Raw genomic sequence first — 72,089 nt, forward strand, 5'->3', positions numbered from 1 at the left:
TAACAAAAGTGTCGGCTGTGAGTAGGCATTCAACAATATTCATGCATTGTAGATATCGGGATCCAATGGATTTAGGGATTACAAGCAAATTTCCAGTTGTAGTAGTGCCAAACTCCAGCTCAGCAGCTCACATATATTTGGACTGAATTATCCTGTGTTTATGGACTAGTGGGATATTCATTTAAACAGACAATTCCGTTTGCATGTAAAGGCGGCAATGAGGGATGCATGGAATCCAGGATTCGGTTCAGGTTTCGGCCAGGATTCTGCCTTTTTTAGCAGGATTTGGATTCAGCCTTCTGCTCGGCCAAACCGAATCCAAATTCTTATTTGCATATGCAAATTAGGGACAGGGAGGGAAATCCCGTGACTTTTTGTCACAAAACAATGAAGTAAAAATGTTTTCCCCTTCCCAACTCTAATTTGCAAGTGCAAATTAGGGTTCAGATTTGGCCAAATCTTTTGCGAAGGAATCCGAAATAGTGGATCCCTAGTAGCAATACACTGGTGGCACTCGTCTGTATCTGATCAATTGGCCGTCAGGCTGAACAGATAATATACATTATACGGACACTCGCTCTTCTGTTTATTCATGTCAACAGAAAATGAAGCACTTACATATGACGATTAAATATAAAGAGAGAAACACACACTAAATACATCAATTCCATTTAGACACATCTTCATTTTAATGGCATTTAGGAATCAAACAATTCACATGGTTTTATACTGGAGACCAGTTCCAATACATTAGGCATCTTCATAATCACTTCTTGGCTTCTGTTCATCACTCAAAAGACAAACAATTAAGAGATTGTACTGTTTCTTGTACACAACAGAGTCTTTCCCTTTGTATAACACCCACGTTCCATAGGGTTTGTGGAATTGACTTGCTCACACACATTCTTGTGCTCTTCTCATCTGCTTTTTATAGTCAAAATGTAAAGTACTTTGTTCATATATATATAAAAGTATAGAATGTTACTCCTTACTTGTGTTTCTGATGTGTTTTGGCTCACTAGAAGGTTATTTTAATTTTTAAGGAAAGAATGTTTAAGGCATTTGGGTAAAAGAGAAAACTTGGTGTCAAACTGATGTCCCATTGTTGGAATCGTGTTCTTCTCCCTGCAAGCAAAGAATAAAAGGTTTGATTATGAAGGAAGACTACATATCACTTCCATAATGCATGAACAGCTAAAAGCAACGGAGAATTGAACTTTATAGCTATATCTGTTTTTTAATGTATAATGTTCAGGCGATATATATATATATGAATTTATCTGCATGTTTTATCTGACATCCTTTTGGAGCTCATTCTATTAGGAGCTCATAGTTATCGACATTTGGACACCACCTGGAATAGTTGCACTGGGTGGCCCTATGTGGTACTTAAGCAGGAACCAAACTACTTTAGTAAGGATTCCTAAAGACTATGATAGGCCACTTGTGTTGCCTAATCACTGAAGCTTTGAGTAAACTCCTTTAATTAAAACCCTCCCCTCTTTTCTTTACTTCTTTCCTTTAATCAATCTTTTTTATTGAAGAGGCCTAATGGAACTAGCAACTGTTTCACATTGCTTGCGATGTGCTGTATTATTTTGTAAGGCTTATGATTGTGTATGTCTCCTTTTTTTCTAATAAAAAATTTAAGTTACAAAAAAAAACAAAACAAGTGCAGGCAATCATTTTTGTTATCTAACTTGTAATTTAAAGGACAACATTGGAGGAATTTTTCCCACCAGAAGTGCTAGCTAGTACAGCCCACATTCTGGTTGGTCGAAACAATACAAATTTTGGTGCAAAATATGCTCCTAACGAGCGCTATGCTGCCTGCACTCAGAGGGAACTCCAGCTATGGGCAGCCATATTAAGATAGAAGCATGCAAATAATGCTCACATGACATCTCACACATGATAATTATAAGCAGACTGAGTGACTCTCTCATTAAGTTACGGTAGGTCTACACGGGCATTTTCGGTGCAGTCCGACGGGCTGCGACAAAACGCCTGTGACAAATCACATGCGACAGCAATAAGGCAAGTGAATGCATTGTCGCAGCGTTGATCCAATGTGACCCAACTGTCTGATGCAGACACTGCATGCTGTGTCTGCATCCAACAGTCGTGTCGCGTCAGATCAATGCTGCGACACCATGCGACAATGCATTCACTTGCCTTATTTCCGTTGCATGTGATTTGTCGCAGCGCGTTGGATCGTGCCGAAAACGTCCATTTAGTCCTACCCTTAATGTGTGTCACTAAACATGGCCAACTGCACCAGGAGCTCCTTCATGGTGCAGGCGGCATATCGCTTGTTTGGAGCATTTTTCTTACAATTTCCACCCATAGGTTCCCTTTAAGTGTTCATAAGTGTCCCAATTTAGCGGATTATGAAAAGGTCAGGTGATTCCATGAACTGCTATTGAGAGGCAAGAGTCCAACTTGCTACACAGAACGGAGGCAAGAATGATAGATTTCATACAAATCATGCATTTACCAGTTTGTTCATGAAGAAAACATGAATGTCTTCTCAGATTAGCCTGTGGGTGGGCTATGGTGGCTAATTCATCTCTAAAGGGCACCTGTTTGGCAAAAATATTATCCCTAACCAAAGGTGTGGGCTAATAGATCCCGACTTTGGTTGGGGGTAACAACCAACTTTAATTACCCTCCTGCCAGGGGTAGGCCATCCGCACCAGGAGGGAGCTTCTGGTACAACAGCCATGTTGGGGCACATGCATGCACATAATGAGTGCCGTGAATTGCAACATGGCAGCTCGTACCAGGGGCTCCCTCCTGGTGCTAATGAGCTAGAGCTTGCAGGGGGAAAATTATTAAAAAAAACTACTGTTACCCCCAACTGGAGTGCGGACTCTATTAACCTTTGGTTGGGAATAATATTTTTGCCCAACAGGTGCCTTTTAAGGCCTAATGCTCATTGCTAATATAAGACAGCCTACAGGAAACTGCCCTTTTCAAATCAGTAAATATGAAGGCAAAGCACAGGCACAAAGCTGAAAATATCTCCCCCAACAAGAACTGCACATTCACCACATCCTCCTGAGAGAAAGAGATAGAGTTACAGTAGGTTAGTGGCTTAAGTCAGGGATATTCTGGAAAGGAGATGAAACAACAGCAATGAAGGGAAAGAAATTAGTACCGTCAGTTGAAGTTGTTTTTTCAGGACTTTATTTTGTTCTTTTTCCTTAGCTAGTTCTTCCTGAGAAGCCTTCAAAAGCTGTAACAGTTTGGTTGATGCTTGACCTAAGTCCCGTGTTAGTTTTTTTTCCTTCTCAAATCTTTTCTACAATGTGTTTAGTGCAGGAAACGGTTAGTTGAAGCACTCTCGGCTCATCAATAAAAGCACATATGGGATGATGCACCTTAATGTAAAGTTAAAAGTATATTGGAAGTCCTTTATTTTCTACTCCCTTCTTCTTCAAAAACTGTACTTCACTCTGAGCATTATATGCTGCATCCCCATCACTACCCAGGGTCACTTCTTTATTTTTTATGAATGCATTTTAGGACATTCTGCAGCGTAATACCTGTACTTCACGCAACGTCCTATGCCTTCAGAATGGCTCATCGGTTGCTTTTACCGCCATTCATCGTCCAAATCTGCAATCACACCTCCGTCCTCTACCCTCCCTTCTCAGCCATCAGTCATACGAACTCTGCCCCCAGCCTTCCGCCCTCCATCCTCTTCCTTTTAGTCCTCTTCCTTCCGCCCTCCCTGCTCAGCCCTCCACCCTCTTTTCTCAGCACTCCCCCCTCAGATCTCTCTTTTCAGCCGACAGTCTTATCCATAAGTTTCTAAAGTGGTGAGCGAGAGCGGAAGGAAGAGGACCGGGGGTGGAAGGCAGAGGACTGAGGGCGAAGGATGGAGGGCTGGGGGTGGAAGACTGAGGGCGAAGGATGGAGGGCTGAAGACTGAGGGCGAAAGGCTGAGGGCAGAGTTCATATTGGATATTGGCCATTTGTGTCTGGTTAAATTAACTCAGGAGCTGTAGAATTCATATTCTTATGTATATCAGGATCCACACGAAGTCTTCTTCTCTAACAGTGAGAAACTGATCCCAAACAGCAATAAATAAATTCTGTGTCATCTTGACTAATGACAAAACTGGGCTACGCACCGGATTATACATTTATACACACAAACCTTGATCTGCTGCACTTCTTCCGTTCCAGAAGATGGCTCTTCCCTTGATTTTAACTTTTCCAGTTCTTCCTGCAAACTATGCAGTGATTTCTGCTTTAGTGAAAAAATATATGTTAATAATAAAAATAATAACAAAAGAATAAACATCTCAAGCAGAGCACAAAGTATTCAACTGCAGCCACAGACAAACACTGCAGGGAGACTCAAAGACTCCTGTCTAAATCTTGTCTAAGGACAATGGCACTGGGAGCAATTTCAGTAGCCCAGAATGTGGCACCAAAGCCTCAGCACCTATCAGGCAATTGTGAAATTGAAGACCACTGTATTTCTCAAAATTGTAGTTTTCTAAATTAGTTACAGTACTAGACAACACTTTGGTCACATGTATAGACCATATCACCATACAATACACATTCTCTGCTTGACCTGGCATCTGAATAAACCCTATTATATACTGATCTAGACTGGCCATCAGTTTAGTCCAATAAATGGGCTGATCATCTGCCAGTTTGGACAGGAATGCTCAACAGCACCTATACACTGGCTCAGGCTTTGGATATCTTTTTTTGTGGACAATATAATACTGAGCACACAGTTCATTTGCATTCCTACCTCTTGCATTTCTGCTAAAGTGCTCTGATCTTGAAGATTTGTCTTTGGTACTTCCTTGTTCTGAAAAAAAACAGTGTTAAAACATATTGTAGATTATTCATCCCGAGAACTGAAAAATTAAAAACAAACCACACTCCAAGTTCAGAACAAAATTCACTGTAGAGGCTGCAAATGATGAATGATGTTCTGCATTATACAGAGATGTGTTGCACTGCATGCAGTTACTCAGGGAATGATCAGTGCTATCCAAATGCAATGCAACACATCTCTGAATAGAGCAGGGGTCCCCAACCTTTTCTTACCCGTAAGCCACATTGAAATGTAAAAAGAGTTGGGGAGCAACACAAGCATGATAAAGTCCCTTGGGGTGCCAAATAAGGGCAATGATTGGCTATTTGGTAACCCCTATGTGGACTGGCAGCCTACAAGAGGCTCTACTTCGCACTATACTTAGATTTTATGCAAATAAAACTTGCTTCCAAGCCTGGAATTCAAAAATAAGCATCTGCTTTGAGGCCACTGAGAGCAACATCCAAGGGGTTGGAGAGTAACATGTTGCTCACAAGCTACTGGTTGGGGATCACTGGATGAGAAGTGTCTTCTTTCTCCTGCTCTATTGAGCCATTAATATTACACTTGTGCATTTGTGATCTTACACGCCTGATTGGAGCCCAAGCTGGACAAGACACCAGTCCTGTTATTTATATATTTATTACTGTGTTCATTACAAATAGGGATGCCCTTCGTCATATTATTCAAAACATTTATGGAATAGGATCACTTTGATGTATTAACTTGCACCTTCAAAAGCTGTATCAAATTACTACAAATGAAATACATTGTTTTGTTTGTTACTTATTGGGAGAAAAGTAAAACATAAAAACTAATTTCCAAAAAGAAATACAGATGTCTAAACTTTCCTAAATAGAGTTAGCTGGGTCAGTCCCAGGAGCCAGGGTTGAACAGACTTGTGTATATTGCTTATCCATGGCTCTGTGTTCCCCATTTGGAGAAACTGTACTCAACTGTACTGCAAATTCATTGTGAGGGGTTAAAGTCATCCGTGTGACATTACCATTTTGACATAAAATACAGTGAAAGGTCACCAACCTGTGAAGTCTGGTGTTCTTCTGTACCATGTTTTTCAGTATCATTTACATGATTTAGCATTTCACCGAGTTGTTGCCGGAGCTAGTGGATAAAAACAGGAGTAAATAACCTTTACTTAAACCAAGCAGAAGGAAATAGGTCTTCAGAACCTGCCATTTCTGTGGGAACAGTGATGTGGCCAGACACCAATATTCCATTTTGAAGGGGAACTATCGCAAAAATGAAAATTTAATATAAGCTTCTTCATACTGAAATAAACTTTCTGAATACAAACAATTAAAAATTCTGCATTGTTTCTGAAATAATCAAGTTTATCTTCACTATTCCTCTCTCAGCATTTGTTTCTCTTCATTCTCTCTTCATTCAGGAGTTGGGTGTCAGATGAATGATCCCATTTATTTTATAGGGTGCTTCCTTTCCTATCAGATGAATTAAAGTTCACTCAAATAACTGATTCCTGTACAAAAAAAATCTAACAAAATAACTGCCTTTTGCACAAATTCTGCATGTAGAGAGACAGGATTTCTGGTGATTTTAATAGCGTGAGCTCTAATACATCTTCTAGGCAAAAGGAGCCCTCCTATAAGATATATTGGATCATTTATCTGACACCCAACTCCTGAATGAAGAGAGAATGAAAATAAACAGATGCAGAGAGAGGAATAAAGAAGATAAACTTGATTATTTCAGAAATGGTACAGAATTTTTAATTGATTATATTTAGAAAGTTTCTTATTTCAGTATGCTGAAGCTTATATTACATTTTCATTTCCGCTACAGTTCCACTTTAAGGTTAAGAAAAGCCTCACACATACACATTTTTAAGCCAGTAGCTCCATATAAGCAAAAGCAGAATTAGTAAAACACCAGCTAGTGATACAGAATTAGTAAAGCCCCTCAAACTGTTTTTAACAAAGCAAGGGGGATTCTGATCATTAACTTAGAGCATATACTAATGGTATTTTTTTATTATTATTATGGACTCACCACAGACAATTCTATGCTTTGCTTCCTTGCTTCTGCTTTGGTAGCATCTAGATGTTCCCGAGATTCTGATAAAAGTTGCTGCAACTGAAAGTTTTACTTAAGTTTAATTAATGAACAGATTATATACAAAAATAACAGCCGTAAATGCCTTTACACATCTTGGGGGTTATTTACTAAAGTTCAGTCGGGCTTTTTGATGCAAAACTCAAATTTTTCTTTTTTAAAACCCAATTTTTGGGGATTGATTAAAGTACAATGCGGCAAAAAAAGGCAGAATCTGAAAATCAGCCATATCAGACCTGCCAAGGTTGTATATAAGTCAATGGGAGAGGTCTCTATCCTATTTGGAAGTTTTGGATTTTAGTAAATAGCCCTCCTCAAGTCTGATGCACAAGTCTATGGGGGCTGCTTTAAACTATTTTGAGTCATGTTTTCAGGCTGCCAATGATGCTTAAAGTCCCTTCAGTGACCCCCCCCTTGCCACTGCCCTATTGCATCTATTTTTTATTTCATCCGACAGATGGCACATGTTGCTTAGGTACTTACACTCTCTATTTCATTTGAGTATGTCTGGCATTCTGTGCTTTTTGCATTCATCTGGGTCTCCAGCTGTGCCTCCATCAGAGATACACACTCTTTAAGCTAAAGACATAAACAGGAACATGCCGGTGAGTGACAGGCAAGTGAACATGCTGCTTATTTACAATCAGGGCACAGCTTCACTTTGACAACTTTTGCGGAAAAGGAAAAGCCATCAGTGTAAGCCACGACCCTTAACTGAGAACAAACACCTTAAAGGGATCCTGTCATCGGAAAACATGTTTTTTTCAAAACGCATCAGTTAATAGTGCTGCTCCAGCAGAATTCTGCAATGAAATCCATTTCTCAAAAGAGCAAACAGGTTTTTTTATATTCAATTTTGAAATCTGACATGGGGCTAGACATTTTGTCAATTTCCCAGCTGCCCCTGGTCATGTGACTTGTGCCTGCACTTTAGGAGAGAAATGCTTTCTGGCAGGCTGCTGTTTTTCCTTCTTGATGTAACTGAATGTGTTTCAGTAAGACATGGGTTTTTACTATTGAGTGTTGTTCTTAGATCTACCAGGCAACTGTTATCTTGTGTTAGGGAGCTGCTATCTGGTTACCTTCCTATTGTTCTTTTGTTTGGCTGCTGGGGGGGGAAAGGTAGGGGGTGATATCACTCTAACTTGCAGTACAGCAGTAAAGAGTGATTGAAGTTTATCAGAGCACAAGTCACATGACCAGGGGCAGCTGGGAAATTGACAATATGTCTAGCCCCATGTCAGATTTCAAAATTGAATATAAAAAAATCAGTTTGCTCTTTTGAGAAATGGATTTCAGTGCAGAATTCTGCTGGAGCAGCACTATTAACTGATTCATTTTGGAAAAAATGTTTTTTCCCATGACAGTATCCCTTTAACATACACCTTAAAAACTTTGAATAATGCCTGTAAGAAATGTATACATGTGATAGTATTTTGGCGTATAGGCGATGCCTTTATTAATTAATTAAGATGATGATTATAGCAAACATTACAAGCTTGCTGTGATCATAATGTCATCCAATAAATGAATTACTTTTGCTGCATTTTTTGTTGGGTTTCAGTAACTTTTTGACAGTAAGGTGCCTTTATTGGAATGGCAATGTAACGTTATAATGATAGTGGAAGTGCACATGGAGAGGTAAATATAGGTCAGTGTCGGACTGGGACACCAGGGGCCCAGCAAAAACCCTTAGCCCAGGGGCTCACTCTAAGTATTATTTTCTTCCTCTACTCACTCAACTTCTATTCTCCAATGTCTTTTTCTTTACATACTATAATCTATTATTTCACCTATTTAGCCTCTTTATTCTCATAGAAATAGGCAACGACCATGAAACAGGCCAAATGTTTAGAAGCAGGAGGTACCACGGACATGTGGGCCCACTGGGAGTTTTCCAGTCCGACACTGTCTGCACCTAAAATGAGGCAAGGTGAACCTAACCCCACACACAACACTCTACCAGGGGAGCCAAAAAATCTGCTTCTTTTTACGAATAGGCAATTTTTCAATTAATCTTTTTTAACCAGAAATCCATCTTTTAGGGGCAGATTTATCAAGGGTCGAATTTCGAGGGTTAAAAAACCCTCAAAGTAAAATAGTTCGAATATCGAATTGGAAGGATTTTAGCACAATAAAAATTAGGGATGCACCGAATCCAGGATTTGGTTCGGGATTCGGCCAGGATTCGGCTTTTTCACCAGGATTCGGATTCGGCGAATCCTTCTACCTGGCCGAACCTAATCGTAATTTGCATATGCAAATTAGGGGTGGGGAGGGAAATCACGTGACTTTTTGTCACAAAACAAGAAAGTAAAAAAATTTTCACCTTTCCATCACTACTTTGCATTTGCAAATTAGGATTCGGATTTGGTAAGGTATTCGGCTGAATCTTTCGCAAAGGATTCGGGGGTTCGGCCAAATCCAAAATAGTGGATTCGGTGCATCCCTAATAAAAATCGAATAAAAATAGTTCGAACGATTTTAAGCGATCGATCGAAGGATTTTTATTTGACCAAAAAAAAGTGCTGTGGAAGGTCCCTATAGGCTAACATTGGACTTCGGTAGCTTTAATCTGGCGAAGTATGAAGTCGAATTTTATTTAGAGACAGTACTTCGATTATCAAATGGTCGAACGATTTTTACTTCGAATCGCTCGGTTCGATCTAATTTGACCAATTCGATGGTCGAAATACCCAAAAAAATACTTTGAAATTCGAATATATTTTTTTATTCTAACTATTCACTCGAGCTTAGTAAATCTTCCCCATAGTGTTATGTTTCCTAGCAATCATGCACCCCCCACCAACAAGCATTTGATTTGCAATCTCATGTGACAAGAGCAGAAGTGCCCCCTTCTGATTACGCCACTGTAATGTTTTTGATAACTGAAGATCTGATAAGTGATAACAGAATCAGAATCTGTTTAGAGCAGGTACCTATCCACAATGGATTACAATTAAAAAACTAACCAAAATAATTATTATATTGCTAAATGGATCATGAACAGCGGTGACTAAAGTGATCATTTAAGAATCTCCCCAGATAAATAAGAAGAAAGCCATTCTTGTAGCCTGACATGGATTCATAGCTCTTAGCACATGGCAAATTGTAAGAGCCCTCCCATTTAGACTGTAAGCCCTACGGGGTAGGGTCCTCTAGCCTTTTATTTCCTTGACACTGAGCACTTAATCTGTATTGTAATTTTATTTTTTATATTTATGTGAATTGTATTTCTAATAATGCACTTATTGTTACTTTTTATTCCAATTACCCCTTGTTTGTTACTACTAATTTATTGTTTTGTTGTACAGTGCTTTGCCCTCAAGGAGCGCTTTACAAATAAAAATATACATATATACATACATACATGACTATTTATCATATGTGGAGGTTTTAAGCGAGTGCTGCCGAAAGCATGCCAAATGGCTCATATTCTGTATAGAACATTAGAATGTAAAAACACTTATCATGTGCAACATTACAGCTGTGCCAGACCATTACTTACCTGCTCTGTGCTTTGAAGATCTGACCTTAATTTTTCCACAGTTTCTTCTAGTGTTTTGACCTGAGAATGTGACTAGGAAAAAAAATATAGGAAATGTATTGATGTAAATGCAACTTAGAGAAGGAAATTAGTGAGGGAATATGCCCCATGCTCCTTTATTTTGTTTGTGTTAGAATTGAAGCAGCCAAAGTGATTTACATAAAATATTAAACTTTAGTCAAGTAAGGGAGAAATGGAGGTCCTCCCTTTGGCTGTCGTGGGGTGCTGGGTATTGGAACACTCATATAAAGTGTTTATGAAGCCAAGCTGATCTGCTGTTGTCATATTGCACTACTATACTACAAACATTCTTAGCTACAGCTGCTCACTGTAAGGCCAAACTATGGGTGGAGCACAGGCCAGCTGCCATAATTACAAACCTCAAATACAGCCTTGGGCCAGGAATTTACAGCTCTATTATGGCCAAGCAGAATCTACAATTTTAAATGAAAATATACTATACCTTTCTGAGTTCTTCCTCCGATGATGAGAATTTTGCCTTCCATACTTGCTCCTCTTCTTCAACACTATTTTGAAGAGCTTTAAGCATTGCTTCCTTTAAAAAAAAAAAAGCCATACATTTTTAACAGAACTGGCAATGTTATATGTTATGGCCTTGAGATGGGGCAACTATAGATGAAGCAGACCCTGTCATGTTATGTCAAACCATTAAAGGGGTTGTTCACCTTTAAACAACTAGTTGTTTTCAGATAGATCACCAGAAATAACGAATTTTTTCAATTACTTTCTATTTTCTATGTGTCACCGTTTTTCTAAAATTGAAATGTAAAGTGTCATTTTTCACCTTCTAAAGCAGCTCTGGGAGGGAGGTCACCGACCCCCAAAACTGTTCTGAATCGATACATTTAGTTGATACATTTCTTATTTCTGTCCCTGCTGAGCAGAATCTCTGGGTTTCATTACAGGCAGCTGTTAGAATTGATACAATAGTTGCTAATACTCCAGAGATGCTGCTGAGAAATGTATCAACTAAGGGGCATATCTATCAAGGGTCGAATTTCGAATTGAAAAAACATTGAAATTTGAATTCAAAAAGAGCAACCGAAATTAAGTCGAAGTTTTTTTCGTATGTAACGAAGGAATATCGCATTCGATCTAATTCAAATCGAAGATTTTCCCAAAAAAAAAAAAACTTAGATTTTTCACCAATTGACTACAAATGGGTTCTAGGAGGTCCCCCATAGGCTAAAACAGCAATTTGGCAGGTTTTAGAAGGCGAATGTTCGAAGTCGAATTTTTAAAAAGACACACTTCGAATCAAAGTCGAATTTAGGCCTATTCGATGGTCGAAGTACCCAAAAAATAGTTCGAAATTCAACGTTTTTAACTTCGAAAATTCACTTTGACCCTTAGTAAATCTGCCCCTACAACTTAATTTAAAGGTGAACAACTCCTTTAAGGAAAAGACTCAGCCAGCATGCACATGCTACTATGTGTAAAAATGCACATCCAGTACAAAAAGTTTTTGGACTTACTGTTTGTCCAAGGATGGTTCTGTACTTTTCACATTCGACCTGTAAATCGCTCTGTGAATCTTCTGCTTGTTTTAATTGAAGTTGTAATTCCTAGACAAAGATGAATGCAAATAAGAATACACGGGCTGCATTATTTCGTGTTTGAGAAGCATTTAAAGAAAAGAGGTACTGCAGCATTTGGAAATATTAGTGGATGCTTCAGTAGAGGCAAGTAATACAATGTTCCTTCCTCATATGCAGAATGGCAAATGTAGAACCCATGAAAAAAAAGACTTAAACCACTCTAGTTCATACTTACCGAAGAGCCCTCTTTCTCTGTCTGCTGGCTGAGTAATTGTGACGTCCTCTCTCTGAACTCCTGTAACCATTCACTGTACGACTGTGGGCACACAAAATCATTGGAATGAACATCTAGTATATGGCTTTACCTAGACGTCTCCAGATCAAGGGACATGTCTCCTTAATAAATCTCAGGCTGGAGACCAGTTATATTTGTTGTGATTGGCTGTTTCTTACTCTGAATGAGAATGCCATAGGCAGAGAATACGAGCCATATTTTATATATTAAACTCACTGCAACAGCATCTCCATTAGAGAATTGATTGAGGCTTTTAAAATTGTGCACAGGAGCTCCACCACTTAAGATCATCTTAGGAGTGTGACATTGCATAAGCTAAGGGGGTTATTTATCAAAGTTCGATGTTATGTCAATATTTTCTGCTGCAAACGCCGATCAAATCCAATCAGGTTTTTTATGCTTATTTATTATTACATTTTGCCGAAAATTTGCTTTACGGGGGAAAAAAAAAAAATCAGATTTTCACAATTTTTTTCCACGGGTTTTTCACCCGAAAACTCCCATTTGTTTCGTGTTTTTCACCCGAAAACTCCCATTTGTTTCGTGTTTTTCACCCGAAAACTCCCATTTGTTTCGTGTTTTTCACCCGAAAACTCCCATTTGTTTCGGGTTTTTCACCCGGAAACTCCCATTTGTTTCGGGTTTTTCACCCGAAAACTCCCATTTGTTTCGGGTTTTTCACCCGAAAACTCCCATTTGTTTCGGGTTTTTCACCCGAAAACTCCCATTTGTTTCGGGGTTTTTCACCCGAAAACTCCCATTTGTTTCGGGTGTTTCACCCGAAAACTCCGACTTGTTTCGGATCTTTCTCCCGAAAACTCCAACTTGTTTCGGATCTTTCTCCCGAAAACTCCGACTTGTTTCGGATCTTTCTCCCGAAAACTCCGACTTGTTTCGGATCTTTCTCCCGAAAACTCCGACTTGTTTCGGATCTTTCTCCCGAAAACTCCGACTTGTTTCGGATCTTTCTCCCGAAAACTCCGACTTGTTTCGGATCTTTCTCCCGAAAACTCCGACTTGTTTCGGATCTTTCTCCTGAAAACTCCGACTTGTTTCGGATCTTTCTCCCGAAAACTCCGACTTGTTTCGGATCTTTCTCCCGAAAACTCTGATTTGTTACGGATTTTTCTCCCTAAAACTCTGATTTGTTTCGGATTTTTCTCCCGAAAAAAACTTAGATTTCTTGTGCTTTTTGCCCGAAAACCCCAAATACTTCAGGGTATTGCAAGAAACCCAGCTTCTCCCAACCTCGACAGGTCTGAGATGACAGATTTTCTGATTCGGACTTTTCCATCATAGGAGGTTTAATCAATTCCAAAAATTAGTGATTTTTCTTAAAAGTCAGATTTTATAAAAAAAAAATCACGAATTTTTCATGATTTTTGGAATAGAAGTTTAGTAAATAACCCCCTTAGTGTGCTCTGGGAGGTGAGCTAAGCCTTAGGGATCATTGTAAATAAAAAAAAAAGTGCTTAAACTTCACATATAATGATTATTCAATTCCAATGCTAATTGCACTGGTTCTGAGCTGCCACATAATGAGAATCTAAATGAATTACTATTCAGACTTGTGCTGTGACATTAATATTATATATAAAATATATTGTGAGTCAGTTCAGTTCCTAAGCTCAGCTAATTGACAGCAGCCCAGAGGATCACCAGAGAATACATCAGTCAAACACAAAATTGCCTTTTACTTATAATACTAAGCCCACCAAAAGTATGGCTCTGTGTTGTACCTGTTGTGACACTATAGTGATCTGTGGAAGTACTGACTGCAGTGTTTCTTTTGTCTGTGACTGTACTGCACTGAGTTGTTGTACCATCTCTTCCTACAAAACAAAAAAAAGAAACACATACAGTAAGTAAAACATAACAGCTCCCATAATTCTGCAAGAAGAAAACATGAATACAGCTAGAAGTGCTGGCTTTCCATTTTGGCATTGGTGTTCTTTTAGGGGCAGAATTATCAAGGGTCGAAGTGAAAATTCGAATTTTCGAATCGAATTTTGAGCTATTTTTAGTGTACTTCGACTATCGATTAGTCCAAAATTAGATTCGACTTTGAAAAAAATTTGACTATTCGAATATCGAAGTGATCATGTGCGGTCTCTTTAAAACTTCGACCATTCGCCATCTAAAACCTGCCGAATTGCTGTTTTAGCCTATGGGGGACCTCCTAGAAGCTTTTTGGAGTCGATTCCAATACATTCACACGAAGTTGAAAACTTGCGATTTTTTTTAATAAATTTAATAAATTAATAAATTTTTTTACACTAATTTTTTAATAAATTAGTGTACATCATGTCTTACCTTTGCCTTTTTTTCTGAGTTCAGTTTCTCCTCGCATGTCTTTTCTGCCAGGCCCAGTGCTTCCATGGCTTGCCAGTTCTTCTCCCGTAAATCCTAAAGATCAAAATATTATATCTATATATATATCTATATCTATCTATCTATCTATCTATCTATCTATCTATCTATCTATCTATCTATCTATCTATCTATCTATCTATCTATATATATAAAAATTCCAAAAATGAGTAGGTGGGGTAAATTGATGGAAAACCAAACGACTGTTTGTGGCAGATTTATCAAGGGTCGAATTTCGAATTTGAAATTCTAAATCAAAAAGACCAACTGAAATGCAATCTAAGTTTTTTTTTGGCCGCATAGGTCCATTTTCGATCGAATAGGTCCATTTTCGATGGAATTCAAATCGTATGAATCAAAGTAATATTGCATTCGAATCATATAATTTAAAGTTTTTCCCAAGTCCACTAATTGATTCAAAATGGGGTTCAGGAGGTCCCCCATAAGCTAATACAGCAATTCGGCAGACACAAGTGGTCATTTTGACAAACTAACAAGAACATCCATTTTGCTTTAGCCTCAACCTTCCATACAGGTCACATAATTCTAAAAGAACACTATACAAACAATCATACGCTCGCTCTTATTCTTGAAGTGGCAATAATTTATATAGAAAATGATATTGTTTGCTATATAAATTGTCGCTTCATGAACATGAGAGTGGGTGTGAATGATTATATACGGAGTATTGGTTCAGTGCTGTTGGAACTTCTCACGAATGAACCTCTTGCTGACTATGGAGCAATGTCTCATTTGGGTGGGTATTGATGTTCAGCCTATAGACATGTGAATGAACACAAAACAGCTGACGTAGGATCCAGGAGAGTAAAACATAACGGGTCATTATTACTCCAATTCTTAAATTTTCAACATATTTTTTGCCTTTATACATTTTAATTCCAAATTGTATTTGGATGATGTCAGTGGTCTAATGATGCTGTAAACTGTAATTCTGCAAAAGTTAGGTAGACTGCAGATCAGATATTGTTGCCAATACAATTTATCGTATCCATCACTCTGTGTAATACAAACGTGATTTCAGAACTGTGTTTGTACTGCAAAGTGCTGAATGATTTCCCAGTTTATGACCATTTTATCTAGAAAGCCATTATGTATTCACTGTACCAATAGATAATAAAGTAGCCTTATTCTCACTTTTACTGTTCATTATAACAATAGGCTAGAGGAAATGCACATACATACATTGTTTTTATTTTTCTGCTGCTCAACCGCTTCTTTTAATTCAGCAGCTTCCTTTTGTATGGATGCAATCTGTGAATCTTTTTCTTGAAGCCTGGCGTGTAAGAGAATATGTATTAGAAAATTCGCTTGAAATTCCTACAATAATGCATATAGTTATTGGTGAGGGTAACGGTTTGCCTCATTTTAGTTATCCCTACTAGTGATGGGCGAATTTGTCCCGTTTCACTTTGTCAAAAAATTCGCAAATTTCCAGCGAAATGGTGAAAAATTTTCGAAACTCGAATTTTGACGCCCGCATCAGTTTTGACGTGACGTAAAAGTCAATGGGCGTCCGAATAATGTTGACACACAGCGGTTTTGATGTAAACCACTTTTACAATGTGTGTCCAAAAATTTTTGAATTTTCGCAGCAGTTTTACGAATTTATTCACAGGCGGCGAAACGTGCAAACTCTGCCAAATTTATTCGCCCATCATTAATCCCTACCACCAACTTATACAAAGCATGAGGCCTCAGACTTTTCTTCAAGTGCTCCTATACGGAACCCAGTGATCAGCCATCAGTGTGGAGTGTCCTTACCTGGCCTGTAGTTGTGCAATTTCACCTTCTCTTGCTTCCTGTAATAAGAAGAAAAAAAAAATGTAATTTAGTTACGCTGTAACCCCTCCTATTTTGCATTGAGACTCTCTTTTGATAAATACCTGTATGTGTATTGAGTTGCAGAAAGCTATGCAGTGCCCATTCCTGCATTCCATAACACATGAGCAATACAGATCTGTGAGATTGTTCTATTTCTATTGAGTATTACTTCTTCAGTCTTGTGAATAGTAAATAGCACATGCAATGTAATACGGTTTCCATAAAGTCACAGAAAAACGAATTGGCTTAAACGTCTGTATTGTATTTATTCTAATACAGGGCCTTAAATATAAAACAGGAATACCGTTTCTCAATAGTTTTAAGAAACCAGGATCCCAGCAATCGAATACAGTATCATCGCCTTTTAATCACTATTTTTTACCCGTATTTCAAATTGAACTGATGTATCATCTGTAGAACATGAGTTCTTTGTGCCTTTAATAGCCCCTACCTCAACGACTTCAGTGAAGTTTGCGACCAAATTGCGTTTGAGAACGTTCGCAGTGTATGTAATGAAATTCCGCAATCGCGACACAAAATAGTTTACGAAACTCCAGAGCAGGTGTTAAAGGTTCGCAATGCGCAATTAAAATTTGCAATGCAATAAATGCCTAGCAAAGAATATTACATTTAGAAAGGGGAATTTTTATTCCCAAAGTTTTGCTCTTTTGCAAATTTTATTACATTTCCCCCTATTTCTCTAAAAATGCGAATGCTATGGATTTTATTAAAAGATCTGGATATAAAAACTACGAACGGAAAAAAAATGCTGAACAAACCTCTAAAAATAAGAGATTTCAGAGAATTAGTTGGGAAAAAGTTTTTGAAACAAAAAACGATTTGTGGGGGGAAAAATTAGTTTCAGTAAATTGGTCCTAAAGTATTCATTCTCCAGAGCACAAATCTGGCCATGTCAGCAGCAGGTCAATTTACCTCCCCAATTTATTTATTTTCCATTAAACAGGAAAAGGGCTAAGGCACATGTACTACTCTGTTCTCTATATGTGTGCAATCCCTTTTGGAATACATATGCAGTGTGTACACACAATCACTAACCTGCTGCTGCTGCTTTTCTTTATCAGCATCTTTGTTCTGCCCTGCCTCCAGCAGTGCCTCTATAGATTTTATCCTCTCTAAAAGCTGGGTATTTTCTCCTGTAGTCTCCTGAAGCTGTTTGTTCAGTTTATCCAGCTCTTCTGATTTCTGCTTACCTTCTGCTTCATAGCACTGCAATTTAATTTGAAGTTCTGTTGGGAAAGAACAGCCACATCTGATTTGTTAAAAAAGGGGAAATAAAGCCTGCAATTTTCAGACTTCAGAGAACATATCTGTGTTGACAGATACTTATGGGCAGAAGTAGTAGCAGTAGTAGAAGCAGTAGTAGTAGTCTTTATCTGTAGACATTGCTTCCCTTGACATGCCCCGCCTGCCCCCACATCAACACAAACGATCACTGTGGATATAGGACAGGGATCCCCAACCTTTTGAACGTGTGAGCAACATTCAGAAGTAAAAGCAGTTGGGGAGCAACACTAGCATGAAAAATGTTCTTGGGATACCAAATAAGTGATTGGCCATTTAGTAGTCCCTATGTGGATTGTAAACCTACATTGAGGCTCTGTTTGACAGTTCACCTGGTTTTTATCCAACCAAAACTTGCCTCCAAGCCTCGAATTCAAAAATAAGCTCCTGCTTTGAGGCCATTGGGAGCAACATCCAAGGGGTTGGAGAGCAACATGTTGCTCACAAGCAACTGGTTGGTGATCACTGATATAGGAGTTTGTCAAATTTGATGATGGGCAACCTGTTGATTTGGAACCAGCAGCATCACCTTAAAGCTTTTGGGAGTTTGCTGGAAGTTGTACTTCAACTTCTGGAGGCTGAGGCTTGCATATCTCTGATATAAAAGTGTAAACGCTCCTTGTGTAATACAAGATCTCATGTCTGACAGTTCTTTGTGCCTTTACAAAACATTCCATGCTAGCAAACACTGTGCACTCAAATATATCCTAACTGAGTGCTATTTATACTCATAAGAACCAAATTGTGGCAAAAAGGTGCAAAGAGCCTCACCTGCATGGTTCTTCTGTTCTGCATTGGCCTTTTCTGTGTCTGCCAGTAAACTCTGATAAGTGCTCTGAGACTTGCGCAGTTCCTCATTCACTTCATCTAATCTCTTTTGTAATGTGACTTCACCGTCTTGCTGTAATGTCTAAACAAAAGTAAACATCAAACCATGTCGGCTTCAGTTCAACACAAGCAGAAACACCTAGGGTAAGGCCACACTGGGCGTTTTGGGGAGATTGTATATTCAACAAGCCTTTAATACATGGACAGTTGTTTTTATACATTTTCAGATTCAGTCAACAAGCATTTTTGTGTTATTGTTCTTTAGGCTGATTGAAGCTCTTGCCTAGGGTGACAAACTACTTTGGCCCGGCCCTGATGTGATGTGTCTGTGGAACAGATGTGCATGGTACAGGAAGCCGCTCTTCCCCTTTAACAGAAAATAACCCATCCCAAAAAAAATGCATGGGTCAATACAAGGAAACTTGTGGAGATTGGTTTTTCAGAATAGAAATCTTTCGCTACATTAAGAATGAATTAATGTCCACAAAACACTACCACCATAGAAAAAGACCCTCTGCTGTTAAGAGTAACTCATTTTTTTCCCATCTGTTTTTATATTAAAATATACAAAAATATATTGTATATATACACGAAAATAAAAATAGTTGCTAAACGGAAGCACAGACAGGATACCCCTAAAGCTGTTCATGTACTAGAACACCCATTCATTTAGTGAGGTCGGTGCCGGCCGAGTCGACTGGGCGCCCTATAGGAAACCCAGCCCTCCATGAGTGTGCAGGAACAAGCAGCTGCGCAGACTAGCGCACGAGCCGGAGACGTGTACATGCGCGCACATGTATGGAAGAGCGCGAGCAGCTTGGAATTGCTGCTGCAGGTGGGGGCAGAAGGGTCCGAACTAGGGGGAATCTGGCAGAATGCCTGGCACCCCTCCAACTTTGCGCCTTAGGCACGTGCCTCTTCTGCCTACCACTAGTTCTGGCCCTTAGTGAAGTCACCAAAGAAGTGTTTTTTTTACCCTGTTTGGCCACCAACATGCTGGGTTAAATTGGGATAGTTCAATTGCTTGTCCTACAGGTCGATGATCGGATCAAAATGGAAGACCAGTCAGGAGAGTACCATGTCAATGTACCATTTCTTAGGGATTTATATCCTACCTGATAAAACTGGTCAGACTGGCCGTCAGAAGTGACCAAAACACAGGTCAATAAGCTGCCGACAGTCTGGAGGGGCTAAGTAAGCAGCTGAAAACTACCAGTGCATGGCCATTATTCACAAAGTACAATTTATTGATCATTTCTGAATAACTGCTATACTGTACTCTTCAACTAAAGAGTATTAGCCACCCATGCACTGATAAACCAAACAGGCAAACTGGTGCACTGTTGTCATTGTAACCTCGTTGGGGCAAGTAGCTAAACTTAACCATTTCTGTTTTTTTGTTTTCTGTCCTTTGTTAATAAGAATGATATTATAATAACATTTATCATATAAAAGTGTAAGAGTGATACATTATTAGACATATTGACATGCCATGCTGTTTTTACCTGCAGCTGAGTGATTTGTTTCTCGTAGGTGGCTATTTTACCATCAAGGGACTTTCTACGTTGTTCCTCTTGCTGCAAGGACTCAGATTTCTCAGTAAGCTCTTTAGAGATTTTGCTGCACTCTTGGCGTAGTTTAGCCAACTCTGCATTTTGTCTGAGGGTGATAAAAAGTGCCAGTCAGTGACAGCAACACACTGGATCAGAAGTTACACCCAATAAACAAAGAAGACTGCAATTGAAAGAGTAAAATAGGCAGTTGTTTTTTCAGCAACAAGGAAAGTAATGGGAATACTTGTAGTTTATTGGCACCTATTTGCTTGTAATAAGGCTATTCAATTATATTTTAGACCAGCCTTTAATATCAGCAAAGAGTGCCCTTCACATTAACATAATGGCATACAATGGAGGCTAGTAGGAAGAACTAATATATGCCATTTGGCTAGAACACATACTTGCTCTCTGTCTGGCTTGTGGCCTGGTTTAAGGCATCTCGAAGGATAGAATTCTCCTGCTGCAGGCGAGTAAGCTGTGCCTTGGGGCCATTCTCGATTTCATCTTGCAGGGACCTAACCTGTATCGATGAAGAGAGAAATTATCATCGTAAAATAGAAATTTTTACAAACAGATTGTCAGCCAACACAAAAAAAAACATAGGCCTCTGTTTCTGTAAGGGACTGGCTAAGGGGCCCAATAAATGAGTGCAATTTGCCATTTTTGTGGCCTAGTGGCTCAAAATTGTATTGGCCTTAAAGGACCAGTAACATTAAAAAAAATTTGTTTATATATAAAAAACCAAAAAAAAAAAAACCACCAAGACAATTTATACTTTAAAATCACAAAGTCTTTATTAAGAAACAACTCACCGAAACTCTGATTCATGAAATCGATTGAGCGATTCATTGTGCTGCGCTCGATTTCTCCTCCCTGCCTTCCTTATAGGAGATAGCCAGGGAGGAGAAATCAAGCGCCGCACAACGGATCGTCGCCGTCAGGGGCGCTCCACCAATGAGGCGAGTTGAGACACTCGCCTCAGGCGGCAGCGCCCCCCTGGTTACCAGGGGCGGCAAAAATGCCGCTCCTGGTAACTAAGAGCCGAATTTCCGGTTTTCAACCCGGAAATTCGGCTCTTCTAGTGCAGAGAGCGCAAACGCGCTCTCTGCACTAGCGTCGTGCAGCGCCCCGACCCCCTCCTGCGCAGAAAATGTGAGCGCCGTGAGGAGGGGTCGGGGCGGCAACGGAAGGCCGCCTCAGGCGGCATAAAGGCGCGGATCGGCGCTGGTCGCCGTGTCGCCTTTTCTGAAGAGTAGCGCACGCAGAGTTTGGGTTATTTCTTAATAAAGACTTTGAGATTTTAAAGTTTAATTTGTGTTGTTGGTTTTTTTTTTCGATGTATTCTTACGAATTTTTTCAAACATATTTTTTTGATGTTACTGGTCTTTTAAAGGGTTTTTTCAATTCAGGTTTTATCAGATTGCTCTCCAGAAATAAGAACTTGTTTCGGTTGTTTTCCAACTTTAAATATTTTACCATTTCTCCAAACTTTAAGTTTAAAATGTTATGTTTCTGTCCCTGGTGTTTCAATCGGGCAGCTCGGTGATCCAGGTGCAAATTCTCAAGTGTTACAATTTGCTACCTTAAAGGGGTTGTTCGCCTTCTTAACACTTTTTTCAATTCAATTGTTTTTAGATTGTTCCCCAGAAATAACGACTTTTTTCAATTACTTTCCATTATTTATTCTTTACTGTTTTTCCAAAATCTAAGTTTAAAGTTGAATGTTCGTGTCTCTGGTGTTTGAGTCTGACAGCTCAGTAATTCAGGTGCAGATTCTAAACTGTTACAATTTTGCAATATTTAGTTGATACATTTCTTAGCAGCAGCTCTGGAGTATTAGCAACTATTGTATCAATTCTAACAGCTGCCTGTAATGAAACCCAGAGATTCTGCTCAGCAGGGACAAAGATAAGAAATGTAACAACTAAATGTATCCATTTAGAACAGTTTACAGGGTCGGCGACCCCCCTCACAGAGCTGATTCAGAAGGTGAAAAAATACACTTGACGCTTCAATATTAGAAAAACGGTCACAAATAGAAAATAGACTGTACTTGGAAAAAGTCTTTATTTCTGACGAACCAACTGAACTGAATAGTCTTGGAAGTCTTGGAAGTCTTGGAAAGTGAACAACCCCTTTAAAATGTTGTGTGCTTAAAAAATGCCATAAAAAGTTCTGAATTGTACACGCCATTGTGTGGTTCAGTGGAATAGGGAACACATCTGCAGGCACTTCTTCCTACCTTGGTTTGCAGCTGCTGAGTCTCATTTACTTGGTCCTGATAGCTGGCCTGCATGCGGGCTTGCAATGCACGGATCTCCTGTTCCCGTGTCACAAGCTGCTCCTTAAACTTGGACTGCTCCTTAATAGCCTTGGACTTCTCGCTCTGCAATTCCTGCATAGAACACACCTCAGTGAAAGATCCAGTTCTGGAATACTGACTTAACCCTCAGCGAGGTATCGATTTGTACTGCTACTAATGAGCAGCACAAAAAATATCTGCAGATCCTTTTTTTAAAGAAAATATAATTCGAAGCAATTTTCCAATATTCATTATTTCCAATTCTTCAGTGATTTTAGAGATTTTGGGAGTGTAGTGGCTACTGAAAGAAATATAACGGCTGGTTCTGACTTTTGAAACAACGTATCTAAAGCCAGCTCTCTTTCAGCCAAGACTGCTAATTTCTACAATGCCTACAAATTCTATGCTTCTTCACGGGTCTGTTTTCTGGCTACTGCTACATTGTTTAAAGAGTGAGAACCAGCAGTTCAGCGAATAGCAAGGGAGAGGTAGTGTTCTCATATCCATATCGATTTAGTGAAATACTGAAATATGCTCAGAATTATCTTATTTTTTGGTTTACAGCTGGAAAGGACACGAAGTAGGAGCACAGCGGGGGTACAGCGGTTACCAATACTCTCTTGCAAGAAGTTTGTGTGTGTGTATAAACAACCAAACAATACAGACAGGTTAACTGGCTGCTGATGAATTTGATCCTAGTGTGTGTGAGTGTTAAACAAAATACTAACAGTGTGGGAAAAAGCAAAGTTTGCAGAGTACAGTAGGAATCAGCACGGCACAATGTCCATCCCATAAAAACAAAACACGTTATTGACTGCCATCAAGTCTGCTAAAAGTTCAAATGAGGAAAATCAAGGAACATCAAAGAGCTGGTAATGACAGGCATATGCAGCTTAAAGGGATAATGTCATGGGGAAAAAAAATTTCAAAATGAATCAGTTAATAGTGCTGCTCCAGCAGAATTCTGCACTGAAATCCATTTCTCAAAAGAGCAAACAGATTTTTTTATATTCAATTTTGAAATCTGACATGGGGCTAGACATTTTGTCAATTTTCCAGCTGCCCTTGGTCATGTGACTTGTGCCTGCACTTTAGGAGAGAAATGCTTTCTGGCAGGCTGCTGTTTTTCCTTCTCAATGTAACTGAATGTGTCTCAGTGGGACATGGGTTTTTACTATTAAGTGCTGTACTTAGATCTACCGGGAAGCTGTTATCTTGTGTTAGGGAGCTGTTATCTGGTTACCTTCCCATTGTTTTTTTGTTTGGCTATCGGGGGAAAGGGAGGGGGTGATATCACTCCAACTTGCAGTACAGCAGTAAAGAGTGATTGAGATTTATCAGAGCACAAATGACTTGGGGCAGCTGGGAAATTGACAAAATGTCTAGCCCCATGTCAAATTTCAAAATTGAATATAATAAAATCTGTTTGCTCTTTTGAGAAATGGATTTCAGTGCAAAATTCTGATGGAGCAGCACTATTAACTGATTCATTTTGGGGGGAAAAAAAAAAAAAATTCCCATGACAGTATCCCTTTAATGTGTTTTGTGGTTGCAAGCCTTCAGCCATAAGTTCCACTGTGCCAAGGAAAGATAAATGGTCTCTGTAAAGAGCTGAATAATATATAGTGAATAAAGTAACCCCTCTTGTAAAATATAAGGATATTATAAGTTACCGAGGAGTTTCATGACCATATAAAAACACGAGGCCGAAGGCCGAGTGTTTTTATACAGGTCATGGAACTCCGAGGTAACTTCTAATATCCTCAGTGGAACTTTATTTATTATAATACACAAATTTAGGAAGTCATGTGACAGAAATGACATCACTACTCACCGTTTATAACTGATGACATCACTACTCACCGTTTATAAGGATATAATTTACAGGATATTCATGGCTTTTGTGTATTATAGGTCAATATTATATGTAAATAATGGCTAATAAGAACTTACCTTGTTGACTTCCACAAGCTTTTCCTTATAAGAGTTGGTCTTTTCATGCTGGGCCAACAGTAACTTCTCCTTCTCCTCCACCACTCGTTTAAGAGCGGTCACTGGATCTCCTTTTGGAGTTGCCTAAGAATAATATCATTTTGTTAGGTCACGCTTACTTGTGCAACTTACGAAATTCAGCATGGACATTTTAACACTGACATTTCCTTGCAATGGAGTAACCAGAACTATTCTTTTGGGAAATAACCTTAAAAGCATGCATATAGAAATGTTTGTCTCTCTTTTGTCACTAGAGGATTCTAGCATGCCAGAATTTGATGTGTTTTAAATCTATAGGTCTTCATCCAAGACTCTAGTTTATACATTCTTTTGGGAAGCCTGAAAGAAAAGCACACTTCCTCTAGCCCAGATTTAGAAAATAAAATGATCTTCCATCTAAAGTATCTAAATACTCTATATGACGCACCTCCAAATTTAAGAGAACTAATATTTTAGTTATTCCAATTTAGTACTATAAGTAGCACTGTAGTCTGTTCACACCAATAACACAGAGTAACGTCCACAAAATCAGATTTGAAACAATAAATCACTGTGCTGCATTATGTACAAGCGGAGAAGAAAAAAAAGGCCAAATAAAGCTGGATAAGTAAGGTCTGAATCTCCCCTAAAGTTTGGTCTGGTAACTATGGAATGGTCATGTGAATAGACAGAATTTTTCTACATCATGACCAGTGAGAGTCACTACTGCTCTACATGCATTACTATGTGATGCGTGGGTAAGAAACATCATAGAACAGGATATCCAGAATGGGCCCCTGTAGTAGTTACTTCTAATAAGAAGAACTTGGGTTATTGTCACATTCTGCCTGCTTGTGTTTTCATGCCATGTGAACTTGGAGGGTTTGTGTAGGAAACTATCTCTGGATGTTTTTCTCCCTTATGGAGTTTTTCATCCTCATGGAAGAAGGCAGATGTAGGTAGATGGGGAACGTAAGCCCCGGCAGATGATTAAACCAAGGAAAGGGACCCCATAAAAAGAACAACCAATGTGAAGGTGAGATAGCAAAGATAAGGTGCTTAATTAAGGAGCACAAAATGGACAGAGCAAAGTAGCCCTAAGCTTCTCCGAGGGGGTGCAGTAAGGTAAGAAGTAGAGTTACTATCTTGGTGGGAGACCCAATAGTAAAGGTACCCCAGTGGCAACTGAGTGTCTTCCCATGATAATCCAGATGTGCCAGCACCTAAGAACATATATTTCTGGGAGTATTAAATACTCATTATATTGCTACTGATTGGGATATGGGTTCTGTATTTTAATACATTGAATCAGCAACCTGTACTTTCTATGGGAGATCAACCTGAATGTAACTCGTGGCCTGAGATGCCCTCTACAGGAGATGAAATTTTATACTGGAATATTATTTTATGACTGGTAATGATAATGGTCCTTTATGAGACTCTGCTTCCCATGGAAAGAAATGAACTGTTGGACAGAGAGATTAACCAATTAACCAGTAGACATAAGCCTAATGAGCAAGGAGAGGTCAAGTAGGCAATATATAAGTAGAAACAACATAAAACTGGCCTACAAACAAGTCATTTCGTATTTAATTGATTTTTTCCTACCACAAGAAAGCTTATAACATTCATGTTTGTAGTAAAGGGATATTTACATTTTAGCCCTACCCAAATTAGTGGGATACTTATTTCTATATAAGTTTACACTTTACAGGTCTGTTCTTCCGGTTAGAATTTCCGGCTTTTCCCCACAAAGCCAAGATCTTTCCACTTTTGTGAAAATGTTTCACAATTTGTTGGTAACATCTTGGCTAGGGATGGGCGAATTTGACACCAACAATTCACTGGCGGCGGAATGGGTGTCAAAATTTTTTTGTCGCTTGGTGAAATTTTTTTTATGCACAACGCCATACAGGTCTATGGGCGTAATTTCCACGGCGAAACAAGGCGAAAAAATTCGCCCACCTCTAATCTTGGCCCATTTAGCAGAGCTTTTTCCCACTTCCTCTATTGTTTGTTGCTTTTCATACACCAAGGGGTAGATTGATCAAGGGACGGAGTGAAAATTCAAAGCTCGAATTATGAAGTTCGAATTATGAAATTCGAATTTTCGAGGTTTTTAGTGGAATTCAACTAGGGAAGTTAAATTTCAATTCGAGTTTTCAAAATGTATCATGTACTGGCCCTTTAAGAATTAGAATTCGACTATTCACCACCTTAAACCTGACCAATTGTTGTTTTAGCCTATGGGGACGTCCTGTGATCAATTTGGAGTTGCCTTACGGAAAATCAGGAGTTTTTTTGGAGAAAAACTCAAATCTAATTTCTTTTGAGTTTGCTAGTCAATCCCATTCACCCGAGTTTGAAAATTTAAAATTTTTTGATAAATTTCGATTGGTCGTTTTTTATTCTAATTTCGAGTTCATGGGAGTTTTTTTTTTTTACAAACTCCCATGAACTCTAAATTCGACCCTTGATAAATCTGCCCCCAAAAGTGTTTGCTAATTTGAAAAAACAATAAAACCTTCTATTCTGTTCTAGTCCGTTCCAATTCCTGTTGACTGAGGTACAAACGTACACTGAGACAAAAATGTAGCACAATGCAATTCAATGAGATATTTGTGCAGTCCAATATTTTTTTTCCTCCTAAATCTTTGCACACAGTGTGTGACGCAGGCCAGCCCTTACTCCTTACTCCCTGCAATGGTAAGGACAGGACACAAGTGGGGGTAGGGTGTCACAGCTGACTGTAGGCAGTGTTCCAAAAAATTTATTTTTTCAGTGGAACAACTTTTCCCCATAGACTTCAATAGAGTTGCCATTTGATAAAACAGTGAGACAAGTATTTCTAATCGAATTGCATCTGTTTTTTAATTGGGAGGGGGGATCTGAAATTGAATTTGGAGAAAAGTTTTTCTCATCAGATTGAATCTGGCCCATAGCCTCCAGTGGAGTCAAAGTCCGTATTTATCCCAATATTATCTGCTACAAAATCCGATCAAATCCACTCGTTTTTTTTTTACACTTATTTATTATTACATTTTCTCCGAAATTTTTTCGGATTTTTCATCTGATTTTCATGATTTTTTCGGATTTCTCATCTGATTTTTTCGGATTTTCCACCCGAAAACTCAGATTTTTGCCCAAAAACTTCAGGGTATTGCACAAAACCCAGCGCACATCAAAAAACCATTCTACCATTGACTTATCTGCAACCTCGACAGGTGTGAGATGCCGGATTTTCAGATTCTGACTTTTTCCATCCTCAGGGTTTAATAGATTCCAAAAAAAAGTGTGATTTTTTTTAAAAGTCAGATTTTGTAAAAAAAAAAAAAAATAGAGTAACACTGGCAAATCAATGTGCCTATATATTTGAGAATATAATAATGAATGGGAAGATCTGATCGGATGTTGAAGATTCTGGAATAGGGCAAGAGGGTGTTGCATGCAAAAAAATTTAGGTAAAGCCAATAAAAACAGATTTGGAATCACAGTACCGTTTGCCAAGTATCCTGCATGATGCCATATTTTTCTGCCAGTATTTCAAACAGGTTCTGAGCTTCTCCTTTGCTAAAAGACGTTGCTCGGATGGTAGAACTCAGGGTCTTGTAAGGAATATAAAGGGCACCTTCACATTCCTCTGCACCTGTTATAAAATAAAGGCAATGTCATTCAGTGAAGATCCAATATGCACTATAAAACCCACCACAATGTAGTTTGGTTTAAAAATAAAATAATTTACATCATTTTCAAAAGCTTCGGTTTCCTGTTTGCAAGGAAAGCATTCCTTCCTGAATAAATGTTTCTATTTTTTTTTTCCAGGCAAAGAACAGCAGATGACTTTTGCTTTCTGGCAACATTCCCAATTATAATTACTGCTCCGTCAATCATCCCCCCATGAAGTCAAACACTTAGGAAGCAGCACTGCTGGACCAAAACAAGGGCTCATTTCAGCAGCGGCCTTCTTGCACCACAAATCCCTGTAGGTCAGGATATTAGTCCTTTAACCTGGCAGTCAGACAGAATCAGTTGTTGGGCACAGCCATAAGCAACATGTATCTGGCTGAATGTCAAACGCCATATTTATTTTTCCATCAGCGAGACATTTGCTCCATCTGATAAAGTCAATTCTTCAACTTCTCTCAAAGTCAAAACTTGAGTGACTTGCCCTTCTGACTGTTGTTATTGGCTGGTATGATTGAATCCCACATTACCATACCTCCCAACATTTTGGAAATAGAAAGAGGGACAAAAAGATTTGCCGCACACATTGTGGAAAATTTTTTGGACCACGCCTGTTTTGTGGCCACACACCCCCATTACCATGTTCATTTTACAAAATGTGGCAGGTTATGAACGTTTTTAACATATTTCTGTGGTTTTTTATGTGTTATTACAGTGTTGCTAATGAAGGTGAATTGCTCTTTAAGCTGCAAGTCACAGTTTCCCCAACAGACCTGCTTATCTTAAGTGGTTATAATTGTTTCTGTGCTTATCTTAAATTGTTACAGTTAAATGGGGTTGAAAAAAGTCCATCAAGTTCAACCCCTCCAAATGAAAACCCAACATCCATACACACATCCCTCACCCCTTACAAAACATATTCTGGGCTCTCTGCCAAAAGCCAATTAAGTTTTAGAAACTCTGTATATTTTTCAGGTTGTTCAGTGCAGGAGATCAAAGAGAAAGTCTGGACATTTCAGTAACAAACCAGGACTACGGGTTGAGTTGTCAAAATCTGGACTGTCCCACGAAAAACGGGACATTTGGGAGATATGCATGACAGTGAGCCCAGCTATTGGCAGCCATATGCTATGTAAGAGCATTGCATTGATGTGGCATTGATGCCTAAGAGCAACACACACAATAAATTTCTTTAAAGACAAATGGACAGATTAAAAAAAAATCTAAATAAGAATCCTTCTCGACTTGCCATGCAAGATTCATGAAGACTTTAACGTTAAACACTCAACGTTAAACATTCAATGTTAAAGCAGTTATGGATATTTCAAGTACGTGAAGCAATCTAGACATATACGTTCAAATATACACATACTGATGCTCCCATTGACTTAACAGGATCTGGCAGTTTTGAGCTCCCAGATCAACAGAACGCCGACATCTATAGTGCCACTTATTCCGTTGATGCACCGAATCTACTATTTTAGATTCGGCCGAACCCAGGAATCCTTTGCGAACAATTCAGCTGAACACTGAACTTATGCAAATTGGGAATGGGAGAACATTTTTTACATTGTTTTGTGACAAAAAGTCACACGATTTCCCTCCCCAATTCGGATTCAGTTCGGCCATCCGGAAGGATGCGGCCGAATCCGAATCCTGCTGAAAAAGGCCGAATCCCGAACCGAATCCTGGATTCGGTGCATCCCTTAGTCTGATGTTTATATTCTTTTTAATCGTTTCCAGGGGCGTAACTATAGAGGAAGCAGACCCTGCGGTTGCAGGGGGGCCCAGGAGTGTAGGGGGCCCAGTGAGACCCTAATTAATTAGCAATTTTAATATATCTTGGTAAAATAGGCCAACTTATAAATATTTTGGGGCCCTAAATTGAATTTGCTATGGGGCCCAGTAACAACTAGTTACGCCACTGATCGTTTCCCCTTTGAATTTGCCCCTCCTTTTTTCTAACCAGGCATTCAAAAGGCAAACCCGAAAATGGTTTTGTAAGCAACCGTTTTTTCCCCCAAACCATGAGCTCATTCTCAAGCGTTCATATTGCATGAAGCAAGCAGACGACTAAAATGAAAAATACGCTGACGAGTGTGTGGGGGGGGGGGACCTAAAAGGAACAGGAGCATGTGTTCCCAATTATAATAGTGCTTTCATCTCTTTAAAAGTGGAATATAGATCATCATATACTGACCATATGTTCTTATTACATTGTCATTTTTCTGTTCAAGTAGAAAACTATGTCCCCTTGTATTGCCCCTTGTATTGCAGAGCTTGTATTGCAGAGTTGGGGGGGTGGATTTTTTTTTTTGTCCAGGAAATCAAAATAAAAAGCACTCACAGAAGAAAGATATACAATGTGGTCTTCATCCACTATGGACACAGAAAGAATTGGGTTCCCAGAACTTGTCATTGTATCCATGATTTACAGCAGAGAGACGGCCATGCAGCAGGCTTGTTTGGGAAATAATATATCTCCAGCACAGGGACATCTTTCCCTGCTGCTTCCCCACAAACATCTTAATAGCTTCCACATCCCCACAGAGACGAACAAACACAAGCTCTAAAGCAGATCTCTGCAAGGTATTTAAAAGGATATGGGACCCTCGGCTATTTGTTACCATTTCAGAATCATGACACACAGTGAGCTCCAAAACTCAGAGGAAAAATGATTACAGGTACAAGTATTGGATACGTTATCAAGAAACCCGATATCCAGAAAGCTCCAAATTACAGAATGGCCGTCTCCCATAGATTCCATTATAATGAAATAATCCAAATGTTTAAAAATGATTTCCTTTTTCTCTGTAATAATAAAAGAGTATCTTGTACTTGATCCAAACTAAGATATAATTAGTCCTTAATGGAAGCAGAACCAGCCCATTGGGTTTATTTAATGTTTATTTGATTTTCTAGTAGACTTAAGGTATGAAGATCCAAATTACGGAAAGATCCATTATCCGGAAAACCCTGGGTCCAGAGCATTCTGGATAATAGGTCCCATACCTGTACTACATTGTTTTAGCTAAAAAAAAAACATTTATACTATGGCCTTTATTTTTATAATATAACATAAAAAAATAATCACTTTTTCACCTTTACTGCCTTCCCACTATAATTGGGAGAGTTTATTTAAATAGAGATCATGAGCTCTGTATAAACAAATATACATCTGTAATCTGTGTTTTGGGGTTGGAAATAAGAAGAAGCTTGTAATACAGTGTATTTAATAGGTAGACTAGTGATTTTTCTTTCTCCCACAACTGAGCTGAATATGAAAAATAAACATTCTTTAGGTGGCACTGTAGGCTGTACTGTTTGTAGGAGATGGTTAAATATCTAGTAAATTATATCCTTATAAAAGGTGAGTTCTGATGTAATCAGTTATAAACGGTGAGTTCTGATGTCATTTCTGTCACATGACTCATTGAAACTTGTGTATTATAATAAATAAAGTACCCCCAGTTGCAAAATATAAGGATATTATAAGTTACCGAGGAGTTCCCTTCGGCCTCGTGTTTTTATATGGTCATGAAACTCCTCTGTAACTTATAATATCCTTATAATACACAAAAGCCATGAATATCCTGTAAATTATATCCTTATAAACGGTGAGTTCTGATGTCATCAGTTATAAACGGTGAGTTCTGATTTCATTTCTGTCACATGACTCATTGAAACTTGTGTATTATAATAAATAAAGTACCCCCAGTTGTAAAATATAAGGATATTAGAAGTTACCTCGGAGTTCCATGACCTGTATAAAAACACTCGGCCTTTGGCCTCGTGTTTTTACATGGTCATGAAACTCCTCGGTAACTTATAATATCCTTATATTTTACAAAAGGGGGTACTTTATTCACTATATATTTTACAAGAGGAGGTACTTTATTCACTATACAGATATAAAGTATATGCATCTATTAGATATGTTTGCTACACATTTCTTACTGTGGCCATACAAGGAGAAAGACTACTGGAATATTTGCTAGGTTTCAAACAAACCCACTAGCGGTGATACTGGGAGGCACATTTATTAAAGGTCGAATTTCGAATGCATGAGAGTTTTTTTTAAAACTCTCTCAAATTCGAATATACTCGAAATTCAACTGGGGGAGGTTTATTATATAAAAAAAAATCGAATATCTAAAACTAATCTAAAAAAATTTTACTGTCTGGAAAACTCGAATTGAACTAAACTCGATTAGGGGTTTTTCTCCGAAAAAAACTTGAATATAAGGATGGCTACGAACATGTCCAAATTGGTCCCTTGATGTCTCACGTTGGCTTATACGTGAAATCAGAAGGTGGCAAATATTGAAATTCGTGTTCTTAAAGGGCCAGAGTATGATAAATCTCGAAATTTTAATTAAAACTCAGATAATTTACAATACGAATTTGAGAGTTGAGCATAAAAAAATTCAAAGATCCTGATTCAAATTTTCAATTGGACCCTTAATAAATCTGCTCCTATGTGTAGGTCCAGTTCCAGAAAAGATGAATATCTACATTATCTAAAATTGGCGCTGGATTTACATCTGGCACAGGCTGGGAGGTTAAAAAAATTTGCAATTCATTTTTCTATAAAGACTCCGTGAAGCTGCCACTCTAAAGCATAGGCTTAAAGGAAAACTATACCCCTCAAACAATGTAGATCTCTATAAAAAGATATTGCATAAAACAGCTCATATGCAAAACCCTGATTCGTGTAAATTAACCATTTTCATAATAATCTACTTTTCAATAGTATGTGCCATTGGGTAATCATAAATAGAAAATTGCCATTTAAAAAAAATTAGGGCCGCCTCCTGGGATCCTAGGATTGACAGTGCACACAAACAAACCAGACAAACTTTTCTTTTTAGGTCACATGAGCCAATTGACAGATAGAGTTCTGTCTTTTGTTTCAACACTTCTTCCTGTTAAGAGTTGTAGTATTTCTGGTCAGGTGATCTCTGAGGCAGCACAGATAGAGTCATGAAATGGTGGTTCAAGGCAAGAGATGTAAAAGGGCAATATTTACTTAAATATATATTCCAGTTTGGTAAGATTCTTTAATATGCCACTTAATATGATATAAACTAATCTGTTGCTTAAGTATTCATTTTGAGGGTATAGTTTTTCTTTAAGGGTGCCTTTATAGAAAAAAAAGATATGAAAAAAAAAAGAGTATTGCATGGACTGTTGCAAGGCAGCACTGCCCTTACCGCTTGTCATAGGGTAGTTGTGAGTTCAGTGCATCTGAATATATATATATATATATATATATATATATATATATATATATATATATATATATATATGTATGTTACCAGTTGTATAGGGAGTGGGACAGGGCACACTTACATGCCTCCCCCCACCTGCCTCTTATGAATACAATGCTGCCAAATGCAGGCAGAGATGTATTCATTTTCATTGGGAAGCAAAGACACGCTCCTGCAGACCAACGTGCAGGGAATGGTGCAAAGGGGCAATTAAAAAAAATGATTGTTTTCTGGTAGGAAGGTACCATAGGGACATTATCCCTAATATTTGCTAGTCTTAACAGTATAGGGGGTTATAAAGTCTCTTTAGGAGGGACAGCATTCCTATTTATATATTCAAAACATACAGGAAATTTGTCCTTTGATAAAATTGCTTCACTCGGGCAAGGTACTGATGTATGATCTCTGTATAACAACATGTATGTATAATATTACTACATAATTAATGGACAATTATAATAATATGAAGTAAACTACAATGTACAAAACCATTCTGAGATGGGTTGCTAGCCTTTTCGTGCATTGGCACCATTTTTTGCCAGTATGTGATGGAATGTGGCCATTCCCTAGAAAGCAGAGGATACAGTTTCACGGACAGCAAGAATGTTAATGCGTTCCAGACATTGTCTCAGCTGTAATCACAGCCTGCAGCCATTTATTCTTGGCTGAACGATATTTCATCAGTTCAGTGCAGCAGAAAGTCACGTCAGCGATACCGCATTAAGGGGACACAGAATCTAAATGAAATCTCAATTTAAAGGTGTGGGATTCATGTTCAGAATTATTAGTGACAAAAAAAGCAAAAATTGAGCAATATGTTTCCCCTTCCCTTCCCAATGGATCTCACCAAGGGAGAAAAGCAATGTGCTACAGGTTGCTCTAGCAGGAAAATATTATTCATGTTTTATTTAGTTATCAGTTTTGTCCTTCTTTCAACATATTGTACACATATACTTAAAACTCTTCCCCTGAATAAGCCTAACAGTACACAGATACGGCCACCTTCTGTCCCATATGTGTGCACTTATAAAAGGCAGAATCTGGCTGTTGCTGCACACGTGGGGCAGATTTTGGATCTTTTGTTTCAGTCTCATTGGATTCTACTCCTTGATGATGGGGTGGATGCTACTGGACAGCCTGAGGCAGGAGGCCTGAGTAAGGAGAAGCCAGGACCCTAGAGTAGGGTTAGTTAAGTGTGTGTGTGTGGAGGGGGGGCATGCCATGCAGAGTAATAACAGTAAGTCTGGCTGACTTCAAATTCAAAGATTATGAAAACAAAATGTGTCCCTGGAAGTTTTAACAGCTGCTCAAAGTCTGCCGATGCCTCACATCAGTGCATGTGAGAAAGCCGTCTACCCCAAATTCTCTTGTCACCCACTTGCTTGGCCAATGCGGAACAATACAATTATATACGAATATTTATATAGCACTGTACAGTAGAACAATATACTGACAGAACAAACAGGGGTCAATAAAATAATAAAAAACTAAATATAGTTACATTCAGGCTTAAAGGAGAAGGAAAGGTTAAAACTAAGTAAGCCTTATCAGAAAGGTCCATCTAAATATACCAGTAAACCCCCAAAGTAGTGCTGCTCTGAGTCCCCTGTCAAAAGAAACACAGCATTTCTTTCCTTCTATTGTGTACACATGGGCTTCTGTATCAGACTTCCTGCCTTCAGCTTAAACCTCATTGCCCTGGGCAAGAGCATGCTCAGTTTGCTCCTCTCCCCCCGCCCCCTCCCTTCTCTACTGTAATCTGAGCCCAGAGCAGGGAGAGACTCAGGCAGGAAGTGATGTCACACCATGTTAATACTGCAGCTCCTATCCTTAACAAACAGAGAGTTTCTAGAGCTTTTTACTCAGGTATGGTAAAACATTCTACAGAATAAATATAGCATTCTAGCTTGCACTATTGCAGCTAATCTATTGGCAATAAAATGCCTCCGTAGCTTTCCTTCTCCTTTAAGTGTTAAACAGACAAGAATAATGAGGCCATGTCCCTCTGCTACGGAAAGCTACATAACAGCTCCCCATCTCATGTGTACGGTTCAATGGGCAAAGGCTTAATGGCCATGAGCCACACACAGCTGAACGCATACAGAAAGTAGCTCAGTAGCTGCAGGTTCCTGTAAGTCGCCCCTTTAATTGACAGCGTGTACTCCCTGTGGAAAAAATTAGCTTTGCCCTCATGTATTAATGTTTTGCAAAAGAAACTGCAGATTAGCCTACACCAGGTATGATTGGCCAGCAGCTAGCCCCACATGGACTGCTCACCAATAGAATTAATCTGTGCACTGTCCGCTATGAAATGCAGGGTGACCCTAATAATTCATCATTTCAACAAGGAACAAAGTGAGCGAGGTTGCTCGAGAATGTGAACAATGTTGCGAATCTGCAGGTTATAATAGTTTCTTTTAATCCTGAGGAAACGTGTCTGTGTAACTTCAGCTGAACGGCACCTATGATTGTAAAGGTTGAAAGCATACCTCCCAACTGTCCCATTTTGAACGGGACAGTCCCTCTTTTGACAGCTCTACCCGCAGTCCTGCGTTTGTACTGGAAAGTCACGATTTCTCTGCACTGAACAGCCAAAAAAGATACTTAAAGGGACACTGTCATGGGAAAACATGTTTTTTTTCAAAATGCATCAGTTAATAGTGCAGCTCCAGCAGAATTCTGCACTGAAATCAATTTCTCAAAAGAGCAAACAGATTTTTTTATATTCAATTTTGAAATCTGACATGGGGCTAGACATATTGTCAGTTTCCCAGCTACCCCAGTCATTTGACTTGTGCCTGCACTTTAGGATGGAACTACTTTCTGGCAGGCTGTTATTTCTCCTACTTAATGTAACTGAATCAGTCTCAGTGGGGCTTTGATTTTACTATTGAGTGTTGTTCTTAGATCTACCAGGGAGCTGTTATCTTGTGTTAGGGAGCTGCTATCTGGTTACCTTCCTATTGTTCTTTTGTTAGGCTGCTGGGTGGAAAAGGGAGGGGGGTGATATCACTCCAACTTGCAGTACAGCAGTAAAGGGTGACTGAAGTTTATCAGAGCACAAGTCACATGACTGGGGGCAGCTGGGAAACTGACAATATGTCTAGCTCCATGTCAGAAAAAAAACATGTTTTCCCATGACAGTATCCCTTTAATTGGCTCTTGGCAGAGAGCCCAGAGTAAATACTTAAGATACATTTGTAACAGTTTTGTCCCTTGGGAAGAGTCACAGCTTAAAAAGCAATTCACCTTCATTAGTAAAACTGTAATAAAACATAAAAACTACAGAAATGTGTTCAAAATTTCAGTCAAATTTTGTAAAATGGGCATGGTAATTCGTGGGTGTGACTGCAAAAAAAGGGACGTGGTCAAAAAATTGCAGCACTCCACGCAGCAACTTTTCTTGTCCCTCTTTCCGTTTCCAGAAGTTGGGAAGTATGGTTGAAAGGCTTACCACTGCTAGAAGGTGCCAATCGTGAAGTTACTTTAAACCTAAACACATAATTGTGCAACTGCTACTCTGATGCCTATTGATAGCCCTGGTTTCTGTGTAGCAATGCAGTGTGTCTCAGCCCTACACCAGTGATGCTTGGTTCTAAAGATTTCATGTGATTGCCGTGAGGAGAACCTTTCCAGTTTTCTGATGGAACGTCAAATGCAACCTCATATGTGCTTGATCTATTTTGGGAGATGGTAGAAACCAGACAAAGAAAAAGGCTATAAGCATATTTAGTGCTTACTGCAGCTACGCCGGTGTAAAAACATTATTGGTTGTTTTTGACAGAGCTTGCCCTCCCAGTAACTTCAAACGATTCCCCCTTGAAACTAGGCTACGCTGCCTGTTGGAGCCAGCTAGCCAATATACAAGGAAAGCTTACAAAAGAAGTACATCGTTTTTGACTGTCACCATATCAGGCAGTGTCATTTCTATTCTGGCTGAAAACCACAGCTTAGCTTCCAATGCACACGTGTCATCTATCTTTTGTATGTAAAAGGAACATGTTTTTCCTATCACAATATAGGCCAATGGTATGTACGTGTTTACGCTCAATTCAATTTGATGAGTTGTAACAGAACAATGAGAAAAAGTAATCTCTTACTTGGTTCAGTTTTTTTCTTAGGGGCACTCTTTTTCTTTGAAACTGCCTCCTGTTTGGAGTCTTCTTGGTTTACTATAGCGGATCCAGGCCGTGATCCAACAGGAGATACTGCAATGACAGGCACTTCTTTGGTAGGTTCATCTAAAACTGGCACGTGCTTAGAGGTGAGAGTCACAGCTGGACTTGGGGATGGTTCAACCTTAAGGACCTTCTTTTCAGGCTTTTTCTTTTTGTCTTTAGGAGATAGAGCAGATGTCTCAGGAACTGAAGCAGATTTCTCGGGAACTGGAGCAACCTTTGCTGGAACTGGAGCAGCCTTTGCTGGAACTGGAGCAGCCTTTGCTGGAACTGGAGCAGCCTTTGCTGGAACTGGAGCAGCCTTTGCTGGAACTGGAGCAGCCTTTGCTGGAACTGGAGCAGCCTTTGTTGGAACTGGAGCAGCCTTTGCTGGAACTGGAGCAGCCTTTGCTGGAACTGGAGCAGCCTTTGCTGGAACTGGAGCAGCCTTTGTTGGAACTGGAGCAGCCTTTGCTGGAACTGGAGCAGCCTTTGCTGGAACTGGAGCAGATTTGACAGAACCTGGAGAAGCTTTTTCTGGACCTGGAGCAGATTTGACAGGACTTGATGCAGATTTCTTACTAACTGGTGCAGATTTTTCAGGAATTGGAGCTACAACAGGCACAATTGGTACTTCAACAGGTACTGGTGTCTTCTCCAGAATTAGCTCCTGCCCATCAGATTCCTGATTAGGTTCATGTTCAGGTATTTTTCCATTGGGTTTTTCATCCTTCTTTTTAGCTTTCCCTTTTCTCTCTGGCAGCTTTTCTTTCTTTTTCTTATCAAATTTGGGCTGCTGGTTCTTCTCACTTTCCTTGCGCTGCTTGGCCAATGCTTCTTCATAGGATGTCTCTTTCATTGAAAAAGTTGACACTAGAAAGATTCCAATAGCAGAAACCACCATAAAGCCACCAAACACCATGAGGCTCATGGTCTGCGGATCATACAAATCCATCTTTGGATTTTCCCTTTGATGTCTTGGGGGAGAGGAAAAAAAAACAATATTAGAGGAAAATAACAAATATCCACGTTTCATAAAAATCCAGGATATGCAAATAAAAATGACATTCTGTCGAACAACAAATAAGCAAAATTTTACTTGGATGTTCCGTAGGCATTAGTCTAGGTTTTAGGTCATCTCCTACAAGTACAGAAAATCCCAAGCCTAAAGCATATGCTTTCAGGAAATTAAACTTTTTTTTACAATGAGAAAAAATAGAGTCGAGAAAGAGCAAGCCGTTTTCAGGTTCTCGCATGAAAATTACAAAAAAATTTAGTTTTCTTGGGAAAACCAAACCCTGGAAACTCTGAACATCTCGTGAGGGTTACAACATCTTCAAATGGTTAAGGGGACATCTGCCATTGACTTTTACACGAATTTGGCGGGTTTTAGATGGAGGATTCGGACTTGGAACAGATTCAGGGCATAATAAATCGGTTGTTTTTTTACCGCAACTTTTTCGGGTTTTCGCCTTCATGCTCTGGCCCAGGCACAACAGCCCTGAACCTTTTACTAAGGGCTACAATCTTTTAACTTAATTAGCAGATCTTTTACCGTGATGTATGCAATATGGGGCATATCGATTGTTTGGACCAAGATGGAATTTTTACACTTGCCTAATCAACATCTGGCTGATTTGTAGCCATAAATCTGTCAGTGAGGACCACAGAAGGCCCATTACAGGGGCAATAAACTGGCAACAGCTTTTATAAGCCCATGTATAGCCAGCTTAAGAATTTGAAATAGAAATAGCAGAGCAGAGGTCAAATAATGTGGCTGCACAGGGATTGCACAACCCAAATAGAAAGAGAAAACTACAGAAAAAGAGAATGCTCCCAATTCTAGGACAATGACAAATTGGTGACAAAGCACCAAAAACCTAGATAAGCCCATAACTCTACCATAGGTCAACAACCTTCAAGGTTTTGCCTTCTAATTCTAAATCATCTTTTCCCCCTTTATTAATACCCCCAAAGCATGTACAGAGACAGACAATGCTATCGATAGAAAAAGTACATATAAACCCGGTTTTTAAATACGCTCATAGGTGAGATTGCATTTGATATATAAAGCGAGTCCTCCAGGAGTATGAAGTATTTTTGGGTGTTAGGACTAGCCATGGTTCTTTCCTCTGATACAAGTTGGCCGCATGTTGAAGCGAGTCCCAGGCATTTCGTTCATTTATGTTTGCAGCAGAATTATAAACACATTAGGACTACCTATGAATCATGTCATAAAAACAGTTGTGTAATGCTATAACTTGTGATTTTACACCATCCATCGTCATTCCTGAAATCATCCATTAAAAAGAAGAAATTGTGATATTTATATATTGTTATATTCTGTATTACCTTTTACCTAGGCCCATTTGACATAATTTATGCCCATATTTTATACCATCTCAGAAATGGTGTAATAGCGTGATAAATATGCAAAGTTTCATATGGATGTGAACATCATATAATTACTTTTTTTTTTTTTTTTTTTTTACAGCTTGCTATATAGGCCCCATAGTTTGACATTAAATAAAACTGCTGTGTGTATGGAGCAGATGTAGAGCTGCAGTTGCCCAAGTCCCATTTTCTTTGCAGCCAACATATGAGGCATAAGTGAAATCGGATAACTATAGTCTGACTTACTTTAGAGAAATAAAACCGGTTTCATATTCTTTTCTTTATATTGTTCATTAAAAACCATGGCTTGTGTCTCGATTATCTGTACTGGTATGGGATCCGTTATCCGGGAACTGAATTACGGAAAGGTCATCTCCCATAGACTTCATTATAATCAAATAATCCAAATATTTTTAAATTATTTCCTTGTACTTGATCCCAACTAAGATATAATTAATCCTTATTGGAAGCAAAACCAGCCTATTGGGTTTATTTAATGTTTTCTTGATTCTCTAGTAGACTTAAGGTATGAAGATCCAAATTAGTGAAAGATCCATTATCTGGAAAACCACAGGTCCCCACCATTCTGGATAACAGGTCCCATACCTATAGTAGGGATGTGAAATGGACAGGGTTTATTTACCCTGCAACACAGGGCACTTTGCCAACCTCAATCTTCCCAAGAGACTCCTAATTAAAGGTGGCCATACAGACTGATTGGCTATGATTTTAGACAGATCAGCCATGGAGAGCATAAAAGGGGCCACATATGGTGTACATGCCACCACCAGCCAACATGGCGCATCATCAGAAGAAATTTTATGATAAAAGTGTCATAAAATCCAAATCTAAATGTTGGCTGTAATGATAGTCCAATGGTTGGAACCCACAACTTTTAGATTGGCAGATTAAAAGGTTAGATTGTTCTGACTGAGGAAAGAAATGGCTGCCTTCTCAACGGAGTCTCCTAATAAACTGGATAATTGGGTACTCAATTGAATTGATCATCAATGTACAATGAGCATTAGAGGAACTTTATTGCTCATTTTCTCTGCCTACTGTGGGCCACACAGAACAACATATTTCTTGCCAAACCCTTATGCTATATTAATGTGAATTGTAATTTAGAACTGCTAAAGACTTAGGGGGGCTATGCCATAATATATGCACAAAATTAATTAGTGGTGTGTTAAGGCTAGCTCTGATAGAACGAAGGTAAGTGGAGGAGGGAGGAAATTCTTGGCTGCCCACGGGACTCTAGGGCAGAGGTCCCCAACCTTTTTCACCCGTGAGCAACATTCAGATATAAAGATTTGGGGAGCAACACAAGCACGAAAAAGGTCCTGAGTGGTGCCAATAAGGGTTGAGATTGGCTATTGGTAGCCCCTATGAGGACTGGCAGACTACAGGAGACTCTGTTTCGCAGTACACCTGGTTTTTATGTAACCAAAACTTGCCTCCAAACCTGGAATAAAAAAATAAGCAACCCCAAAGAGTTGGGGAGCAACTTGTTGCTCACAAGCTACTGGTTGGGGAACACTGCTTTAGGGGGACAGCAGCCCTTAACATGCACCAGCTCCCAGGAGGAAATAAACATGTGCCACTCATTTAGCAGTTTTCCCGCTGACTGCACTTGAAGCGTGTACAGCTGTTATGTCACATGACCCTGACACAATTACATCATTGTGCAAAGTTTGCCCTAGTGACTACAGGTATGCCTACTGGGAGCGTATTGATTTAACAGGCAAATTGCTCAGAGACCCCCTGGGGCCAAGCTTTGCTTCTAACCACACAGATAAAATCTAGTGCAGTTTAGTATAAATATATAATAAAGTGAAAATAAACTTTTGCAGATTAGGGTATAATTTTTTTTTCACAAACGTGACAATTGTGTCTTTTGTGTCTGGATCTTTCAGTGCTGAAGCTGAAACACCAATAAGTGATGAGGCTGCAGCAAAGTCTCTCAGCAGTGCTGATAATTAGCATCCTCTGAGATCTACTCAATCATATATTCAATTAGTTACCTAGCATTTCACAGTGTTTGGATAGCTACTCTGAAGCTAAAAGTAAACTGTATCCTCTGGGGAAATAGGCTACTTTACTCCACAGATTGTAGCCAGTTGTTGCTTGGTAAGGGCACACGGGCAGATTCAGGGTAATTAGTCTCCCCAGCGACAAATCTCCCCGAACTGCTTTCCCCTACCTTCCCGCCGGCTATAATGAAAAATCGCCAGCGGGATGGCACTCGCAGCACTTCGTTTTCCAAAGTCACCCGAAGTTGCTTCACAAAGAAACTTCAGGTGACTTCGGAAAACAAAGCACCGCGAGTGCCATCCCGCTGGCGATTTTTTATTATAGCTGGCTGGAAGGTAGGGGAAGGCAGTTCAGGGAGACTGTCGCCCAGAAGAAGAGGAGATTTGTCACCGGGGCAACTAATCTCCCTGAATCTGCCCGTGTGCCCTTACCAAGCAACAACTGGCTACAATCTTTGGCTAAAGGCACACAGGCTGTTGTCAGTCTGGGTATTTTTTGCAGGCTGAAAGAAGCAGATCTGCTCAGTTCCCCTGCTCCATTGATTTGAATTCGAACAGGTGGATTGCTAGTTTGTCAATTCCTGGTTTAGAGACAAAAAAGATGTGTACTGCCAAAATTAGCCTACCAGTCCACATAGGGGCTTACCAACTAGCAAATCACAGCCCTTGTTTGGCATCTCCAGGAATGATTCCATGCTTGTGTTGCTCCCCAACTCCTTTTGCATTTGTGGATCATGGGTAAAAAAAAAAAACAGACTCCCGGTGTATAAAGATCACTGGCACAGCTGAGTTATAAACCTCGATGTGTGACCTTAATCTATTCGAGTTTGGCAGTACAAGATGGTCTATGTAAAAGGCCCAGATTGGTATTATGCAACTTTGACCAATCAAAACATCCCCCTATACAGATAGTCCATAATGTCCCATATAAAAGTTTTGTCTGGCACCAGGTGTGTGTAATTAATATGAACTTTCAGTTTACTGTCAAGAAAAGGAATGTTTGATGGCCAGTCCCCTAGCCACACAGTTCTTCCTGGAACAGTTGACGCCACAACACTATTCTCACTAAACAGGAACGAGTTCTGCAGCCACCCTAGGCAGAATTTCAATAGTGATAAGAAAGCCAAGGGAAGAGACTCAGATTGTGATAAATTGCCCCCCCCAACTGAGCAGAGCGTAAGAGTGGTTCCATCTTTTTTGTGCCTCAAGCAGGGTTTAGCCATGGCAAGTAAGCTACCTGCAAGACTACTACACAATGTTGCCTAATGAGTACACATGGGGAATATGGGTCATGATGCCTAGATGACTGGGCAGTAGGCTAGAAATGCTGTACATAATGTTCTTTTGCCATCTATACCAGCCCAAGGCAACCATGGCCCTTTAGTTATAATGATCGGTTCCTCTAAAGATGCCCCAGTAGCTCCCCATCTTCTTTCCTGCTGATTCACTGCACATGCTCTGTGCTGCTGTCACTTACTGAGTTTAGGGACTGACTCAAAATATTCAGAACATATAGAGTATAAATATAAGGCTGATTAGTAATTGATACAGATAATTACTACATGGCAGCAAAGAAACTAGTGCAACTAGAATCAGACCGATAGCATCAGATTATATAGCATCAGATTAATTATATTAAATCTAATTTTCTGCTTGAAATTACGACAACCCCTAAGATTAGCTTCTCAACAGCTGCTCAGAGCCCACTGAGCATGTGAGTGTCACAGACACTTTCCAAGATGGTGACCCCCTGTGACAAGATTGAAGTCCTGGATCATTGCTGCTATTGACAAGCTGAAACTTTAGGCTGGTGCAATAAGTTCAGTATATAAAATATAGCATTATACACAAATTCATTTTTAAGGTTTAGTTCTCCTTTAAGGGTCTGGTCTCAGACGTCTCACCATCACATCAATCGTCTCTCTGTACATGTAAAAACTCTGAAATCATTCTACTGTTCAGCTTTTGAAATAATTTTTTCATCAAAATCTTACTCTAAACTATACTGAACAATACAAATAAATATTTGCTGTATCCATGGCTACCCTGTCATTATCAAAGGGTCAATAAAGATAAGGGAGTGAGAGTTGGGTTCTACAGAGCGCAGCTTTTGAACACACACGGACACTTGGGAAAAGAGAATTTTGGAAGATTTTGGAAGACTGGAGAGACACATGAGTTTTATCACCAGCTATTCACATTATTGCTGGTGGACAAGCTTTTACATGGAGATTAGTCTCCTGCAGAAGCAGAGATTTATCGATGGTAGTGATGGGCGAATCTGACCCGTTTTGCAGAAAATTTGAAATGGTAAAAAATTTGACAAATGCATTGAAATCAATGGGCAACACATTTCTTTTTCACCCTTTGGATTCTACGGGAGTCTTTTTCAAGGGGAAACCTGAAGAAAACTTTTGTTCAGCGTTCATTGCTAATCCCTGGCGATTATAGTCCCGGTGTGCCATTACCCTAAAGGCAGGAGTCAATAAAAGCTGCCGAAAGTCTGCCCTGTGTGTGGGTCCCTCCAACTAGAGTTGCCACCTGGCAGGTATTTTAAAAATTATGGTTGATCCCAATGTTATTAATAGGGAAAAATTATAAATATATAGGAAGGTTGGTATTTTTTTCCAGAAAAAGTGGCAACCCTGCCTCCAACGGATATCTGGTTAAAAGTTGGACAGATACTGACAGGTTTAAAAATCCTGTCGGAGCATGGATTAGATCAGCTTGTTGATGTGGTTCTCACTCCAACCACCTATCTCTCCTATCTCCGATGTTTATCCGAGCAGATCAGCCTGATATTGCCCATCTCAAGGTGGGCATACTGGGGAAAGATTTGCCAAATGAGCCAGTGTGTGACCAGAACAATCAGGAAAAAAACTCTGAAAATGTGAGTTATCTGTATGAGCTCAATATGACGGCATACACTAGGTAAAGTCAGAGACTCGTAACTTCTCTGATCACTGATGGCTGATGTGGTGCACACAATAAAGTACCTGACTCAGGCAATACATGTGGCATAAGCATCCTGTGTGTGCCATGCCAGCACTCGTTAATATATTTAAAGGAGAACTATGGTGAATATGAAAATGTAATATAAGCTTCCTCCTACTGAAATAAGAAACTCTGTAAATAGTACAATCAATTAAACATTCTGCATCGTTTCTGAAATAATCAAGTTTATATTCACTATTACTCTCTCGGCATCGGTTTCTCTTCATTCTGTCTTCTTGCAACAGTTGGGTGTCATATATTCATTGACAGTTAGATCCAATATATCCCCCTGGGTGGGTGGGGAGGCTCCCTTTCATAGGGGGTGGGGGCTCCCTTTCCTAGCAGATGCATTAGAGCTCACTCAAATAATTGATTCCAGTACAAACAAAATCTAACAAAATAACTGCCTTTTGCACATGTAGAGAGACATGATGCCTGGTGACTTTAATAGAGTGAGTTTATATTAAATTTTCAAGTTTGTGATAGTTTCCCTTTAATAACGCAGCATCAGGGCGACAGGTTGGACATACGTGCTCTAATCTTAAAGCTTATATTTCTTTATAAGCTAAAGGTAAAGATAGTTAATACATCACTATGAACTCTAGTTGCAGACTAGTTACACAAGTTTCAGCCTCACGTAACCCCTACTGCAAAGGCCATTGTGATAAAGGCAACCTGAAATGACATTAAAGGACTACTTATATAAACATGTAACAAAGTTTACATTCACTCAAACAGCACGTTCTCCTTTCTGTGCCTATGCACAATACATCAATAACAATAACCATGGGCTGACATAAGTTAGTGCACTAGTGCAAATTTACACCTATCAGAAATTGCCTTCCTTAAATCTTGGACAATTAAAATATAAAAAGCTAAAGGCTGACTGGCTGGGCTGGTTTCCAAAAATAAAAAGACTATAAAAGCTTATAAAAAGACACCAAAAATGACATTTACTACTGTGCACCTACTACCAAGCATACAAAATATTATAACATAATGATAAACAAATATAATAATATGCCAGATAAGTTAAATTTGTATTCCTAAAGAGTTTTTGCCCATACATGTATTACATACATGTATTATATTACTTGCCCTTTAATTTGAAATAAATTTGAATCCTTCCATAATCTCTGACAGAAATCAGTCTATTGAAATTATATTGAGTTCCACACAAAAGTAAAAAAAAAAAAATTATATATATATATATATATATATATATATATATATATAATATCAAAACAGGGGGGTTGTGGGAGCACTCTAAAGGCTTTAAAGTATATATATATATAAGTATAATAAATGCTATTGCATATGTACCCAAAACAGGGGTTATTTTGTTACAAAGTTATGATCATAAAATTGATAAGCCACCATACCACGTCAAGGTAAACCCCGAATGGCGGTCCCTAACTTGTTTTATATTTTATGTGCATTTTAGCATTACCTGTAATCAATGTCCGTTGAACGCTGTTTTTTCACTGAGGGCTAAATCCTCCCCAGCCAGCAATCAGGCTTTTAAAGGAGAGATATTCCCAAAACAAACGCCCAATTTTAAAAGCATAGGATCACCACTAGTTTAAAGGGGGGGTATGGGGTGCTACAACCACTGAAGCTATGCCACAGCTCCTGGCTAAATATACAATATCAAAACAGGGGGGTTGTGGGAGCACTCTAAAGGCTTTAAAGTATATATATATATATATAAGTATAATAAATGCTATTGCATATGTACCCAAAACAGGGGTTATTTTGTTACAAAGTTATGATCATAAAATTGATAAGCCACCATACCACGTCAAGGTAAACCCCGAATGGCGGTCAGTGAAAAAACAGCGTTCAACGGACATTGATTACAGGTAATGCTAAAATGCACATAAAATATAAAACAAGTTAGGGACCGCCATTCGGGGTTTACCTTGACGTGGTATGGTGGCTTATCAATTTTATGATCATAACTTTGTAACAAAATAACCCCTGTTTTGGGTACATATGCAATAGCATTTATTATACTTATATATATATACTTTAAAGCCTTTAGAGTGCTCCCACAACCCCCCTGTTTTGATATTGTATATTTAGCCAGGAGCTGTGGCATAGCTTCAGTGGTTGTAGCACCCCATACCCCCTTTAAACTAGTGGTGATCCTATGCTTTTAAAATTGGGCGTTTGTTTTGGGAATATCTCTCCTTTAAAAGCCTGATTGCTGGCTGGGGAGGATTTAGCCCTCAGTGAAAAAACAGCGTTCAACGGACATTGATTACAAGTAATGCTAAAATGCACATAAAATATAAAACAAGTTAGGGACCGCCATTCGGGGTTTACCTTGACGTGGTATGGTGGCTTATCAATTTTATGATCATAACTTTGTAACAAAATAACCCCTGTTTTGGGTACATATGCAATAGCATTTATTATACTTATATATATACTTTAAAGCCTTTAGAGTGCTCCCACAACCCCCCTGTTTTGATATTTTATATATATATATATATATATATATATATATATATATATATATATATATATATAAAAATATATATACCGTATTTATTTTTCTATGTAGGGATCCAAAGGTCATTCCCCAAAGTTGCTGCCCTAGGCATGGGTCGTTGACCTTTCTCTGTAGTCACCTGCAATTTTTGTGTGGGAGTCTCAATTCACCTGTGATGGAAGCAAAATCACCCAACAGGTAACCCACAGCCACCCTGGCACACAAACTTTATATTTTGTCTAATGCTCTTCAATTGGCTTATTGCTAATGTAACAGAATGACAGCATCATAGTAAGTGCCATAATACATCTAAAAAAAAGAAAGAGCTAAGCCATTAATAGAGGGTCATTGTCTAACGGTTAACAAAGTACAACGCCCTCTCGATATGAGCCCTGAATCATTAGGATGGTACTTGTTGTGTGAAGCTATTTCTCTCAAAAAAGGCCATTGCCCTATATCCACTTTCTTAAAGGAACAGTTCAGTGTAAAAATAAAAACTTGGTAAATAGATAGGCTGTGCAAAACAAAACATGTTCCTAATATAGTTAGTAAGCCAAAAAATTTAATGTACAAAGGCTGGAGTGACTGGATGTCTAACATAAAGGGGGGCCACATGGTACATATCTGTTCAGTGAGTTTGCAATTGATCCTCAGCATTCAGCTCAGATTTAAAGTTAAGTTATGGCCCATGTGGCCCCCCTCAAGTCTCTGAATGGTTACTGCCTTGTAACCAATCAGTGGAAACCAAGACAGCTGAAAAGCAGGAAGTAGTGTTCTGGCTATTATGTTAGACATCCAGTCCCTTCAGCCTTTATACATTACATTTTTGGCTAACTAATTATATTGAAAAATTATTTATTTTGCACATGCTATCTATTTATCAAGTTTTCATTTTTACACTGAACAATTCTTTTAAAGGAGAAGCAAAGGTAAAACAATGGGGGTGGGGCACCTGAGACCCTGAGCCAGCGCTCCACTTTGCTTAAAAAAACTGCACCAAACAGGGGTACTTCTCTTCTGTAGAACCTCTTTTGTCGTCATCTTCTGCTGTTTCGTTCTGCTCGCTGTCCTTGTTCCAAACGCACAGAAGAGTGAAAAGACGAAGTAAAGAGGCGATTTTTCACTCTACTGTGTATATGCATGCTGCCCTGGGGCCGAAGAAAAGACGACATGGAGCTCCTACAGTAGTAGCCCTTCCCGATGCCATTTTCAGGGAACAGGATCACCTGCCTCAGGTCTCATGTAAGCCATTATCATAACTGTGGGGTGCCCAACATTTGGCAGCTTCAAGTGATTTTACCTTTTCTTCTCCTATAAGGGGGCCATACTTAAGCCAATAAAATTGTCCAAAATGTCATAATTTTCATCATGCATATACTAGGTGGGTGACCCTGACACAGCGCCGGATTTTTCTTCCGGGCACCCAGAGGCCTCAGGGCTCTAGCACCCAATATCGGCGCGCACCATTCCCCCTTTAACCATTTGCCTGGACATTACAGTTGAAAATGAAAGGCTGCTTTTAGTCAACAGAAAAATAAAATCAGGAATGCTGATCTGCCCAATAGGGAAAGTTAAACGCCATCCTAGATCCGTGTGCCGAGACTGGGTATTGCTGTATGTATTGCACCGAATTAGACTACAGATACCCTGTATACCCCTGCAGGCACCTGGTAGCATAAACAAGCACAATTAAAAGATGTTTAAATATTTGATTCCAGCTTGTTTGTACAGTAACGCACTCACGCCCCATCCTTATTCCTGTTAGATCAGTCAGAGCTCTTTGCCTCTTAAAGGAGACGTTTACCAAAAACAAGATACAGAGGAAAATGAAGCTACATCTTATATAAGGGGCAGTATTTTTTGCTCATTGTCTAAATGTACTGAAGCCTTACAACCAAGGAATGCAGATCTGTTTAGTGAAGACATAGGGCTCCAGTTGGTTTTATGAAACAGTTCGAGTTGGCTTGAGTCAGGGCCATAGTGATCAGATGAACTCTACCAGGACTGCTAATTGCACTCTCTTGGGCCCTGTACATATAGGACACTTTGGGGCCCTTCTAACCAACTGAATGGTATTTTAATCAAAGGAAGACAACTGCACCTCCCGATTGCTGTCTCATTATTAAATTACTAAATTACCCTAGCAATCATGCATCATAAAAATAAAATCGTAAGATGTACGATGGTTTTGAATCCCACTAACTTCACGATAATTTGACGGATTGCATTACAGAGCATTTTTTTAGATGGGGTCAGCGACATCCATTTGAAAGCTGGAAAGATTCAGAAGAAGGCAAATAATTCAAAAAATTATAAAGAAAAAAAAAGTAAGGTCAATTGAAAAGTTGCATAGAATTAGCCATTCTATAACACACTTAAAGTGAACACCTTTAAATTAACTTTTGCATGGTATAGAGCACGATATCCTGAGTCAATTTGCAATTGGTTTTAATATATTATTATTTGTGGTTTTTGAGTTATTTGGCTTTATAGTCAGCAGCTCTCCAGTTTGCAAATGAAGCAATCTTTTTGCTAGGGTCCAAATTACCCTAGAACCATACATAGAATTGAATAAGGGACTGGAATATAATTAGGAGAGGACAATAAAAATGTAGCGTGACGTCACTTCTGCGCCGTCTGTATGTGACGTCATGCGCATCACGTATGGGGCATGTTTAGGTCTGGTGCCTAGGGCAGCATCGGACCTCAATACAGTCCTAAAGACGAAGGCAAATAATTCAAAGACAACAAAAAAATTGCTTAGAATTACCAAAAGGTAATTTAATTAAAGGAGAACCACCACTTTAAGAGAAGGCTGAGAAGTTATAATCACATTCCAAGCACAGATGTTTCCAATATGTGAAAAGCATTTGATTTACTCTAGGACTCTTTCGCTCGATGCCTGTCTGGGATTTGAGGAACAGGCACAAAGAAATTATATATATATATATATATATATATATATATATATATATATATATATCAATTAACTGTTTAGAAACCAATATGAATATGATCCTCACTTGCCGGCAATGTTACAAGTGCAGGGAGAAGTGTGGGATGGAGCAGCAGCAGCAGCGCAGGGGAAGCAGTAGAAGCAACAGCAGCAGCAGCAGCAGTAGAAGCAGCAGAAGAAGAAACAGCAGAAGAAGCAGCAGTAGAAGAAGAAGCAGAAGAAGAAGAAGCAGAAGAAGCAGAAGAAGCAGCAGTAGAAGAAACAGCAGGAGTAGCAGCGAGCCCGTGTGTGAATAATGTGCGGCCCCTAGAGTCTGGCTGTGGGATGGAGATGACTGAGGAAGTTTTTTTTTTTCCCAAACCGCTAGATGGGCAGACGTGTCCCTAAGACAGGCACATGAGAGGAGGAATATGGACACGTAAGCCACTAGTGGGGGCAGGTCACTGACTGGATTTGTTACAAACCAAAAAGGGGGGGGGGAGGATTAATCTCCAGCGCTTTGTGAAACTTTCCATGAGAAGAGCAGACACAACTCTGAGGAATTGCACTGAGGATGCTGGGTATTGTCACTTACAGGGAAGCCAATGAGCTGTCTCACACACCCCCACAGAGGGGGGGCCACACACTACATTAACAACGTCCAACTAACGCTCCTAGAATACAAAAAGCCCCAATGTGATCTGCACTCATCTCCCTGCACTGTCCCCGACCCCTCAGCGCCCCTGATCCCCAGACTGACTGACACGTAGAACCAACAGACGCTTCCCCCCCTTCCCAGTTCCTTATACAAAGTCCAGGCAGGTAACAAAGATTAGGGAGAAGGCAAGAAAGACAAGAACTCCCGGCACCCATATATCTATACACTGACACATTGCTGGGAGTTGTAGTTTCTCTACCCCAGGAACATAGACAGAATGTATTGTTACACATGAGACCACCAGAGTGCCCCCCAAAAGCCATCATTACATAAAAAAAAAAAACACAAATACTGACGCAAACCTGCCGATTTCCTAAAAATATACATGTCACACACATCTCTCTGGCTTCATACCATAAACTGCCATCACTGGGGTAATATAGTAATATATATATATATATATATATATATATATATATATATATATATATATATATATATATATATATATATATATATATATATATATATATATATTACACAAAAGCCATGAATATCTTGTAAATGATATCCTTATAAACGATGAGTAGTGATGTCATCAGTTATAAAGTGTGAGTAGTGATGTCATCAGTTATAAACGGTGAGTAGTGATGTCATCAGTTATAAACGGTGAGTAGAGATATCATCAGTTATAAACGGTGAGTAGTGATGTCATCAGTTATAAATGGTGAGTAGTGATGTCATCAGTTATAAACAGTGAGTAGTGGTGTCATTTCTGTCACATGACTCACTGAAATTTGTGTATTATAATAAAGTACCCCCAGTTGTAAAATATAAGGATATTAGAAGTTACTACGGAGTTCCATGACATATCCTTATATTTTACAAGAGGGGGTACTTTATTCACTATATATACAGGATTATCAGACTGAAGCCATACAGGGATGCAGCGCAACATTAAAGTTAGGTAGCGCCGCGAATCCCGCACAAATACAGTCCATACAATATACAATATACAATCCAGTACTTTTCCCCAATAAAAGCACTTTGCAGTCATAGCTACTGCCTTGGATTTGTCCTGCTTTCTATTATAATACTGACAATATACAATACAGACAGTATATACGGTAAAATGCAGCGCACAGAATTGCCACAGCTGGAATGGGCTGACAGATTGAACGGGCAGCTGTGCTACACGGTGTCAGTGTCCATCCCATCCAACTGCCAGGGGAATATTGGGCTGGTGCCTCAGCAGTAGAAAGCACTTACCTATACACTGAGGAGAGAGAAGGCTGATAGGGATGCGGCTGCACAATGTCACCCAGTGGGAGCAGCGCTGCGCTTCTGTCTCGCTCACTGAGCCGGCACGGGCTTCTGCTGCAAACTCTCTGGAGTCGTGGCACTTTTCTTTTCACTTTTTTTTTTTTTCCTTTCAATACAACTTTATTGCGCTGCCGGAGAACAAACAACAAGCAGTGCTGGTCAGTTCCATTATGATCCCACACTGATGTTTTGTCTGCGGCCCCAGGTTGTCTGGTGAGGTAGTTACACACTTATTGCACATGATGGTTTATTTCTGTATAATACACAAAAGCCATGAATATCCTGTAAATTATATCCTTATAAACGGTGAGTTCTGATGTCATCAGTTATAAACGGTGAGTTCTGATGTCATTTCTGTCACATGACTCACTGAAAGTTGTGTATTATAATAAATAAAGTACCCCCAGTTGCAAAATATGAGGATATTAGAAGTTACCTCAGAGTTCCATGACCTGTATAAAAACACTCGGCCTTCGGCCTCGTGTTTTTATATGGTCATGAAACTCCTCTGTAACTTATAATATCCTTATATTTTACAAGAGGGGGTACTTTATTCACTATATAATACACAGGCTGTATGAGGATGTCACAGGTATAATCAGTTTTTTTAATCAGATGGATTTGTGTTTTGGACTCTGTGTATATATAGTGAATAAAGTACCCCCTCTTGTAAAATATAAGGATATTACGAGGAGTTTCATGACTATATAAAAACTCGAGGCTGAAGGCCGAGTGTTTTTATACAGGTCATGGAACTCCAAGGTAACTTCTAATATCCTCATATTTTGCAACTGGGGGTACTTTATTTATTATAATACACAAGTTTCAGTGAGTCATGTGACAGAAATGACATCAGAACTCACCGTTTATAAGGATATCATTTACAAGATATTCATGTCTTTTGTGTATTGTAAATAAATAAAGAGTGTACCCTCTGTTTTTTAAAATTGGGATATTATGTCACCTCATGACTTGTATAAAGGGAAAGTGCCTCTGGCCTTGTGCTTTTTATACAGGGATATTCTCTGCCTTTAGTCCCCAAGGCAGCTTTCATGATGGGTCTTATTCCTCTTTCCCCTGCGCTTGCCTTTTTAATATCAGAGCTGGTCAAGGGGGTTTAAAATATTAGAAGTCACATTGGAATTTTGATATCTATTAAAGCACTTCAGCCTTTTGCATATATATACACACACACACGGGACCTTTTATCCAGAATGCTCGGGACCTGGCAGCAACGTAACTAGAGGGGGGCGGGCCTGGCGCAGGACGTGCAGCCGGGCCCACTGCACCCCTCCGTATGCCCAGAATCCGCCCAGAATCAGTGGCACCCCTGAGGGGCTGCGGGCTCTGGCACAATCGCCCCTGCTCCCCCCCAGTAGTTACGCCACTGGGACCTGGGAGTTTCCGGATAAGGAATATTTTTGTAATTTGGATCTTTATACCTTAAAGGGCACCTGTTGGGTAAAAACTGTTATCCCCAACCAAAAGTGCGGGCTAAATAAAGCCAGCATTCTGGTTGGGGATAACAGTAGTTTTTTTTTTTAATAAAATGCTCCCGCTAGCGATACGCTACCCGTACATTTGTATAAAGTACCTTCAATAGTTTGTCGCTGCTAGGGTAATAAGAGATTCCCTAAAGTAAAATACTTATAAAATAGAAATGTTCAGCTCAGAATCAGTTTTACGAACGATGTATCATTATTTAAAGGGTAGGTAAAGCCTCTAATTAACTTTAGCCTAGGATTTATGTCCTTTCATGGGCAGTGTCCTATACCACATAAGACATAGATTAGTGCGATAAATATCTGAGGATTGTCTCTGACAATTCTTCCAAGTCAGCCAAAACCACCTTTTCTTATACATCCTATATTGGCCCCAGCATTTTGCAAACATAATGGCTTCAGGTTGACCATTGCTTGGAATCACTTTGTCATTTCTAATGAGTGGACCAACAGGCACTTAGAACTAAGGCCGGAACTAGGGCGCCTGGCAAACTTGGCCTGGCACTAGAATGATTTCCATATATTTTTACGAACTACATTGATAGACAGAGGAGTTTTGATCAGTGCTGTTTTCCACCTAAGCATAGCAGTGCCATTAGCCTTAAATTGCTTCTGGGTTCCACTGGCACATGCCTCCATGTTTTTTTCTTCCTAGGCACGGCATAAGCATAGTGTGGCACACCAAACTGTCTTTCAGTTACTACTCAATCCTGAACCTGAAGGAGGAGAACCATGCCAGAGCAAAGTATGGTTTCAGACTTATGTGGAAAGGATGTCATTAGCGTTGCCACCTGTCCGGATTTGACCAGGACATCCCGGTTTTTGGGAGGATAATTTGGAAAGCCAGGCAGGATTCCCTAACATTGACGTGGTGATTGGCCAATTCCCAAACGCCATGTCATAGCTTCACCCACCTACCCGCCCATGCAATGTCACTGTCCCGCCCACAACATCATCATCCGGCCCACATGATTGGCCCACCCCCACCTGGAGCTCACAGCAGGAAAAGTGGCAACCCTAGATGTCATGAAAATCCTCTAATAAGCTTATTAGAGGATTTACTTGCCTTTTAAAGGAATAATGAATATCTCTAATTTAATGAATGTATTGGTGTTTTTTTTGCATGTAAAAGTATGGAACCTGTTATACAGAATGTTCAAGACCTGGGTTTTTACAGATAAGGGGTGTTTCCATAATCTGGATCACCATACCTTATGTCTAATAAAAAAAAACATTGAAACATAAAAGGGGAAATGTACCATTGATTTTTACTTTGCATTAATCCATTACTAATACTATAAAATAAAAGAAAAGGTTTTTTAATATTTCTGTCCCATCAACTTTGTGTTTAATAGCTTTAATACTCAGAGTCGGACTTGGATGCCAGGGACCCACCATAAAACCTTAGACCGTGAGCCCACTTTCCAAACTATTATTCCTCACTCAAGGTCTTTATTTTTCTAGTTTGTTATCTCTACATATATAATATATTCTTCCACTTTCCAAACTATTATTCCTACTCTCCTCACTCAACCTCTTTATTTTTCTAGTTTGTTATCGCTACATAATATACTGTATTCTTCCATTATTAAGCCCCTTAAAGAAATAGAGAATGACCATGAAATAGGCCAGATGGTTAGAAGCAAGAGGGCCCACTGACACCTGGGCCCACCGGGAGCTTTCCTGGTATCCCGGTGGGCCAGTCCGACACTGTTAATACTCATGTCACCCCTATTTTTTTGGCAGGCTCAACAGAATTATCATGAAGAGCCGCTGAGTAAGCCATATCCATTGAGGACAGGGCATGCAGACATAGATGGCGCTGCTTCATTACATAATTTCAAAATCAAGCTGAGGTCCTTCTCTGCACTGCTGCAGTTGTCCTGCCCAGGGTCGGACTGGGGGGCCCGGGGCCCACCGGGACTGCTTTCCAGGGCCCCCCTCCAACCCCCGTGCCTCCCTACTATGACGCGGCGAGCACGCATGCACGAAGGCGCTGCTCATCGCGCCTGTGTGTAGGCTCGTTGCTCCTCAGTGAAAGGTGCCGCGCGCATGCGCAGATGGTGCTGCGCAGATGGTGCATCTGTCAAGTACGATCGGGACGGTGGAATGGCCTGGCGGCGGCCCATAAAGGGTAGGGGCCCACCAGGTTTTTTCCCGGTCAGTCCAACACTGGTCCTGCCCAATAACGTTTTTTTGCTATCAATAGGGTTTCATGAAGTTTAGTTAGTACAAATTACTGAGAAAAAGGAAATGATTTAAAAAATTTAAATTATTGGCTAAAAATGGACTCTATGGGCCATGGTCTTCCTGTAATTTGGAGCTTTCTGGATATTGGGCTTCTGGATAAGGGAAACCATACCTCTACCAGTAAATATACTCCAATGGGGCAATTCTGCCTTTTTCTGAGATGTTTTAGACACATTGGTGTGGATCAAATACAGTATTTCAGAATACACAGGCCGTCCCCCTCCCCTGTGCACTCAACTTTATGCGCTGGAGGGGGTTGAGGGGGCTGGAGGGCTGGATTCACATAGTCGGGGCCCCCCTAGGCCCACTGCCGTTCGTTGGCCCTGTCCCCTCCCCTTTATTCTTGCAAATTTTCATCATCTAAACTAGAGCAATGAGATTGGTGCATGGGAAATTAAGAAAAATATTGTATCTCATGTGCATCCCCAGTGTTTTTGAACCAATGTAGGTGTGCTTGGGCAGCATGTCGCCCTAGGCCTGAGCCTAGGTGGCCTTTCCACAAATCCGGGCCTGTCCACAACATCGATGGATGGGTCCAGGAGGCTAGTGCAGAGAGCGCAATTGCACTAGAAGAGCCGCATTTCCAGTTGAAAACCAGAAATTCAGCTCTTAAAGTTACAGGAGTGGCATTTTACTGCCCCTGGTAAGTCAGGCACCACCACCTGAACTAGCCTCATTGGCGCAGCGCCCCTGGTGGGTGTCAATTACAGAAAATATTTATTGCACTTTTTTGCAGTTCCTTGTGTTTCAATGGGTAAGCTGGTCTAAGTTTGCCACTTACATGTGCCAGACACATGTAATGGTATGGGTGTACAAGGGGGGACGGGCACGCAGACTGCCACCATTGCTTTGGGTGATTCTGCTCCTTAGCCCTGCTCTAAGGGCATTTTCTCAAGTCTGATCCATGCATATACATATAAGGGAAGAATTCACTGGCACACAAGGGTTCTTTCAAGCAGGTACAAGCCCTTGCTATATTTTATTTGCCAAATAAAATATTTGCCAAATAAAATATAGCAAGGGCTTGTACCTGCTTGAAAGAACCCTTGTGTGCCAGTGAATTCTTCCCTTATTGGTATTGTTGAGGTTGCCGAGGCCTCCATCACAGTGCACCGGGTCATCTTATCGTGGAGAGCCAGGGTGTGCAAGCGTGGTAATCTTGTACTGACCATGCATATACATACCATGCTCCCTTCCTCAAGTTTGACCGATACCAAAGTGTTTATATGGTATAATAAAGTTCCACTGCAGCACATGTACTGGTATTTGCATTATCTTTATACGGGGAGTGCCTGGAGTAAGTGCTTTGTATTCACACATTTATCTGAAGCTGTTATTTCCCCGTGTTCCCCAGGTAGTCAAGAAGCAGGTTGGACTTACATGTGTCAGGGTGACATACATTTAAAATTGGTATTTAAACAAAGCAGAATATTCTTCATGTCACAATCCTAACACAGGGAACTAGACAAAGCTCCGCAACCCTTTACACGAGGACATGAGATCTAAAATATTGACAGACATTAGCAGGTGTCAGTATGTCCTACCTCTTTCTGTGCCTAGGGGAGGTGATGCCGTGGGTACATAGCCTCGTTGGACATCAATGTGAAAATGACATCAAATGCAACAGGACGTGATGTCACACATCATCCTTGTGCACACACAGTTGCAAACTGCGGGGGATGAAATTAGGTTCAGTGCCTAGGGTGTCACCAGACCTAAATACATCTGGCTCACTTACAGTATGATTCTATGAATCATTATCATAGTACAAGATGCCACAGCACACAAGATGAACCCAGTTCATTAAAATGGAGTTTATTCCACATTTATGTTGACATTCTGCTCATAAGCTATGGCGACCGTTTGGGAGAGCAAATATTGCATGGCTGCACGGCCACATTATGCCCCAGCCTTCTATTCTCTTAGTTCTAATGGGCTGCGTCCATAGACACAACTTGGTGAGAGAATCATGGAATAACCCTGGCATTTACCGTATGTTTTCTGCCGTGGATTACTTTCCATGCTCTATAGAGGCAAGTTTCCATTCTGTCTTTCTTTTATAGGAAACTGCTAGGTATTAGCTCCAGCAGGCATTACATGGCCCTCACAGAATCACTGTTATTATAACACTTTCCCATGAAACCCTCTGGCCTAAAAATATAAATACTGTATGTACATGGCTAGAAATGCCATATATGGTGGAATGGCGCTGACATAAAATTAATTCCTAGGACTGAGCTGAGATCAAAACAGCATTGATCCTACACAGTTAAGATTAAGTAACAGTATTAGTATTTAATCATTTAATGACATGTAGGGGCACATTTACTAAGCTCGAGTGAAGGATTAGAATGAAAAAAACTTCGAATTTCGAAGTTTTTTTTGGATACTTCGACCATCGAATAGGCTACTACGACCTTCGACTTGAACTATTTGAACTAAAAATCTTTCGACTATTCGACCATTCCATAGTCGAAGTACTGTCGAAGTACTGTCTCTTTAAAAAAGTACAACCTACTTCGGCAGTTTAAACCTACCGAGGAAGAATGTTAGCCTATGGGGACCTTCCCCATCACTTTTCTAACCTTTTTTTGATCGAAGAAAAATCCAAAAGGATTTGCGCTAAATCCTTCAAATTCGATATTCGAATTCGACGTATTTAAATTCGAGGGTCGATTTTAACCCTCGATATTCGACCCTTGTTAAATGTACCCCATAGTGTGCACAGTCATTACTGAGTCATTACTACCAGGTATGGGAGCCATTATCCGGAAACTCATTATCCTGAAAGCTCTGAATTAAGGAAAGGCTGTCTTCCATAGACTCCATTATAATCAATTAATTCAAATTTTTAAAAATGATTTCCTATTTCTCTGTAATAATAAAACAGTAGCTTGTACTTGATTCAAACTAAGATCAGAACAGCATTGATCCAACACAATTCTGATTAAGTAGCACTATTAGTATTTAATCATTTAGTGATATGTAGTGTGCACAGTCATTACAAAGTCATTACTACCATATCTGCCAAGCATTGAATTTGCTTCTCCCTCTGTCCCTGCTGTAGGGTAAAGAACATGTTAAAAATAAATTTCTATGTATATACAGGTATGGCATCCGTTATCCAGAAACCCATTATACAGAAAGCCCCGACTTAAGGAAAGGCTGTCTCCCATAGACTCCATTATAATCAATTAATCCAAATTTTTAAAAATGATTTCCTTATTCTCTGTAAAAATAAAACAGTAGCTTGAGTAGATTGTACTCGATCCAGACTAAGATCAGAACAGCATTGATCCAACACAATTCTGATTAAGTAGCACTATTAGTATTTAATCATTTAGTGACCTAGTGTGCACAGTCATTACTAAGTCATTACTACCATATTTGGCAAGCATAGAATTTGCTTCTCCCTCTGTCCCTGCTGTAGGGTAAGGAGCATGTTAAAAATACATTTATATGTATACACAGGTATGGCATCCGTTATCCGGAAACCCATTATCCAGAAAGCTCCTAATTAAGGAAAGGGTGGCTCCATTATAATCAAATAATCCAAATTTTTAAAAATAATTTCCTTTTTCTCTGTAATAATACATTGTACTTGATCCAAACAAAAATATAAATAATCCTTATTGGATGTAAAACCATTCTATTTGAGTTTATTTAATGTTTACATGTTTTTCTAGAAGATTTAAAGTATGAAGATCCAAATTACGGAATGATCCATTATCCGGAAAACCCCAGGTCCCGAGCATTCTGGATAATAGGTCCCATACCTGTATACCTATATATATACAGTATATATGGTTTATTATTGGTGATTAATGTAATCTTTGTTACAAGTCTCTTGGGGTCAGTAACAATAACAGCAGCAGTGAATGTCCAATCACTGAGATTCTTGGTATAAAATAAGTATAAGTATAAAATGTACTTAGCACATACAGTTTGAGAACAGCACAGGTTGCTGGATCCCACTGACACAGAGCTCTGTATAGTGTCTACTTACAGCTGAAAGTTGTAGGGCAACCATGATATTATTATCTTTTATTTATAGACACCAACATTTTCTGCAGCATTTCACAGAGATTATATATCATTCAAATCATTCACATCAGCCCCGAAAGGTTAAACATTGTGACACCAATCTGTGATAGTACAAAGGAATGAATGCTGCTATAATAGTATAGAGAAGTGAAGATCTGTCACAATGGTACAGTGGTGTGTAGATCTGGTGTTGGGCTGAGAGGTGACCCCATGGCAAGTACCTTTTGTACCTCCCACCCATATGCCGTTGCAGCAACCTTCCTACCCAGGGTTGCCATATCACCTGTTTAAAAGATGACACTTTTGGTAACCCTACCCCCATCATCCATCCCCAGTCCCCCCTACTTATAAACACAGACCTCTCCTGTGCACTCTTTCTTAGAACTTAGAGCAAGCAGGGCAGGTACTGTATACAATAATGTTTTTTGTTCCCCCCTTCAACTGTGCCCTAGGATTGTCTATCTTGCCTACCCTATAGTTGTGGCCCGTGTAGTTCTGCAGTACAATTGTGTATTTATATATCTGCAATTATGGTACATAGTACTATAGATCGGCCATATGATACAGAGGTGGCACAAAGGTGTGTAGAGCTGCCATGATTGTACATAGATATATAGAGCTGCCATGATTGTACATAAATTTATAGATTAGCCATGATGGCAAAGAAGTTAGTTGAGGTTTTTTTTATCTCTGAGCCACACTGAAGAGTTGGGGAGCAACACATAGGGTTGCCACCTGTCCGGATTTCACCCGCACAGTCCGGTTTTTGGAAATGCGGACAGGACATTGAGGTGAATGACATGGCGATCAGCCAGTCGTTGATCGCCAGTCATCAGTCCCGCTTCTGTTACATGCCCCACCTCCCCATGTCACCCACCCTGCCCCCTATGTGACTGGCACGCCTCTTGCCCCTCTTCATCCACAAAAAAGATAGCAACCCTAGCAACACACACCCTTGAGAAAAGTCTCTAGGGATCCCAAATAAGGGCTGTGATTGGCTAGTTGGTAGTCCCTATCTGAACTGACAGCCTATAGAAGTCTCTGATTTTTATACAACCAAAACTTGCCTCCAAGCCTAGAATTAAAAAATAAGCACCTTTCAATGGGTTGGGGAGCAACATGTTACTTGCGAGCCACTGTTTGGGGATCACTAATTTAGCAAGTGTTTCATTGGAAAAGGATTTCTGCAGCTCCACATAACCCTAATATTAATTTTCTTTCTTTATCTTCTTTTAGTTCCTATTAGGATTGTAGAATTTGCCATTATGATTTCGCAAGAAATAAGGAAAATTTAAGCGAGGTCTAAAGTCTGTAATTCGATTTTCTGCTTTAGGAGAAGAGTTTTTTACTTTGCTCTTTTCTTGATAGCAAATGGATGAAAAAAATCTGATTCTTTTTTTTATAGGCTTATTTCGCCTGAAGATATCTGATTTTCATTGAATGGGATTGTATTTGCTTTATATATTACTTTAAGTAAAAATCTTAACAGAGCCTGTGGCTTCTGGGGCCTCAGGGGTGTAGAGAGGCCTGTAGTGGCCTCAGCCAATGTAAAGTTAATCAATGTGTGGCATGCAGCTTAAAAAAAGATGGTAACTGGCTGCACATTCTAATCTGATTATTTTTTCAGATGTTTGACTGGGGCCCAAGGATTTTATATTTCATACTTTATAGAATGTTTTAGCTTACAGGCATACAGGAATTTCCTTGCTTCCTTTAGTATTCATGGTCAGGCTCAGACTGGTCAACTGTCCATTCAAGCAATTGCCAGGTAGGCCGCTCAGTTTAGGGTTAAGTGGGCCAAGGAATGGGAGCCGAAGGCAAAAAGCCAAATGGGAGCCGAAGCAGCCAAAAGGAGCATAAGCCACTGAGGAGAAGAAAGAAGCTGCTGTTGTCTTGAAAGAAGAATTTTAAAGGTAAATTTCCACTGAAAGCGTTTTTTTTTACTTTGAGGGAGGTTGGCCACCAATATTTTTTTCGTCTCAGGGGGGGTGGCCACCAAAGTTTTTCTTTATTTTACCTTTTATCGTGATCCCAGACCATCAATGTTTTTTTTTTACCTTTTATTGGGGGTTCTGACCACCAATGTTTTCTTTTAAGCTTGTGGGGAGGGGAGCCCAATTGGCCCCAATGTCACATATTTTTACAGGTATGGAACCTGTTTTCCAGAATGCTCGGGACCTGGATTTTTTTTTACAGATCTTTCTGTAATTTGTGTTCATTAAGAATTAATTATATCTTAGTTGGGATCAAGTACAAGGTACTGTTTTATTATTACAGAGAAAAAGGAAATATTTTTTTAAAATTCGTATTATTTGATTATAATTGAGTCTCTGTGATAGTTCTTTAAGAGCATCCTTCTGTTGTTTAGAGAGATTAACTGCCCCCCACCTGACACATATCCTTAATATCAGATGATATGTTACTGATATATGTTTCCACAGCAGCATATGTAGTAGGAGGAACTAACATACTTCTGCTGTGCAAACCAAAAGTTGCCACATTCAGACAGTTTATATTCTCCTCAGAAATCAAAGTCTCACGTGGTTTCAGATTAAAGTGTATCTTCAGTCTTAATAAGCGAAAAAATCTATATAGATCTATATCCAATTGGAATAAGTCAATCGGTTGTTCCGGACAAAAATTCAAACCTAGTGTCAATACAGATTTCTCTGTTGGTGTTAGTTGTTTAGAGGAAATATTATAGATCACTTGCTTATTGTCCTCTTGTTGCATCCCCGTAATGGACGCTTGGGTGCGTCTCCTATACCTGACGCCTCCCCCGCCTCCATGGTCTCCTTGACCTTTCTTTGGGGACTTCTCAAAAAAATCTGCCCCACGTTTCTTCTCCAGTGATGGAATACTAGCATGTGAATGGATACTTAAAGAAAAAGATCATTACTCTGTGCAGCAAATGGAGTTTTTTCTACAGGCTTTGAAGATCATATTGGGCTGTAACTATTTCACTTTTAGGGACAATTTTTACCTCCAGCTACGTGGAACCGCAATGGGATCTAACGTCGCCCCGTCATATGCCAATGCCTTTATGGCAAGGCTTGAAGAACTGTTCATATAGCTCGATGTACATACATTTTCTGGATGTCTTAATATATACACACCAAGGTGGCCATTTGCATACTTCGCTTTATACAGACAGGAATCAGATATTACATTATACGAGTCACCATCCACCACATACCAAAAAGTCAATCCCTGTCAGCCAACTGTCCAGGGCCCGCACCCCCTCAGGGCCCCCCGGCAGTCCGTGCACCACTGAGAAATGCGGGCTAATGCGGCGGTACGGAGGGGGGCAGGGCCCGGCTGCGTGTCACGCACCAGGGCCCGCCCCCCTCAACGAACGCTACTGCAACTGTCCAGAGTACAGAGATTAGTTAGCAGCACCCAAGAGAAGGATATTCAGGAACGAGCAATGTGAAAAAAATTTAGAGAGAGGGGGTATCCAGAGAGAATAATCCAACAGGACCAACATCGGGTTATATGCCCTCGGACTCAGAGAAAACAATCTAATTGTATACCTTATGTTACACAATTTCATGCTAACAGTAAGGCTATAGGTAAAGTGTTACGGAAACATTGGTATCTATAACAGAATGCGTATCCCACAATACAGGAATTTAAAACAATTGGAGCACAAGTTACTTCATCTCAGATGAAAGTTAAAACTAGAGAGAGTTTTTTGGGGAGGTAGATCCGAAGGCATGTTTCCCTGTTTAGGATGCTCCCAGTGCCCATTTGTATTGAAGGGTAGAGAGTTCACCCACCCCTTTACCGGACAAACTACACAATTACGTGGATATTACACATGTATCTCTAAATTCGCTATATATGTGCTAACATGTCCCTGTGGTCTCATCAATAAACATGAGATCACACAGATGGTGAAGTCACATATCTCACAACACCGCTCAAGCATAAATTTAAGAAACATGTCATTACCTGTATCGAAACATTTTGTAGAAAAGGGACACACTGCAGTGTGATGTTAGAAACTATACCTCCCTTAAAGAGATGTGTGGTGGATTAATCAATTCAAATCACTATATCCTTCAGGTTTAAATAGGGACTATGACCTATTCTTATTCCTCTGATACCTGATGCCTTTCTTGGGTTAAATTAGTCGAGTGATGGATATGGAACATGCAATATGCTAATTATGAAGTCATTTCCTATTTACTGCTTTTAAATTTCACATTTGTAATTCTGTTTTATAAATGGCTTGATAAAGGGCATATAGCTTGCCTGAAACGTTGCTGTACTGATGTGTTGAATATACACTTTTCGCAAAGATTGTGCGCTGCTCCATTTCTCCTTTTTGCATATTGAGTGGGGATGAGACGGAGTCTCCGATGGGAGCGTGCACCAAAACCCTAGCTTAGTGCGCTGGTAAGAGTGCTGGAGTGGTGGTCTTCCCCTTGACTGTAACCATTAGCTTTCAAGTGCCTATATCATCTGGAAAAACGATTAACCACCCCTCCTCCCACCAACCCTGTCTCCCCACCAGGCTCCCTTCTCCAATCCTTTGGCTGGATGACGGAGCACTTCAGTTAACAATTCTATGCATTTCAATGGAGCAGATACATTAGATTTGGGGTGCAAATTACTGACAGTGTGTGAAAGACCTGTTACTGCAGGTGACCAGGTGACAGGTACTTAAATATTGAATAATTTACTGCTACAGCTATATGTATGAGGTCAAGTCTCCAGTAAATAAATCAAGTTCATGTTATTTTAAAGAACTACTGGTTTATTGAGCAGACCCTCAAACTTGCCAGACCCCCCCGAGAGAAGAGCCAAAGTAGTATATGCTGTACCTGGGAGTAGTCAGGGATGGCCAGAATTGTATTATGTGTGGTTACTGCTTCCTTCCTCCATTAATGCTTTACACGGATTAGACAGAGATGGGTGGGGAATGTGAAGAGAGTTCAAGGTCATGGGTGGGAAGAAGCAACAACTGGGCAAGGAAATATGTGAAAATAAGAATCCAGAGATAATTTCTTTTAATGTAATATTTTGTCTAAAATGCTGCTAAATGCATTGCTCACATGCCTAGGGTGTTTCATCAATATATATATGATTATCCCTGCCAAGGACTCCTACAAATATCCCAACTACCCCTCCCTTATATCATAACAAACTCTTGTTCTATCCCTGGTTCACTCATTTAAGCCCTCATTTGCCCAAATTCTTACCTCCTTCAATCTTATACATCCCCTAATATCAAGGGGCACCCATCTGGTCATTAAGTTTGCTTTTAAAAGTATAAATGTTTTGCTGTAGGTTACAGGACCAGTGCAAAAGCCCTATAAATATATATCTTGGCCTACTGTATTTAGCTAACACTGCAACAGGCTGCATCATTTTCCTAACCTGAATTTAGCTGGGTCAATCTGACCTGATGCATTGCAAAATAAAAAAGGAGTTAATAACCAACATTTATTAACCATTCTGAATGCAAAAAACTCCAGGCTATAACAAATCTCTATAGTTTCATGCAGGATAATAAAATTTCAGTAGAAAAAAATACATTTTGATTGGCTAGTTCAAAGTAGGATGGCAAAAAAAAAAACATTGTTGCTGAATCATGACTGGACTCCAGAAAATTAATCTGTCTGAATGTACAGGGGTGATTCTTGCTATTATGCCGCCTGAGGTGGCCTTATTTCGCCGCCCCCACCCCTCCCCACGGCACTAACCTTTACAGTGCCGGAGAGGGCAGGGGCGGTCCACGATGCTTTGTGCAGAGAGCGCAATTGCGCTCTCTGCACTAGAAGAGCCGAATTTCCGGTTTGAAAATCGGAAATTCGGCTCTTCGTTACCAGGAGCAGCATTTTTGCTGCCGCTGGCAACCAGGGGGGCGCTGTCTTCTGAGGCTAGTGTCTCAACTCGCCTCATTGGTGGAGCTCCCCTGTGAATGTATTATTATCATCATCTTGTATTTATTATGCATTAATATATTTTCCAACATTGTACAATATTGGTGTATATATTGAACATACAGATTACATACTGTACAAAAATACAACCTACAGCCATTCCCAGAGGTGAATACAGATTATGTTATTGTATTGATGGTAAAGGGGAACAGTCTCCGTAATGATGTACACAAAATATTTAATATATTTTTTTAACACATAGCTTTTATTTTATACTTTTTAACGGGATACATTTTCCCAATCATATCTATACTCCCATCAAACCTGGCCATACCCTAATGCTTTTCTAGACCCCTCCAGATTTTTGGCCCCCTTTTCGGGATCTATACTGGCACAGACTGGCAAGCTATGGGCTGTGGGTTCTGGCATGTGCCAGAGGGGCTGCTATAAGTTGCCATAGGCATTATTTATTGGGTTGGTGGGGGCTGTTTGGGTCTATGTGTATTTGAAATGCCAGGGCCTATTTTGATTCTCAGTCCAGACCTGGGTCTGTGAATTGGAACTGTCCCAGAACAGGGCCGTATTTATATCCATAGGAAATCCGGTGACTGAGCTGAGGGGTAGGGGGGCAGAGGAAGCACGCGGAAGTGACATCACAGTGCGCTGAATACGTTGTGCATGCCTAGGGCAGCAACGGACCTAAATACAGTCCTGTCCCAGACCTGTGTGCTTCTGGCCCTTCAGTGAAGCTTAATAGTTTCAGGAGCTGTCATAGGAAAACTGTATTTAAAAGCATCTGGAATAAAACAATTAAGTAAACATTTTCCATAATTATTTCTAAGGATTTATATGGTCTTTAACCAGCTTGCAGTGAAAGCTTGAGCGCCTTGCTGACTGACGCAAGAACACTATGTTCCTCTGTGACCTTATTTTAATCTTTTACAGCTGTCACATCTGGATATTGATATTAAACCGCCTGGCGTGCTTTGCACACATCCTGACCCTATGTAGAGGCAATAGATACAGTCGTACTGTACTGTTCTGTATATGTACGGTATGATTGTATGAGACTGTACATATGTTCTGCATATCTGGGTAGGGAATGATACTGATAGGATATCACTGTAGCTATAGGCTGCATCCCCTACCTTCTTCCACAAGTATTAAAATAGTCTCTGAAATAAATTTATTTCAGCCTTTCCTGCTCACTTGCATAAACCTTCGATCGCATTCTGTCAACTGCTGTTTCTAGATATCCAGGAGCATAACTGGTCAGATATCAGTTCAACGTGGCCACATACCTCAATATTCATATTGGACTGATATGACCAAATGGTATGTAGCCCAATGGATGAGATCACTTAGTGGAAGCTGCGCTGTGTAACTGATGCAATTCCAGGCCACCAAATGACTTCGACCAACTGGTCAATGAATTAGTCTAATCTGTGTTTTCAGTTGCCCAATGATATTGGACATGATCACACTGGAGACTCACTGGCAAAGCTGACATAGGCACAGACAGTGGTACTATTTAGTAATAAAAAAAATAACATTGTACATGTGGCTCCTACACTACAGATAAAAATGCAGAGTATTTGGAAATTGCATCTGCTTCATTCATCCCTGTTGGTGTGATTACACTTTACACTGACAACTGAACATTCAACTAAATCCTGCTCACAAGTAGTAAGCAGTGAAAATAAAACAGGAGGGACACCTGAAATAAACTGCTAGTTTTAAGCCGGTTATTTATGGGATTTCTTGATATAATTTGCCATGATCACTCATCTTTAAATCATTAAAGGGTGCAGAGGAAGGGGTTAGTTTCCCTTTAAGTGAAATACAATTATTATTTTTGCTGATCCAAAACAGACCCAGATGCAAACATTGTTAGCCCTACCTATTTATTTTTAGGTATTAATCCTCTGTTTTGCATCTCCAGGTCTGCTCTGATTGGCCAAGCAGAGTGTATTGTGCAGATGGGCTTCATTGTGCATTCTCCCACTGTATGAAACTGCTGCCAGTTTAGGGTAGAGACAGACGAGAAGATTCAGGGAGATTTAGTAGCCCGGCAACAAATTGCCTCTTCTTCGGGCAACTAATCTCCCCAAACTACCTCCTGGTAGGCTAGAATTGAAATCACAGGCGGGATGGCACTCGGAGAGCTTCATTTTCAAAAGTTGCCTCGCAAGGAAACTTTGGGCAACTTCGGAATACGAATTGCTCCGAGTGTCATCCTGCCGGAGATTTAGATTCTAGCCAGCAGGGAGGCAGTTTGGGGAGATTAATCGCCCAAAGAAGGGATTTGTCGCAGTCGACTAATTTCCCCAAAGCTTGTCTGTCTCTGCCCTAAGAAGTAGCAGATTAATTCATTCATTCATCTGCAAATCTTTAGCCTATCTACTGTATGGGCAAAGCAAAATTGTGTGTTTGCCCTTATCCAAATGAGTGTTGTATAAGCAACATGTAAAAGATGTGCAGACACCAGAGCTAATAACAAATACACTGCCATTAAAAACAGTGCCTATAATGCATGCCTGCTGTTTCAGTTCGAATGATTTCTGGCTTTATTTGTAGGTGTGCTTTTGGTAAAATAAGGTGATCCACAGAATAACGGTAATGTTCATAGTTATAATAACACTGAACTGTTTTGAAATCCAAGTTTAATTATTAATTGACCAACCCAGTTCAGTGATGGCCATTGCACAAACGGAGAATTCTCGGAACACAGAAAGAGAAGGTCAGTTAGAAATTCACTTCTGATGCAATGAAGCATGGGAGTCGCATATTACTCCTGTTACCTGGCAGAGTAACGGCTTCAGAGGGATTTCAGTAAAAGCACAAACCTTTCCACCTTTTTTTTTCTGATAAGAGAAGTAGTTTTATTTTGTTTTGCTAAAACAGCATATTAAGCAACCTCTTGTCACCCACACTTTGGGGCCGATTCACTAACTTCGAGTGAAGGATTCGAAGTAAAAAAACTTCGAATTTCAAAGTGTTTTTTGAGCTACTTCGACCATCGAATGGGCTACTTTGACTACGACTTCGAATCGAAGGATTCGAACTAAAAATCGTTCGACTATTCGACCATTCGATTGTCAAAGTACTGTCTCTTTAAAAAAAACTTCGTCCCCCTAGTTCGCCATCTAAAACCTACCGAACTCAATGTTAGCCTATGGGGAAGGTCCCCATAGGCTTTCCTAAGGTTAATTAACCCTCGATATTCGACCCTTGGTGAATCGGCCCCTATAAGTTCTATCACTTTTTGCACTTGGCATTTGTAGAAACCTCTGAATGGCCATCACTGATATAAGGGCACACAGATCTTTGAAGCCATTCCAGTCGAACCTACTACTGTATCTGACGGGGAGGCCCATTTAATATAGTCTGATTTTATCTCATTATTCTCTGAAAAATACTCCAACCAAATCTGCACAGGTTTTATCCCCTTATTTATCAATACATTTTCCCAAAAATTTTATGTGCGGGGAAAAAAAACCCTGGAACAATTGTGAAAAAAACAAATTGTGCGCATTTTTTCGGATTTTCCACCCAAAAACCATGAAATCTTTGCATTATTGCACAAAACCCAATATTTGGCAGGTAAGGTACTATCACTGTATTAAGCCAGCTATAAGGTACCCATACATGCTCCATATTTAAGTTAACTATTCAGTCAGACAGACAAACTGATTGCTGATTTAATTATATAACGGATGAATTGTGCTCATGTCAAGGGCAATACCTATGCTGGCATATATTTATGTCTTTCTATAAGAAACCCCAGGCTGCAGTTCCCTACCCCAGAGAGTGTTATTTATGACCCTGTCATTTCATGCCAGGCCCCGATTTGCCATCTTGAAATAGAAAGTGTAGGTCATTGAGAGGTATTAAGTAAAATTTTGGTTAACCTGGGTGAGAGATAATTCCTACTACAGACTGAGCCAGCATTACTTTTTATAGTTGGGTTAAATAAAGTTAACCTCCACAAAATAGTGAAGCACAGTGCACATTATGGAGGTTTGGAATTTAGCACTGTTGCCTTGCACTGGGATACAGCACTGGGTTCCAGTCTGGCCATGAGTACAAGATGTTCCCCTTGTATCTGCATGGGTTTCCTCCCAAAGTCCTAAAATTTGCAGGCAAGATAACTGCCCCTGATATATTTGACCCCAAGTACTGTGAGTGTTTGTGTAACAGGGACCTTAGATTGTAAGCTGCCCTGGAAACTGACAACAATGATAAACAATCTCAATAAAAGCGTGTGAAAATGTGTCAGCCCTACACAAATAAAAGGAAAATCCAATGGGAAAACCTAACAAAAAAGAGTTATTAGTCAACTGCTGGTTTATCAAACCTTATTACATCTGTTTAGCTGGCAACTTAAATTGTATTTTCATTATGTATCATAACGCAGCAGCTGATAACACTTTTGCTTCCTGTATTGTACCTGTGTTTAACCATTGCCTGATAGTGTAATTACCACTCAGCAGCAGAACTATTTGAGTTGCACGGGTGAACCAGGGAATCCTTCCTATTGAGCACTCAAGGGTGACTGTTCTACATTCAATGGCTTCAGCTCACTGTGTTTGCTTTGCCTTGTTTTCCATATTGCAGCAATCTGGTGAGTTTGTTCTGGAAACACCCCACGTACATACAAACATTTTATGTGACTCTGAGCACCCTTTCCCTATACATCCTGTTTGCCTTTCTCCAGCTGTATTGCCTTACGGCTTAAAAAAATGTAAATTGCATCCAAAATTCTACTGCACTCATAAATAGCCCCTACAGTATCAATTGCAGAATTAATTATAGCATTCATTATTTATTATAATTTCAGAATCAACCAGTAATGTTCCTTTGCTAGGATCTCCCTATTTGTCTTTTCCATTCTACCAACACTAAACACACTAAAGTTGGCCATACATGCTACAGTTACGTTCTTTCCCAAGATCTTTTGTCCACTTTGCTAACGTTAAGAGCTGAATCGTCAGAAATGCAGGTAAAAACACAAAGGATTCTTTAGCTCTAAATGATTATTCAGCATTAATGTTATGATTTTTGGGAACCTTCATAAGTGTCCGATTAAAGCATTTTCGGCACACAAGATATGATGTAAGTGACAGATGATTGAGGAAGATGTAGCTTCTTTTTAGCACTTCGCCTGGTCTGAGGTGGCAAAGTCAACTCTACTAAAGAAAGGTAACGTTCTGTAAAATCCGCATTTTAGTGAATTTGCGGAGTTATGATTGTTTACCAGAGCGAAAAGTCGCCTGTCAATAGAGTACGAATGAACGCTAGCAACAGTCCCATTTGCTAGCGAATTGGTGCCTGATAGTGAACTGGTGATGTCCCTGTGGGTGGCAATGCTGCCAAAAAGTCGCTAGCATTAGCCATTTCACTCTTTAGTAAATCTGCCCCTTAGATTAAATAACATGCATTTGCTGTCCTCGATGCTCTTGAAACTATGACAAAATGGCTTATACATTAATATTTTTCCTATATTTATACCCACCAATGTTTGGACCTCGAAGAGTGCCCTGTCTGAGGCTGGTCCTTCAAGTGGGGTTTGAACAAATACTTTACTGGCAGCAACCTGAAATAAGAAAGAGATCTATGAAAACACTGCTTTGCAGAAAAAAGGCACACCCAAGTATGCTTATGTGCAGCTTATTTCAGAATAAATATTTTTTATTCGTAACACTTGCTATCACAGAGGGAATATGGGGTGTTGGCCAAATCTTTCATTTCCTTACAACATAAAAATGTTAAAGGATTCAAGATGTTTGGAAGGCTATCATATATATATATATATATATATATATATATATATATATATATTTATATATATACATTACATGGAACATGTAGATCAATATAAAATCATTTATTTCTTACGTTTGATAGCTGACGGAGTATGTTTTTTAAAAATGTCTCTTATTTTCACA

The 72,089-nt window shown here is 39.7% G+C and overlaps 1 protein-coding gene across 6 annotated transcripts; it reads right to left on the reverse strand.

Annotated features, from left to right (window-relative positions):
- Positions 1–667: 667 nt before the first annotated feature.
- Positions 668–52,558, reverse strand: rrbp1.S (ribosome binding protein 1 S homeolog). Of its 6 annotated transcripts, none has more exon segments than NM_001092468.1 (24): positions 668–1,125; positions 4,166–4,258; positions 4,778–4,837; positions 5,888–5,968; positions 6,875–6,958; positions 7,421–7,516; positions 10,446–10,517; positions 10,948–11,040; positions 11,981–12,070; positions 12,279–12,359; positions 14,078–14,170; positions 14,652–14,744; positions 15,912–16,002; positions 16,491–16,528; positions 17,607–17,797; positions 18,624–18,762; positions 20,186–20,339; positions 20,638–20,756; positions 22,479–22,631; positions 24,492–24,614; positions 28,007–28,155; positions 37,564–38,005; positions 38,111–38,597; positions 52,401–52,426. In NM_001092468.1, coding segments are annotated over 23 exon segments (3,039 nt in total). In that variant the 5' UTR covers positions 38,576–38,597; positions 52,401–52,426; the 3' UTR covers positions 668–1,086.
- Between the last annotated feature and the right edge of the window lie 19,531 nt (positions 52,559–72,089).

Source organism: Xenopus laevis, chromosome 5S (genome assembly GCF_017654675.1).
Source record: "Xenopus laevis strain J_2021 chromosome 5S, Xenopus_laevis_v10.1, whole genome shotgun sequence".
NCBI classification, from domain to species: domain Eukaryota; kingdom Metazoa; phylum Chordata; class Amphibia; order Anura; family Pipidae; genus Xenopus; species Xenopus laevis.

Excerpts from the sequence above, each read along its gene's own strand:
- rrbp1.S (XM_018264418.2), bottom strand. The coding sequence starts at position 38,575 with ATGGATTTGTATGATCCGCAGACCATGAGCCTCATGGTGTTTGGTGGC. Across the intron at positions 12,360-14,077 it reads TCACTATAGTGTCACAACAG|TCGTACAGTGAATGGTTACA; the intron begins GTACAACACAGA and ends GTGTGCCCACAG. Across the intron at positions 4,838-5,887 it reads AAGAACACCAGACTTCACAG|AACAAGGAAGTACCAAAGAC; the intron begins GTTGGTGACCTT and ends GTTTTTTTTCAG.